This window comes from Astatotilapia calliptera, chromosome 2 (genome assembly GCF_900246225.1).
Source record: "Astatotilapia calliptera chromosome 2, fAstCal1.2, whole genome shotgun sequence".
NCBI lineage: Eukaryota > Metazoa > Chordata > Actinopteri > Cichliformes > Cichlidae > Astatotilapia > Astatotilapia calliptera.
This window is the reverse complement of record NC_039303.1, coordinates 17,021,380-17,091,039: the sequence shown is the minus strand read 5'-3', so window position 1 is coordinate 17,091,039 and position 69,660 is coordinate 17,021,380. Positions and strand designations below refer to the sequence as shown.

The 69,660-nt window shown below is 46.6% G+C and overlaps 4 protein-coding genes across 6 annotated transcripts in view; 3 read left to right on the top strand and 1 right to left on the bottom strand.

The window, feature by feature from the left end:
* The window catches only part of arap3 (ArfGAP with RhoGAP domain, ankyrin repeat and PH domain 3), a 29,327-nt gene extending 9,186 nt beyond the window's left edge, over positions 1–20,141 (top strand). Inside the window, exons 3-35 of the mRNA XM_026185810.1 lie at positions 379–1,308; positions 1,684–1,724; positions 3,265–3,347; positions 3,444–3,508; positions 3,668–3,907; positions 4,261–4,330; positions 4,652–4,772; positions 5,616–5,800; positions 5,876–5,982; positions 6,275–6,474; positions 7,278–7,363; positions 7,677–7,859; positions 8,568–8,703; positions 9,058–9,162; positions 9,856–10,009; positions 10,089–10,191; positions 10,371–10,569; positions 10,653–10,716; positions 10,796–10,959; positions 12,315–12,527; positions 12,707–12,812; positions 12,952–13,099; positions 15,911–15,979; positions 16,311–16,385; positions 16,470–16,587; positions 16,664–16,792; positions 16,873–17,009; positions 17,281–17,363; positions 17,740–17,775; positions 17,930–17,993; positions 18,070–18,207; positions 18,307–18,345; positions 18,440–20,141. Coding sequence (XP_026041595.1) covers positions 379–1,308; positions 1,684–1,724; positions 3,265–3,347; positions 3,444–3,508; positions 3,668–3,907; positions 4,261–4,330; positions 4,652–4,772; positions 5,616–5,800; positions 5,876–5,982; positions 6,275–6,474; positions 7,278–7,363; positions 7,677–7,859; positions 8,568–8,703; positions 9,058–9,162; positions 9,856–10,009; positions 10,089–10,191; positions 10,371–10,569; positions 10,653–10,716; positions 10,796–10,959; positions 12,315–12,527; positions 12,707–12,812; positions 12,952–13,099; positions 15,911–15,979; positions 16,311–16,385; positions 16,470–16,587; positions 16,664–16,792; positions 16,873–17,009; positions 17,281–17,363; positions 17,740–17,775; positions 17,930–17,993; positions 18,070–18,207; positions 18,307–18,345; positions 18,440–18,922 — 5,074 coding nt within the window. The 3' untranslated portion in view covers positions 18,923–20,141. The remainder of the gene's footprint in view (positions 1–378; positions 1,309–1,683; positions 1,725–3,264; positions 3,348–3,443; positions 3,509–3,667; positions 3,908–4,260; positions 4,331–4,651; positions 4,773–5,615; positions 5,801–5,875; positions 5,983–6,274; positions 6,475–7,277; positions 7,364–7,676; positions 7,860–8,567; positions 8,704–9,057; positions 9,163–9,855; positions 10,010–10,088; positions 10,192–10,370; positions 10,570–10,652; positions 10,717–10,795; positions 10,960–12,314; positions 12,528–12,706; positions 12,813–12,951; positions 13,100–15,910; positions 15,980–16,310; positions 16,386–16,469; positions 16,588–16,663; positions 16,793–16,872; positions 17,010–17,280; positions 17,364–17,739; positions 17,776–17,929; positions 17,994–18,069; positions 18,208–18,306; positions 18,346–18,439) is intronic.
* A 4,205-nt stretch (positions 20,142–24,346) lies between these two features.
* Positions 24,347–32,631, bottom strand: LOC113032730 (proteinase-activated receptor 4). The gene is given in 5 exon segments (XM_026185799.1): positions 24,347–24,649; positions 24,652–24,745; positions 26,356–27,178; positions 31,574–32,133; positions 32,244–32,631. Coding segments are annotated over 4 exon segments (1,203 nt in total). The 5' UTR covers positions 31,686–32,133; positions 32,244–32,631; the 3' UTR covers positions 24,347–24,475.
* A 2,685-nt stretch (positions 32,632–35,316) lies between these two features.
* On the top strand, positions 35,317–50,209 carry rnf130 (ring finger protein 130). The gene is made up of 10 exons (XM_026185786.1): positions 35,317–35,880; positions 36,016–36,318; positions 40,843–41,034; positions 44,209–44,459; positions 45,275–45,346; positions 46,035–46,111; positions 46,274–46,370; positions 48,274–48,460; positions 48,676–48,846; positions 49,062–50,209. The coding sequence occupies exons 2-9, from the start codon at positions 36,045–36,047 to the stop codon at positions 48,786–48,788; spliced, it is 1,263 nt and encodes a 420-aa protein (XP_026041571.1). The 5' UTR covers positions 35,317–35,880; positions 36,016–36,044; the 3' UTR covers positions 48,789–48,846; positions 49,062–50,209.
* Positions 50,210–54,993: 4,784 nt separating this feature from the next.
* tbc1d9b (TBC1 domain family member 9b) overlaps positions 54,994–69,660 on the top strand; it is a 23,941-nt gene continuing 9,274 nt past the window's right edge. For all 3 annotated transcript variants that reach the window (XM_026185773.1, XM_026185763.1, XM_026185755.1), the window contains exons 1-12: positions 54,994–55,339; positions 57,693–57,803; positions 58,921–59,039; positions 59,115–59,346; positions 62,444–62,702; positions 62,796–63,003; positions 63,149–63,346; positions 63,420–63,566; positions 63,645–63,795; positions 68,797–69,011; positions 69,183–69,300; positions 69,415–69,617. In XM_026185773.1, the coding sequence (XP_026041558.1) occupies positions 55,222–55,339; positions 57,693–57,803; positions 58,921–59,039; positions 59,115–59,346; positions 62,444–62,702; positions 62,796–63,003; positions 63,149–63,346; positions 63,420–63,566; positions 63,645–63,795; positions 68,797–69,011; positions 69,183–69,300; positions 69,415–69,617 (2,079 nt within the window). In that variant the 5' untranslated portion in view covers positions 54,994–55,221. The remainder of the gene's footprint in view (positions 55,340–57,692; positions 57,804–58,920; positions 59,040–59,114; positions 59,347–62,443; positions 62,703–62,795; positions 63,004–63,148; positions 63,347–63,419; positions 63,567–63,644; positions 63,796–68,796; positions 69,012–69,182; positions 69,301–69,414; positions 69,618–69,660) is intronic.

Sequence of the window (69,660 nt, the reverse complement as noted above, 5' to 3'; positions counted from 1 at the left end):
ACAGCTACAAAAACAGTGTGAGGTTGTCTATGATTGCCATGCATGGTTAGCTCGCCGCTTGTTGCTGCTGCACACTCACCGTTCTGCGATCGCACAGGAGACAACCTGTCTGCGAACAGCCTCAGGCTGACTGCAGTCATTCTCACAGACTGCTTTTCTACTTCAGAAATGCAGACAGATGAAAACACGTGGTCCTCAGTGTGACTGAGTGGGCTCAGCTGCCTACAGAACTGGGTGCACGTGTAACAGTTAAAAATGAACTTCTGTCCATGTCAATAAATGTGATTTTTAACACGTTATCACAGAAACTGACAACCAATCAAAGGGCAGCTCCCATCTAGCCAATCAGAATTACTTTAGGCTTCTGTCTTCCTGCAGGTACCTGGACACCTTCCATCGAGCCGGTCTCCTATTGGCTAGAGACTTCACACACCTCGACAGCGATGCATTGGTCAGTCTGGGCATAACTGCCACAGGACACAGGAAGAGAATCCTACGATTGGTCGGTTACATCGAGAGGACAGAAGGCCAAAGAGCCAATCAGAACGCAGATCTCCCTCGTGACCGCTGTCAGTCAGTTTGTTCTTCGAAGCGCGGTCGCACCGAGTCGCCCCGTCAGGAGGTGATCAGGAACAGCTCTGCTCCCGATCTCGCCGCCATGCTGGCAAACTCCGATGGCGGCAGGCCAACAGTGAAGCCGGTCCCCAAACCGAGAACTGTCTTCAATCGCCGCAGGACCGCGCCCATCCAGTTCACCCCAACACCCGACCCTGCTCCACCCCTACCCAGGAGGCTTTCCCAGGAGTCCATCTGCCTCACTGTGCTGGAAAGTCTGAGCTCAGCGGACATGCCCACAGCAGACAGTGCTTTGACCTCTGACCTCAGTGACAAGGCGCCGTCACCAAGCCGAAGGTCGAGCCATGGGGAGAGAACTGGGAATGGCCGCTGCAGGTCTCTGTCAGACACTGGAGGGTTACCGCCGGTTCCCCCGAGGCTGAACCGCATCGTCCCCCCCGCCTCGATGCAGGGGAATCCTCGCGCTTCTTCTTCTTCCCCTGTTCCCACAGAGCATTTGCAGGCGCCGTCCTTCATTTCCTGCACGGGTAGTCATGACAACAGCAGGTTCTCTGGATCCTCCCCCTCCGCTTCTCCCCGAGGAGGAGGCCTAGAGATGGTCTCCAATGAGATATATTGGGGCACGTTACACAGCTCTGCTGCCCCCGGTGGGAAGAGGAATTATTGCAGCCAGCAGTCGGCTCCTCCCACTCCACCCAGACAGACACCTGAGAGGAACTGCGAGAGGAACAGGTTAGTCACCGTGATGCACCAGTATTTGGACCGGGGTACGTTCCAATACTCAGTTTCATTTAGCAAGGTTTGCGACTCGGTCCGAGCGGTCTGAAGTCTGCACCTCCTTTAGCGGAGGAGACACGTTCTTCATGAAAGCATCCCACAATTCATAGCTACAGACCATCTGATCATTCCTAAAAGCGATCATCTGGATGTTTTTGCATTAAAGCATCTTTCCTTCACCTGTATCGAGGTCAAGGAGGATGGGTTAGGAAAAGGAGTTTTTGCGTGTTCGAGCGTACCCCAGGATCCATGATATGTTTGTTAAAAATCAGTTTTTATGTGAAGGCCCAGGCCTGACATGATTCATCATTTTCACTGTGTTTGTTTCAGTGGCAGCACTTTAAGTAACAACTCTTCAGGATCAGCCAGAGGTGAGTTCAGAGCTCTGAGTCGCACAGAACAGCCTAAAACCCAGGCAGGTCGAGCCTTGTCTGTAAGCTCTGCCTACAGGAAGACGTCATTACTCGTTTCCTGTCAGCCTGATCGAAACATAAAACTATTTAGTGACTGGTGTGTGAGACTCCTAGTTCCCAGACAGTGCATGCACACTTGAGAACAATGTTCCCTCTAAGCTGCACGCGCGCGCAATTGCGCACTGCTGTCACGGTGTCCGCACACAGGAAATCTGCATTGCACACAAAAAAAAAATCTAACCTGAATTGCAATGAAAATAAATACGTTAACAATTGATTCTGTTTTACAGTGTGAGTTTGTAAGTGACCGGCAACTGGCCGCTCCAGCCAATAATGCGATTCACATTCGTATATACGCAGCTAATCAACGTTGACAGGCTCTGACAGCGTCCTTATGTGCCGACACCGGTGTTTTAGCGAGCAAAGCGGCTGATGTGGAGTGAAGCCACGTTAATGACAACGTGTACAACCATTGGAGATGTGAGCAGGACAGAAGGAACAACTGACAGAAAAAGTGTGGACTTTATGCCAGTTTTTAAATTGTGTTGATCGGCCACGTAAAACCAGAGTCATGAGAAAAATATCTGCAATGTTTGGTTTTCTTCCTGAATACTGTCGTTGTTTATATTTTATATAAAAACTGCGTTTTATAAGGAAAACGCTCGAAAGCGCTCTCTGCCTGTGAGCAAAAACAACACCAAAAAAACCCCCCACCCTTTCCTATTGGTGGAAAAATGCACCATGTTGACCAATCAAAAAATGATATGGCAACATGGCATTTAGTTGTTTAGGAAGGGGGAAGTTTTAGGAGTGACGGCGGTGTTTGAGATGTGAGAGATTTGCGTTTAGCACGAATCTTGTGTAGTTAGCGTGTAGTGTAGTCAATAGTTTTGTTGTGTGTGTCAGAACAAAGAGGCGACTGCTGAATGTTACAGGTGTTACAGCAGTGATACATCTGCTGCTGTCAGGCCTGCAGGTATCAGGCTGTTGTTCTCCTTTATCTTATAGTGGACAGAAATTATTTTTTGGAGCGGCACAAATAATTTGTGTGGCATTAGATTTGATGCAGAACAGCTGATTGTTCTGTAAATAGTTTGAAATGTTTATTTAAAAAACGCCTTTGCTGCATTTTTAGGTAAACAGCTGCAAAAAACTTTGTTGTTTGCAAAACTCAGTTACTTTTTTGAAGAAGTAACTATATAATTAATTGCCCAGCATTGGTCATTATTTACTGTATTCAGACAGAGTTACAGACTCTCTCCCAGACCACAGACTCATAATACAAGTCAGAGCTTTATTTAAAAAAAGAAAGAAAAAAAGAAAGTTGTGTTTTCAAAATTGGAGTTCAAGTTATTTTTACTTCCAATAGTGTTAACATGCTACACAGATCGGCTTTGTCATACTGGTCACAGTTTATTTTAACTTTGACGTTATCAAATCAGAACGGACAGGGACGGGGCGCAGGTGAATCCTAACTCCGGTCATTTCTGTTTGGCAGCCTCCACGGACGACCCCGAGGACGAGATCAGCCCGTACTGTGAGACTGTTTTCCAGACCCGGAGACATCCTCCTGCCGCTGAGGTCAGACCGCCACCGCTCCTCCCCCTCACTGACAGAGACGCTCTTCTGACTTTCACAGGTCTGATAAAATGTGCTGCTTTGATCATTTATGTGCAGAGCGAGAGAAGCAGACATGAAGGAAGGGAGGCGAGGAAAGAAGAGAAGCACGCAGAGGATCATGGGTAAGGCGGCTACTCATCCTCATGAAACGAGACGTAAACGTGGCCTTGGAACCGATTCAAAATGCAGAAACATTTGCACGAATTACTTTAATGGACGTGATGATGTCATGCCCACGCTGTCTGCTTCAGGTGCGTTGATAAAGTTTTTTGTGTTTTCAGGGGTCACAGGTTCTCGTGGACGAAGCGTTTTTCGCAGCCGTTTCACCCCGGGGACTCGCCAGGTTACAGCACTGTGGGAGAAGCTCCACCCTCCCTCCGCTGCCTTTCGCTGCCCCACCACGCCCTCCCCTGCGAGGCCGACGAGGACCTTACCATCTCCCCCTACGCCAGTTACACCTCCCTGACCGAGAGAGCCCCGCCCATCATTAGCGGCTGGCTGGACAAGCTGTCTCCGCAGGGGTGCGTTTGTTTCACACAGCTGATGGGGCCTGGATGTGGGAGGAGACTCTAAGTCTGACCCTGTTCTCTCTGTCTTTGTGGTTGGCAGGGGTGAGAGGTCATCTCTGCCCGTTCTGCTGTGTGTCCTTCTGTCTGCTCCTCCCTGTGTCTCCTTCCTCCTGAGGACATGCCTCTGCCTCGTCACTGTCCTTTCCTCCTCTTCCTACACTCGGTGTGTTTCCTTCCTTTCTCCTCTGCTTCCTTCCTTCCCTTACTGAAAGTCACTCAGTGTGGTGGAATTGGATGAAACCTAAATGTGTCTCCTCTCTTGTGTAAGTGGTAATGTGACCCTGGTGTGTGTTTGTGTTTTTCAGGAACTATGTTTTCCAGAAACGCTTCGTGAAGTTTGACGGCAAAAACTTGATGTACTTTGGCAGTGAGAAGGTACTCAGATCTTTATGATGTTGCCGCCGTCCTCGTGGGACGAGCTTAGAATTTCTCATCCTGCAGGTCAGAGGCATGGGTCACTCTGCGCCCTGCGTTCAGCCTGTCAGGCTTCGTGTTCCTAACGTAACAGTCACCCCGACAGGTTCAGGAGGGTGGGCCCTTGTTAGCATCCTCTCATTAAGCTCCTGAACATTTCAGAGCTTTATTGATCCCAGCAGCGGAAAGACAAAAAAGAGGAAACACTGCTATCACCAGAGCTTGTCGCCCTGCTGACCGCACAGTTTGGACTCATCTCCTCTGACCTGTTCTCTGTTTCAGGACGCCTACCCAAAAGGAGTCATCCCATTGGCTGCCATCCAGATGGCCCGTCCAGCCAAAGACAATAAATTTGAAATTGTGACGAGTCACCGGATCTTTGTGTTCAGGACGGATAACGAAGGTAAACACACGACATCAGATTCTCTGATTTTTCTCTTCTTGTTGTAAACGTTTTCCCAATAAAAACACAAAATGCAACAAAATTCAAGGTTGATGATAATGATGGTGTTGATGATGATGGTGGGGGTGATGATGATGGGGGTGATGATGGTGGGGGTGATGATGATGGGGGGATGATGCTGATGGTGGTGGCGATGACGATGATGCTGGTGATGATGATCTTAATGGTGTAGATGATGGGGGTGATGGTGATGATGGCGATGACGATGATGGTGGTAATGATATGTGATGACATGGTTGTGATGTGAAGATGATGATGATTAAAGCGCCTTAAGGCGACTGTTTTGATCTCATGCTGTATGATAGTGATGATGATGATGATGATAAAGATGATGATGATCATCATCGTCATCACGACCACCATCATCGTCATCACGACCATGATAGTGATGATGATGATGATGATGGTTGTGAGGATAATGAGGATGATGGTTGTGATGATGATGATAGTGATGATGATGATGATGATGATGGTCGTGATGATGATGTTGGTCGTGATGATGATGATGGTCGTGAAGATGATGATGGTTATGATGATGAGGCTGATGATGGCTGTGATGATGATGATGATGGTCATGATGATGATGATGGTCGTGATGATGATGTTGGTCGTGATGATGCTGATGGTCGTGAAGATGATGATGGTTATGATGATGAGGATGATGATGATTGTGGTGATGATGATGATGATGGTCATGACGATGATGATGGTGGTATTGACCATAATGATGATGATGATGCTTTTGATGATGGCAAAGCAGTTGATGTGTTTCCTGTGCATCAGTGCTGCGGCGGTGCTGGGTGTCCACGCTGCAGGAACACGTCAGAGATCAGCTGGTGTTTGGACGGCGGCGTTTTGGTCCTGGAGCTCACTGCCAGAAACATGGGGGCCTGGAACTCAAAGGAACAAAATCCAAAGTGTACGCTGCCATCAACACGGACCAGATCTGGCTCTACAAGAGCGAGCAGGTGAGGGCACCACCAGTTGACTTCCTGTGACTTTCTCAGGGTCCTGTGACTATTTCACTTCCCATGTTTCTCCAGTGTTTCCGTAACGGCATCGGCATCACGGTGATCGAAGCTCGCGGAGCAACGATCCGAGATGGAAAACACAAGAGCTTCGACCTCATCACGCCGTATAAAACTTTCAGGTGGGTGAGTTGAAACTCAGCTCAGCTGCTGCTTGATTTTGTCAGTACTGTCTGCAGTTACCAGCCTCGCTGACGCTGCATCAATCAAACTCTTGAGAAAGACTCAGGTTTGAGTCTCTGGGCTTTCCTGCTCTGCAGATCAAACTGAGTCCTGCCCTCAGCAGCGGGTCGCTGAATGAGAAAAATCTCTTATTGTCCCACACAGTTGGAGTTCTGAGTAATTCTGTTTTAATGAGAACGCTGAGACAAACAATGTAGATGTCGTTAAATGACCTTTGCTGCGCCTCCTCAGCTTCACCGCAGACTCAGACCGGGACAAACGGGACTGGATGGAGGCACTGCAGGAGGCGATCGCAGAAACTCTGTCAGATTACGAGGTGGCCGAGAAAATCTGGTCCAACCGCTCCAACAGGATGTGCGCGGACTGCAAGGCCCTGAACCCCGATTGGGCCTCCATCAACCTGTGTGTGGTCATCTGCAAGAACTGCGCAGGTACGACCTGCTCTCGAGGCTCGACATCTTCACTGATACCAGAATCAGAGTCCTCTTTCTCTGCTGTCAGTTTAGCTCTGATCTAATGACGGCGGCGGTCAGCTGTCAGCTAACATGAGCTAGCGTGACAGAAACACATTTACAACCTGCAGCAAAAGCCTACATTTCATCTCATCCGCCCATCGATCTCTTATTTACAGTCTGTGTCATCACAGAGAGAGAAGCACACTGACTCACGTTATCTGGGACATCTGGTTAGGCAGGCCAGATGTTATCTCTTACCTGTCACAACAGGTAACAGTGGCCCAGTAACATTCCCAACAAGCAGCAACTAACAAAGCAGAAATGTAACCAACAACAACTGTAAGAACCTAACAACACGCACACACGCACGCACACACAGGTTCCCCACAGATCACCAGGGAAGCTGCTCTGAAGTCAGGAGGTCAGCATGGAGACCTGCAGCAGAAAGAAAAACACCACATGTTGAAGGTGAGGTTGTTTCTGTGGCTCACTGAAAATATCAGGCCAATAAACACACCTGCACAGGTAAACAGGCTCCTGTTTACCTGTGCAGACACGAATCACTGCAGGTGAAACTGCCACTTAGGAGACAAGTCTGTTAAGACTGCAAGATCGTCACCAGGTGATACATTGGTATTGTGCTAGTGTTTGGAGAAGTCAGTGATGAAACACACCAGTGTGTGTCACAGCTGTGTTTCCCACTGTGTGTGTGTGTGTGTGTGTGTGTGTGTGTGTGTGTGTGTGTGTGTGTGTGTGTGTGTGTGTGTGTGTGTGTGTAGGCCAGCACAGAGGGCTGGGCACGATGGTCTCCAAGGTTCAGAGTCTGAAACTGGACACAAGCGTGTGGAGCAACGAGATCGTTCAGGTGAGAGCGGCTTCAGGTGGCCTCTCGATCTGAGGTTGGTGTCAGTGCGGCTCTCTGCTGTTACAGGCTTTCAGCTGTAGGGGGGGTTAGTGGCAGGTGTAGTCTAACATCCACCTGTTTTTATGAAGTATTCACCTGTAAAGGTGGAAAAGCTTATTAAAGGACACTGAAGCTACTGAGAATGTGACAGAGAAGCTCTAAAGTACCAGCTCGGAGCAGCCGGTTCAGAACCAGCATTCACAGACGCCTGAAAGCAGAGCCGTGCTGTTGTGTTTGTTTGTTTGCTTATACTGTGTGTATGTTTGTGGGCCAGCTCTTCATCATGCTGGGGAACGACCGGGCCAACGACTTCTGGGCGGCCCGTCTGTCCGTCTCTGAGGAGTTGGACTGCGATGCGTCGGCTGAGCAGAGGAGAGAGTTCATCGCCCAGAAGTATCGCGAGGGTCGATACCGCCTTGCCCACCCGGCGTTCAGCAGCCAGGAGGAGCTGCTCAAGGTTTGCCCGACTGCTTTCATGAAATAAATACACTTAATGTTGGCATGCTGGGGTGAGAAGGGCCACAACAAGACGGGTCATAAAGGTTCATGCGTGAAATAGCTTCATGCAGCTTTAACTAACTGAAGCTAGTTAGGACGCTGTAATGCACACATGTGGTGTGTGCGGTGTGGTGCTGGGAGAGCGCGTCAGCCTCATAGATCGTAATGTTGTAGATGAGGTCAGACTCAGACCGCAGCAAATCATAAGCAGCTGCTCTTTGTGTGGGGGGAGCCTTTTTCCTGAGTGCACTGGGGCTCAGTGACCAAATGTTTAAAGCATCAGAGACGAAGATAAAAGCAGCTGGTAGATAAAAACAGGAGGCTTCGACTCACTCACACCTTTCGTCTAAGAAACTTCTGCATCAAAAGGTCAAAGGTTACCCTGATCAGCTGACATGCTGATCCAAACATTTAAAGCCTTAATAAACAATCGCGAAACAGAATCACAGCAGCACAGCCATGAGTCTGTCTCAGACACGCACACACTGAGTTACTGTCAGTCTATAGTACATCTGTGACATCATCAGAAGATGGCTCCTGCGTTTGTGTGTCCGGGTTCGCAGGGCCTGAGGTTTCCATGGCAGCAAACAGCAATAACAACGATGATGATGTGATAGTGTGCAGAGATGGTTCTGGTGTTGACGATGATACTTCGTGTCTCCAACAGGTTCTGTGTTCAGCCGTCTCTGAGCAGACTCTCCTGAAAACGGTGACTCAGATTTTCTCAGAGGCGGAGTCAGCTCACCTCGCCAACGACTCCAACGGCCGCCACCCCCACCTAGCGGATCACTGCAGCACATCAGGTTGGACTCTACTGTGCTCTGCTGTACTCTAATGCACTCTGCAGTGTTGAGCTGCGAGGAAGCAGGGCGTTGTATTTGATCCGATTAAATTCAACGTGTGAAGTCGGTGACTGAGCTCGGTGCGGAGCAGCGTTGGCGCTGAAGGTCAGCCGCTCCGTTATCAGTGCTGTCCTGCAGGGAGGCTTTCTCACTGTCACGCTCGGCTTCACTGAGCAGTTTTCCGAGTGTTGGCTCAGCAGAAGAACACCTGCGTCAGTGTCAGTTTGCTCCAGACGCAGCTGTGCAATATTTCTCTTTCGTTGATGTGATTGGCTGACGGTGTTTATCTGATAATGTTGTGCTTTTATCGGTCAGATCCCAGCGTCTACGATGAAATCATGCAGCCGATTCTTCACTCTGGGTACCTCTACAAGTCGAGCTCTGCCAACAGAGGAACAATGTCCAGAAAAAACAGAGAAGGTAGGAAGAGGCGGGGTCAGAGGGTTTAAGGTTTAAACAGTCCTCAGATCAGAACAAAGAGGCGGTAAACGCCTCCAACACCTGCCAAAATTCACCCAAACCAAAAACTGTCAGAGACGTTTTCAGGTCTTCAGCAGGTTTCTGCTTCAGTGTTCAGGCTCAGAGCACAGGGCGGGATGTTAGCTGTGTTAGCTCACAAAGGCTGCTGGCTTGGTACCACAGACCAGGACGTTGTAGCACGAGCTTGAAATGTGGTGTTTTTTAACGTCATCTCTTTTCAAACATCTCGTTTCCCACAACATAAGGATTATCTGATTTCTGAGCAGTGCTGACAAAGTAAAAGTTGCTCCTTAGACGTTTATTCAGATTGTGGTTTTGTTTCGTCCCGACGGCTGAAGCGCAGCTTCCAAACTCCATCAGATTCTCTGAGCCGTGTGCGCACTGGCAGCAAACACAAAGGAATTCTGGGAATTCTTGTGGAATTTGAGGCTACGCTGATACGATAACAATCAGAGCAGACTACAGCCACTCTGTAGCATCGTGACGTAGCTGTCGACGTATGCAGAATCATTTATGGCACTGACAGTTTGCTTCACCGCCCGCCTGTGAGCAGCACTAATGTTGCAGATGAAGAGGAGGGGAACGAACATTCATAGCTGAGTCTCGTGTAAAATTCTCTGTTCTCATCATCAGACTTCCAGAAGTTCTGGTGCTCGGTGGATCAGTCTCTGGTCTTCTACGAGTCAGATCGATCAGCTGATCCCAGCCTGCAGATCAGCGCTAAAGACATCGTGTGTTTGGGCGTCAGTCGACCCGACTCCTCCAACAACAACGGATTCATTGACAGGTTTTTATTCGCCAAGCTCCACGGTTAAACAGAAAGCTCAGATGGTCCGCCTGGTCAAACTCAAACTTTTCTCCCTCAGGTTTCGTTACACCTTCGAGTTGTATCTGACGTCGGAGAAACTCTTTCAGTTTGGCTTGGAAGCGTCCGACGAGCTGCACAGCTGGACCAAAGCCATCGGAAAGGTCTGCGCCGCATTTCGTCTGCATCCTCCTCACAGAGCAGCTGAACACGTTTGTTTTGCTGTTCATGTTACAAACAATCAAATAAATAATGTTACAAAATTGTTCTAACACAAAATATTTTCCCTAAAAACTTCCTTGAATAAAAAACTGATCCATGTTTGTGCTGCGACCGTCACCAGGCTGCCACGCCGCTCAGCTGTCACTGCCTGCTGACCCGAGAGTTTGAACGGGTCGGGCTTCTACGGTACCGGGCGATGCTGGACCCTCAGCAGTGGAAGGAGGCTTACTTTGTCCTGCAGAAGTCCAACCTGTTCATCTGTCCCCGCAACGACGGCGCCGCCGAGGACATCATCAACCTCAACCGCCTGCAGGAGCTGAGTATGTGTGCTGGTCCCGGTCCGGGTCCTGGTGAATAGTTCTGATGGAGTCTGATTGTTATTGACGGAGCGCTCTGTGTTCAGGTATCACCTCCGAGATGGAGAACCAGGAGAAGAAAGACATCCTGGTCCTGGTGGAAAAAGGAAGGTGAGTGTTTGTCTGGTCTAGGCTTCAGTTTGTTGTCTGCTTCACATTTTGACGCACATGCGTTCGGTGTTCCCGTCAGAACGCTCCACCTGCAGGGCGTCGGTCGCGCAGACTTCTCTCTGTGGTACTCCGACATTCAGCGAGCAGCCGGCGGTAAAGGAAATGCTCTGAGAGACCAGCAGATGAGCAGGAACGACATCCCCATCATCGTGGACAGCTGCATCGCCTTCATCACACAGTACGGTGAGGAAGACTGACAGACAGACTTTCCTTGTTGGTAAGGGTTGGGGTTAGGAGACTGTAGCTACGCCACTGTGGGCTCTGCTGCTGATGGAGGATCGTCTGATTAAACTGAACTGAAGAGGTGGAGGAAGCTTCAGGTCTCAATGGTGACAGGACAGTGAGATGAACAGAGCCTCTAACCCTCCTCAGGTCATTTTAAATAAATGAAAATATTTGGAAAAATGCACTTCTGAAGTACTTTTATGGCACCGTGCTCACTCACTCGTGAGCTGCTGCAACATGAATCAAATGGCTGAATTGCCACCTCAGCATGCAGGCAGCTTCTATAGAGTCTTGCTAATGACCTGCTAGTTGTATTCAGGTGTGTTGCAGCAGGGACACATGGAAAAGTTTCAGGACAGCGGCCCTCGAGGACTGGAGTTTGAGTTAGACGATACAGTTCACGTACTTCCTTTTGACCCTGGGGCCTAACCATGTAAACACTGGATTTCAAAGGATGTGAAGACCTTTTATTCGCTCACACATGAGAAAACGATCATTTAAAGACTGATTATCATCTTAATAATTCAGACTATTTTAGATATCTCCAATTGAGGACCTACTTCCAGCAGAACATTGTCACCAGAACTGATCTATATGATCCAATACTGATCCTTCTTCGTGGAAACAGGTAAGGCTGCGAGGGTTTTGACAAAGAAGCCTCACTCTACGGGCTGTGATAAAGAAAATGAAGGAAACATTTCAATATTAAATGAAGAATCGTTGGACGAATGTTCCTCCTTGTGGAAATGTACAAATTCCAGTATATGTCCAGCTGGAAATGTCTGATGTGTTTTTTCATCTGGACACAGGTACACTGTTGGAGGTTAGGTGGGCCGTTGGCACATGTTTTGGGGCTTCCCTATTATTAAACCCGTAAAACTTTAGTCAGTATATTTAAGGTAAATAACATACCTTTATAATTTTCTACCATACTCGTCTGCTGGGTAGAAAAGGTGCTTCTAGCAGGTGATTAACCCAAGCAAACCTGCGCTCCTCCCCGATGAGCTGCTTGAGTTTAGGAGGAGGAGGAGCAGTGTGTTAGATGCATTGTGAAGACTGAACCTCACTGCATGGTTCTTCTGCCGTTGTCATCAGGACGACTTGCTGCCGGGTTGAACTTGGCGTGTTTTTCCCTGCAGGATGTTTTAGAGCCAGAAGAAAAACTCTGCAGACCAGCTTATGTGTGATTTTACTGTTTCTGCTGATAAATGATGTGCTCAGATGTGATGAAAGAGGCACGCAGCTCTGTTCCCCTGGTTTCTCATGTCAGGATAACAGAGCCGTGTGACCGAAGCCGCTCTGGGTCTGTGCAGGTCTGGGTCACGAAGGCATCTACAGGAAGAACGGAGCCAAATCCAGGATCAAGCTGCTGATGGAGGAGTTCCGCAGAGACGCTCGAAACGTCAAGCTGCGGATCGGGGACCACTTCATCGAGGACGTGACCGACGTACTGAAGAGGTTCTTCAGAGAGATCGATGACCCAATCTTCATGGTCGACCTCCACCCACTGTGGCAGGAAGCTGCCAGTGAGTCCACCTTTCTTCTGAGCGGTGCTTCTGCTGTCAGGGTTCAGGTCCAGACCACAACCCGAACATCACCTGATTTTACTTATATTTCAGGGACGGTCGGCGGTACACCTTCAGCTGATTGTAATTTGTCTAAATGAGTGATTGGTGTCTGTAACGAGTTTGTTCTTCATGCTCAGAAATCCCTCAGAGGCGTGCGAGGCTGGACCGTTACAAAGACATCATCCGCACTCTACCCCGAGTCAACCGGACCACCCTGGCTGCTCTCATCAGTCACCTGTACAGGTGAGCTCCCTAAGAAGCTGCACTGGTTACACCTGGTGGGGGTGGGGCTTAGGAACTTGCCTTTTTGTAGAAAACAGCAGGTGAGTGTAGGACACTGAGCCAAACGATGAGTCTAAAGAGGTTACCTGCGGTTCTTTAGGGTCCAGAAGTGCGCAGATCTGAACCAGATGTGCACCAAGAACCTATCGCTGCTCTTCGCTCCAAGTCTGTTCCAGACGGATGGGAAAGGTGAGCATGAGGTGAAGATCGTGGAGGACCTGATAGACAACTACCTGTACGTCTTTGAAGTGAGTAAGCCGTAGGGGCACACCAACACGTTCCCCCGTGTGTGACGTTCTCCTGTGTGTGACGTTCTCCTGTGTGTGACGTTCTCCTGAGTGTGAGGTTCTCCTGTGTGACGTTCTCCCGTGTGTGACGTTCTCCTCTCTGTGTCATGTTCCCCCGTGTGTGACGTTGTCCTGGGTGTGACGTTCTCCTGAGTGACGTTCTCCTGTGTGTGTCGTTCTCCTGTGTGTGACGTTCTCCTCTCTTTGTCATGTTCCCCCGTGTGTGACGTTGTCCCGTGTGTGACGTTGTCCCATGTGACGTTCTCCTGTGTGTGAGGTTCTCCTGTGTGTGACGTTCTCCTGTGTGTGAGGTTCTCCTGAGTGTGAGGTTCTCCTGAGTGTGAGGTTCTCCTGTGTGACGTTCTCCCGTGTGTGACGTTCTCCTCTCTTTGTCATGTTCCCCCGTGTGTGACGTTGTCCCGTGTGTGACGTTGTCCCGTGTGACGTTCTCCTGTGTGTGAGGTTCTCCTGAGTGTGACGTTCTCCTGTGTGTGAGGTTCTCCTGTGTGTGAGGTTCTCCTGTGTGTGAGGTTCTCCTGAGTGTGAGGTTCTCCTGAGTGTGACGTTTTCCTGTGTGTGACGTTGTCCTCTGTGTCTCATGTTCCGTCGTGTGTGACGTTTTCCTGTGTGCGACGTTCTCCTGTGTGTGAGGTTCTCCTGAGTGTGACGTTTTCCTGTGTGTGACGTTCTCCTCTCTTTGTCATGTTCCCCCGTGTGTGACGTTGTCCCGTGTGTGACGTTGTCCCGTGTGACGTTCTCCTGTGTGTGAGGTTCTCCTGAGTGTGACGTTCTCCTGTGTGTGAGGTTCTCCTGAGTGTGAGGTTCTCCTGAGTGTGACGTTTTCCTGTGTGTGATGTTGTCCTCCCTGTCTCATGTTCCGTCGTGTGTGACGTTTTCCTGTGTGCGACGTTCTCCTGTGTGTGACGTTCTCCTGTGTGTGAGGTTCTCCTGTGTGTGAGGTTCTCCTGAGTGTGAGGTTCTCCTGAGTGTGAGGTTCTCCTGTGTGTGAGGTTCTCCTGTGTGTGAGGTTCTCCTGTGTGTGACGTTCTCCTGTGTGTGAGGTTCTCCTGAGTGTGAGGTTCTCCTGAGTGTGACGTTTTCCTGTGTGTGACGTTGTCCTCTGTGTCATGTTCCCTCGTGTGTGATGTTGTCCTGTGTGCGACGTTCTCCTGTGTGTGAGGTTCTCCTGTGTGTGACGTTCTCCTGTGTGTGACGTTCTCCTGTGTGTGAGGTTCTCCTGAGTGTGACGTTTTCCTGTGTGTGAGGTTCTCCTGAGTGTGACGTTTTCCTGTGTGTGACGTTGTCCTCTGTGTCATGTTCCCTCGTGTGTGATGTTGTCCTGTGTGCGACGTTCTCCTGTGTGTGACGTTCTCCTGTGTGTGACGTTCTCCTGTGTGTGAGGTTCTCCTGAGTGTGACGTTTTCCTGAGTGTGACGTTTTCCTGTGTGTGACGTTGTCCTCTGTGTCATGTTCCCTCGTGTGTGACGTTTTCCTGTGTGTGACGTTCTCCTGAGTGTGACGTTCTCCTGTGTGTGACGTTCTCCTGAGTGTGACGTTTTCCTGTGTGTGACGTTGTCCTCTGTGTCATGTTCCCTCGTGTGTGACGTTGTCCTCCCTGTCTCATGTTCCCTCGTGTGTGACGTTTTCCTGTGTGCGACGTTCTCCTGTGTGTGACGTTGTCCTGTGTGTGACATTCTCCTGAGTGTCGTTCTCCTGTGTGTGACGTTCTCCTGTGTGTGTCGTTCTCCTGTGTGTGTCGTTCTCCTGTGTGTGACGTTCTCCTGTGTGTGTCGTTCTCCTGAGTGAAGTTCTCCTGAGTGTGACGTTCTCCTGTGTGTGTCGTTCTCCTGAGTGAAGTTCTCCTGAGTGTGAGGTTCTCCTGTGTGTGTCGTTCTCCTGAGTGAAGTTCTCCTGAGTGTGAGGTTCTCCTGTGTGTGAGGTTCTCCTGTGTGTGAGGTTCTCCTGAGTGTGACGTTTTCCTGTGTGCGACGTTCTCCTGTGTGTGAGGTTCTCCTGTGTGTGAGGTTCTCCTGAGTGTGAGGTTCTCCTGAGTGTGACGTTCTCCTGTGTGTGACGTTCTCCTGAGTGTGACGTTTTCCTGTGTGTGACGTTGTCCTCTGTGTCATGTTCCCTCGTGTGTGACGTTGTCCTCCCTGTCTCATGTTCCCTCGTGTGTGACGTTTTCCTGTGTGTGACGTTCTCCTGTGTGTGAGGTTCTCCTGTGTGTGAGGTTCTCCTGTGTGTGAGGTTCTCCTGAGTGTGAGGTTCTCCTGAGTGTGACGTTCTCCTGTGTGTGACGTTCTCCTGAGTGTGACGTTTTCCTGTGTGTGACGTTGTCCTCTGTCTCATGTTCCCTCGTGTGTGACGTTTTCCTGTGTGCGACGTTCTCCTGTGTGTGACGTTGTCCTGTGTGTGACGTTCTCCTGAGTGTCGTTCTCCTGTGTTTGACGTTCTCCTCTCTGTGTCATGTACCCCCGTGTGTGACGTTCTCCTGTGTGTGACGTTCTCCTGTGTGTGACGTTCTCCTGAGTGTCGTTCTCCTGTGTGTGACGTTCTCCTGTGTGTGTCGTTCTCCTGAGTGAAGTTCTCCTGAGTGTGACGTTCTCCTGTGTGTGACGTTCTCCTCTTTGTCATGTTCTCCTGTGTGTGACGTTGTCCTGTGTGTGACGTTCTCCTGAGTGTCGTTCTCCTGTGTGTGACGTTCTCCTCTCTTTGTCATGTTCCCCTGTGTGTGACGTTGTCCCGTGTGTGACGTTCTGTTTTGTGTTTCAGATCGATGAGGAGCATCAGACCCAGATTGAGCTGGAAATCAGCCTCATCACCACCTGGAAGGACACTCAGGTACACAAACTCACTCTTGCACAGACACACAGGTGAACCATAGAACGTAGAACATGTGTTAAGTGTTTCATTCAGCGTCCTGGTCTCTGGGACCAACGTGATCATCCGTCTCTATCCCAGCATCCTGTTGCCCCACCCTCTGCATGTCCTCCTTCACTACACCCATGAACCTCCTCTGAGGCCTTCCTCCTCTCCTCCTGCCTGGCAGCTCCATCTTCATCATCCTTTGTGCGATGCGTTCCCTCAGCCGGTCCTCGGCGGTTCCTTTTAAAGTTTAGCTGATTTTGCCTCTGTGTCTGAAACCGCCGCCTGATTGGTTGATTCTGTACAGCTCTCTCAGGCCGGTGATCTGATCATTGAAATCTATCTGGAGATGAAGATACCCGACTGCTGCATAACTCTCAAAGTAAGGCTGGGCATCGTTAATCAGAACTTTTATTGATAGCAATAATGACAATTACTAAAGCTGTGTGACCTCTGACCCGTGCAGGTGTCTCCCACCATGTGTGCTGAGGAGCTGACCAATCAGGTTCTGTACATGAGGAACGTCCCAGCTGGGGACAAAGACGTCTGGATGACGTTTGAGGCCATCGAGGACGGTCAGCTGGGTGAGCAAACACTCCTGTCTCTCTCAGGAGGTCAGAGGTCACCTGTCTCACATGTTGGTTGTTGTCATGTTTCTAGAGCGTCCGTTACACCCCAAAGAGAAGGTCCTGGAGCAAGCTCTGCAGTGGTGTAAGATGGCCGACCCGAGCTCCGCCTACCTGGTGGTGAAGAGGGTCCCTAAAGGAGAAGGCATCACTCTCCTCACCTGTAGGTGGACACAACTGTGCAATAATAAGCTTCTGATGTTGCATTAATGGCTAACGTGTCCACCTGTGTGTGCCTGTCAGCCTATAAGAGCGAGATCATGAAGGTGGGTCTGCTGAGGTGTCGCGAGGAGCCTCCGAAGCTCCTTCAGGGGACCAGGTTCCAGGAGAGAACGTTCCAGATTCGACACCACAAACTGCTGCTGCTCAAAGACAAGAAGGTAGTCGGGAACAGTAGACAGCAGTAAAACAAACAGTTAAAAAAGAATAGAATAGAATAGATATCATTGTACATGGACAACAAAACTGTAGGCGCTCCACACCAACTGTGGCCGAATACTTAACAAACAGGAGAAATGTGTACAAAATACTGGAGAACAAGAAGACGAGTAACACCTGGGAAAACATTAAAAACCAAAATAAGAACAGAAAACCAGCAAATCTCAGTAAGACAATAGTAAAAAACAAAAGTCTCAACATCTGTGTCTGCAGAGCATCAAACCTGAGAAGGAGTGGGCTCTGAAGTCCTTAAAGATCTACATCGGCATCCGCAAGAAGCTGAAGGCTCCAACCAGGTAACACACACAAGTCTGGTTTGCTATCCTCGTGGGGACCTCCCATTGACATAATGCTTTTCCTAGCTGCTTACCCTAACCATCAAAAATGAATGACTAACACTGACCCTACACCTAAACCGAACTCAAATGTAGCTTCACACATAAACCACATTTTGAGTGTGAAAAATGGCCTCAACCGTGGGCTGTTGGTCCCCACCAGTATAGTAAGAACCCGTACACACAAACACACACACACAAACACACAGACACACACCCACATGCACATAGACACACACATACACACACTCATGCACACACATGCACACACACACTCCTGCAGTCTGAACTGAGCACTGAGCGTCAGAGGCTGATGGCTTGTGTGTTTCCTGTGCAGGTGGGGCTTCACAGTGATGTCAGACAAACACCAGCTGTAAGTATCAGGGCTCACCTGTCCTCCTCAGCGTCACACTCACCTGTAGCTGATGTTTGACTCAGTCACACATGGACGTTGTGCATTAAAATAAAAGCTCTGAGGGTTTGAGTTTTGCATGAAGTCAAAAGTATCTGCCCCTCCCCTCCACCAGGTACCTGTGCTGCAGCAGTGAGGCCGAGCTGTGGGATTGGATCACGAGCCTTCTCAGAGCTCAGGTACGTTTACCTGCACACTGGTCTGGGATCAGCCGTCGCTCCTGTGCTGGCCATCATGGATGTGCTTCTGTTGCAGAACGATGACCCGGGTCCTCCAGTGCTGCGCCGCCACTCCTCCTCTGACATCTCCAAGCAGAAGTTCGGAACGATGCCGCTCGTCCCCATCAGAGGAGACGAGAGCAATAGCAGCATGCTGTCGGCCAATCAGACGCTGGTTAGGGTCCAAATCTCTGCTGTTTCTCAGACATGCTCAGTAAACTCTCACAGGTCAAATGCACAAACCCGTCATCTGTACTTTGTCTTCCCCCTGCAGAGGAAACTACACGACCGGAGAACTCTCTCCATGTACTTTGTAAGTACTCTGTACTTCCTCTCGTCTCACTCGTGAGCCTGTAGTAAACGCTGGGGGGGCGGGGTTTAACCTTGGGTCTCGTGTGTGTCTCCAGCCCATGAAGGTCCAGCAGGACTCGTTCGAGGAACGCTCGGAGTCTCCTGACCTGCCTGAGCCGCTCTATGAGGAGGTCGGCGACTTCGGCCTGCAGGTCCTGAAGTCTCTGGAGACCAGCTTCCTGTCCAGCAGCATCGCAGAGACCCAGGAAGTGCCAGACCACCCCCCACTCAGGTTGGTTCCCGTGGAGTCCAGAGATTTGGATCACATGATCATCCCGGAAGTAGTCCGGATGGCGAGAGGCTCCGTGGAGACTCTGGAGCAGAGCAGCAGCAGTAGCGGAGGAGCTGGCGGAGGCGATGGAGATGCAGGCTCTCCAGATTCAGATGCTGCCAGCCAGCCTGCAGTGAGAAGCAGGCAGACGCTGATGGGAGTCTGCACGCCATCGCAGGAACTGCTCCTGCAAGAGCTGTCCTCCGCCTTCATCAAGAATACCACGGAGGAGGAGCGGGAGGAAGAGGAGAGGCCCTACGATGTCTGAGGACCGAACAGTGGAGTCACATGATCTCCCTCCATTCACAGCACGCCAGCAGTCGACTCAAGGTAGCCATTCAGGTTACAGAGACAACGATCACATGACCTCATACAGGACCCGTCAGGCAGACTTTACTGTAAAAGCTGCGGCTGAGGAGGGCCATGTGATTCGGCCGCCTGTAGGTGATTGGAGCTCAGTTCGGGGCTGTACTAACATCAGCGGCTCTCTGACTTTTTCAGCCTGTGTGTGTGCAGCGTCCTCTGCAGCCAGGAGAGGGCGCTGTATCAGTTTGTACTTAACAGACTGAGAGCTGAGTGTTCTCTTTATGTAACAGGAAGTTTGATCACACGTGTTTAATTGTGAATGACTCACAAACGGTGAAAAATGTTTTTATGATATTTTAATGTTTCCAACGAGTCTAATCTGATATCTCACATCAGTAACCTTCTCTAACCTGTCAGTTCAAATACTCGATGAAGCTCACACAGGTAAAGGAGGAAGGTGTCACAGGTAACCCACAGCGCTGTTCCTGCGGATGTGTTTAAATAAAGTTAGAAGAGACTAAGTGACAGAGAGCCGGCTTCAGTGACGACTCTGGGATTACACATCAGATTACACAAACGATGACATCATGGAAACGCGGAGCTGTGAAGATTAAATTGAAGTAAACGAGCTGCAACGTGTGGAACAAATCAAACTGTGAACACAGTTGGTCACATCTAAACGCAGGCGCCTCATTGGTCAGTTCTACACGTCTGTGTGTAAAGTGACCAATGAGGCGCCTGCCTCAGTCTTAAATTGGCTGTCTGGAAGTCATGCGTTGGTTTGGCGCCTCCTGCTGGGACAGTGTAACGTGTTCTTCCTGTCGCTCTGTCAGTGCTAATGCTGCATTTCCTGTGAGGATTTCATAATAAAAGTCATGTGATGATCCAGCTGGAGTTCATAGTACTGCAGTACTTCCATCAGTTATCACTTTGTATTCGTTTGGAAGCTGTATGAACATTTTTATAGACATGTTATTCATATAAAGACACTTGTAAACATATCTGCAGTAACACACACGTGTGTATTTATGGGAGTGTTTCCCAGTAGCCACAGTGTTCCAGTAAAGCTGCTGGTGAGGCCAGACTGGCCTCACTGGTTTGTGTTGCTGAAACCTCTGTGTGCTCATGTTCCTGTACAGATTTGGGATGTGTTATTAAAATGCTGGTTTGCTGCAAATTGATTGGTTCAGAGCTGTCATGCCTTATCCAATATTTCCTCTTATTCTGAAAAGCTTCCTCTTGATGGTTTGGCAGGATGTGATGCAGAGAGCGAGCAGCAGGTATTCAAACATTCTGCAGGGAAGTCTTCTTACAGAGAAACTGCTTCCTCCGAGGGAAGGGTCCTCGTGTCAGAGTGTGGACAGCCTCTCAAAGAAGCCGAATTAATCAGATCTGAGAGCAAACTCGAACACAAAGATCACATCCAACTTTATTTATTCAGACTTTCCTAACAAAGACACAAATTTCCCAAAGGAACGTCATAACTGTGCCGGCACTGTTAGCGATCCATCCAGAAGCTCGCAGAGAACCCATAGCATCGGTTTGTCAGCTAAAATACCAGCTGACTGATCACAGGGAGGGGTCAGTGATGGTCGGTTTTCACACGGACCTCTGTTTCACAATCAGAAGGTTCGGCACCTGCTGGATTTTAGAAGGAACACGCTTCCATGTTGGCTTCACTCTTAAGATCAGGAAGCTACGTCCAATTTTTAGACTTTATCACTTCTAAACTGACAAGTTATTAATGTGTACATGAAGCAAAGACCATGATCCCACCCGCTGGCTTTTAAAGAGCTCTGTAGTTATCTCAGTGTCCATCGTCTCTCCTGGTCCGTCACTCTGTAGAGAAACACAAGCTCCAGCAGCTGTGAGGAGGGTGTGCGTGTTTCCTGAATCAGTAACAGCTCACAGGTGAACAGGATGTATGCAGGTAAACCGGAGGGTCCGTCGAGCTGATCGGTGGTTTCGTGAGGATAATGTCAATACGTGCATGCATTTGTGCGAGCTGCAGATGGAGACTTTGTTTGCTGAGGTCTTCAGTCTTGTGAAACCGCCTGACACTCTGGCAGACAGACACAGACACCCTTAACCTGAAACACTGGCACAGGTTAACGTGGAGTCGAAGTCTGAATAGAACAGAATAGAATTCAGCTTTATTGTCATTGCACATGTCCAAGTAAGGCAACCAAATGCAGTTTGCATCCATCCAGAAAGTGCTTCAGCAATAATACAGATATATTACAGAATATGGATCTATGTTACAGTGTACAGGGTATGAAGGTATGTTATGAATATGCTATAACTACAAGCTACGCACAGTATATGAACAGTCTGTTTACACACCATGAAGGAGGTGGAGCCATGAGTGAGACTTTGAACTCATGCACTGTTCCTTTAACCGCCAATAAAACCTTTACTGGAAAGGCAAGCAGGAGCATTCTTGCCAACCTTGAGACCTCAGAATTAGGGAGACATTCAAAAGGGCTGCTGGGGGGTGGTATATATACATATATATATCGAAATATATCGAAAATATAACCAGACGCTGGCGTAAATTTTTGGCCGTCTCACACTTCTGTTTAATCAGTTTTCTGTTTGACGTTTATTCAGCTGTGTAAAAACACCCGGAGGAACCCTCCCAAGGGATTAATAAAGTTTAATTTAATTTAATCTAATCTAATAACTTATCTCAGCCAAACTGATTTACTCACGAACAAATAAAAACTGAAAAAAGCCAAACAATAACATTTTGAAGTTATCAAAGTGACTTATATATCATGTTTAACCTGATAGCCAAAGACCGCGGGGGTTTGAAAACGATGTGCCGGGAGTTTGCTGTTCTCATCGGCTCAGATATTTGAAGTTTACACAGTTACATTCTTGCCTGAAAATATGTTAAAAGTTTATTTTGCGACCCAGAAAGAGCAATAAGAGTAATATTAAAACTAAGTAGCTGCCACCATTGTTGGAAACCGAAATTGGCTGGGCCGCGCTATGAATTCTGCAATATGGTTTTTCAATTTTGTTGTCCGGGTGGAAAATCGGGAGAATGGAAATTTTCGGGAGGGGCACTGAAATTCTCCCAGAAAAATTGGAAGGGTTGGCTTGTATGAGCAGGAGCCCTTCATCAAAACACCTGATCAACAAACTCTGACGTCCTTTTCTACATGGAGGCCATATCTGCAACAAACAGAGGTGACTCTGAAGGGGGGCGTGGGGTGTACCAGACCATGTTTATTTCAGGGCCTTCATAACATTTTCCAGATTGAAAGTGAAATAATATAAAATATTGTAGTAATTAAATTGCATTAACATTTAAAAATGAAAAAATACAAGCTTTTTTTCCACAAGCCAATAAAAATGTATACAGGCCATAAAATTTTTGCTTTTGGTTCTCGGAGGAGGCGGACGCACTTTTTCTCCTCTCCTCTCCCTTATCTTCCCTGCTTAGTTCTTATGTCCTTGTCTAGTCTCGTGTTTTTTGTATTACTTTCCCTGGAACACTGTCTGTTTCTAAAACCTAAAGAGAATTATGGATTTGATCAACTGGTCTCTGAATGCTATTGACACTCTTTTCTCAACGAGAAGTCTGGGCTCGGGAGAGCCAGAGTGCCCTGCAGGGACTTTCCCTGCCGGATACACGATGGACGGGTGGCAGAAATGGAGGATCGTGTGCCTGGCGGGACTGTCGATCGAGGACGCTGAAGATATCCACCTATTCAAAACCATGTTAACAGGGTTCTTGCTGATCGGAGCTGGCTTGGCCCTGGCTTATCGAAGAATTAAGAAAGCGGAACCGGCTGTTCAAACCCCCACAAGGCTGCCCGCTGGGATTGAAACGATGGGACAAGGCGCGACTTCTCAGAAAAGGCTCACTGAAGGCAGCATGATTAAGATCTTGGAGACGCTTACAGCTGCAGTGAATACTCAGAATAACACCTCTGAACATATATTGGGTTACATCAAGGAGAGGCCTGCTCAGAATAACACCTTTGAGCGAAAGTTTGATTACATCGTGGAACAGCTGACTGCGGTCGTGAGTTCTCAGAATCGGGTCTCTGAGCAAAAGAATGACAAGACCACGGAGCGCAAGTTTGATACCAACATGGGGAAGCTCGCAGTTCTCCAACGGAAGATTCAGAGACCAGTGTCGGAGTGTTAAAGAACAGCTTTGAAATTCTCATGAGTTGTCACAAAAGAAAAATGACTATCATAATCCAGCTACCCCTTCGGTGCCAGCCGTGGGCTCAAGGCTGGAGCTGAACAAAAACTCCCTGATAATGACTGTGTTTAGACTGTTCCTTCCCATTCCATGCAAGGCCACCTGGGTTGGCTGGAAGACTGTTTACTTAGCCTGGCAGGGTGAAGGACACTGTCTCAGCTGAACTATGGACACGCACACACATACATATACACTGATAAGCACTCACTGACGCATCACCCTCCCTACCCCGGATCCAACACCACCTCCAACGCTTACCTCCCCTCTGATGTGGATATCGGGTCAGCTGGAGGCGCAGTCGAAGATTGCAGCAGTCCCAGATCAGATGTACACACTGGAACTCTTTCCCATGTTGCTTGTCCGTGTTTATTGTGTTATGGTGTGTTGATACCTGTGCATTCCTGTATTATTCTTTTGTGTTACACATTTCGATGTTTTTTTCCCCCTTGCTACCTAGCCTGACCTGTCTCCCCAATGTGATGTTTGTGTATTGTATGTACGGTCGGCAAGGTCTGTCATCTCGGTTGTGGGCAAAAGACCTGCAACTGACAAATAAAGGCTATCTCATCTCAAACTTGGAGCCACTGACCTGAGGGTGATCAGGGTTATCTTGCTGCAGCATTTTGGATTAACTGAAGGATTTTCAGGGAGTTTTTAGGACTTCCTGATAATAATGAATTACAGTCATCCAGCCTGGAAGTAATAAATGCATGAACTAGTTTTTCAGCATCACTCTGAGACAGGATAATTCTAATTTTAGAGATGTTGCACAAATTGAAGAAAGCAGTCTTACATATTTGTTTAATATGTGCATTGAAGGACATGTCCTGGTCAAAAATGACTCAAAGGTTCCTCACAGTGTTACTGGAGGCCAAGGTAATGCCATCCAGAGTAAGAATCTGGTTAGATAACATATTTCTAACATTTTCAGGGCCAAGTACAGTAACCTCAGTTTGATCTAAATTAAGAAGCAGAAAGTTAGCGGCCATCCAGGTCTTTATGTCTTTAAGGCATTCCTGCAGTTTAACTAATTGGTGCGTGTTATCTGGCTTCATGGACAGATAGAGCTGGGTGTCATCTGCATAGCAGTGAAAATGTATGCTATGTCTTCTAATGATACTGCCTAAGGGAAGCATGTATAATGTAAACAGAATTGGTCCTAGTGAAAAAAAAAATCATTAAACATGTGACATCATCTGACGTGATCAGAGCCAATAAGAGATCAATATACCGTAGTTCCCCATTTAAATGAGCAGTCCAACAATTTGAAGACATTTGCGTGACAGCCTGCAGTCAGGTGTCCGTTACTCTGTTCTCCTGGGAGCTGCATGGCATCTCAGGTGGCCTCTGTCGACTGGACATGGACAGCAGGGTGACCTTTGACCTTGGGCCTGATGATAAAGATGACATATTCTTGACCAGAGAGTATGTTTTATCCTCAGAATCGCAGTGGCAGCACAAAGTGCTGTGTTGGCCTTTTGCCGGAACTCCGTGGACACGTAGTAGATAATGAACGGGACGATGCAGCTGTTGAAGGTGCTCACCGCCAAGCTCACCATGTACAGTGGGGCAAAAAAGTATTTAGTCAGCCACCGATTGTGCAAGTTCCCCCACTTAAAATGATGACAGAGGTCAGTAATTTGCACCAGAGGTACACTTCAACTGTGAGAGACAGAATGTGAAAAAAAAAAATCCATGAATCCACATGGTAGGATTTGTAAAGAATTTATTCGTAAATCAGGGTGGAAAATAAGTATTTGGTCAATAACAAAAATACAACTCAATACTTTGTAACATAACCTTTGTTGGCAATAACAGAGGTCAAACGTTTACTATAGGTCTTTACCAGGTTTGCACACACAGTAGCTGGTATTTTGGCCCATTCCTCCATGCAGATCTTCTCGAGAGCAGTGATGTTTTGGGGCTGTCGCCGAGCAACACGGACTTTCAACTCCCGCCACAGATTTTCTATGGGGTTGAGGTCTGGAGACTGGCTAGGCCACTCCAGGACTTTCAAATGCTTCTTACGGAGCCACTCCTTTGTTGCCCAGGCGGTGTGTTTTGGATCATTGTCATGTTGGAAGACCCAGCCTCGTTTCATCTTCAAAGTTCTCACTGATGGAAGGAGGTTTTGGCTCAAAATCTCACCATACATGGCCCCATTCATTCTGTCCTTAACACGGATCAGTCGTCCTGTCCCCTTGGCAGAAAAACAGCCCCATAGCATGATGTTTCCACCCCCATGCTTCACAGTAGGTATGGTGTTCTTGGGATGCAACTCAGTATTCTTCGTCCTCCAAACACGACGAGTTGAGTTTATACCAAAAAGTTCTACTTTGGTTTCATCTGACCACATGACATTCTCCCAATCCTCTGCTGTATCATCCATGTGCTCTGTGGCAAACTTCAGACGGGCCTGGACATGCACTGGCTTCAGCAGCGGAACACGTCTGGCACTGCGGGATTTGATTCCCTGCCGTTGTAGTGTGTTACTGATGGTGACCTTTGTTACTTTGGTCCCAGCTCTCTGCAGGTCATTCACCAGGTCCCCCCGTGTGGTTCTGGGATCTTTGCTCACCGTTCTCATGATCATTTTGACCCCACGGGATGAGATCTTGCATGGAGCCCCAGATCGAGGGAGATTATCAGTGGTCTTGTATGTCTTCCATTTTCTGATGATTGCTCCCACAGTTGATTTTTTCACACCAAGCTGCTTGCCTATTGTAGATTCACTCTTCCCAGTCTGGTGCAGGTCTACAATACTTTTCCTGGTGTCCTTTGAAAGCTCTTTGGTCTTGGCCATGGCGGAGTTTGGAGTCTGACTGTTTGAGGCTGTGGACAGGTGTCTTTTATACAAATGATGAGTTCAAACAGGTGCCATTCATACAGGTAACGAGTGGGGGACAGAAAAGCTTCTTACAGAAGACGTTACAGGTCTGTGAGAGCCAGAGATTTTCCTTGTTTGAGGTGACCAAATACTTATTTTCCACCCTGATTTACGAATAAATTCTTTACAAATCCTACCATGTGGATTCATGGATTTTTTTTTTTCACATTCTGTCTCTCACAGTTGAAGTGTACCTCTGGTGCAAATTACTGACCTCTGTCATCATTTTAAGTGGGGGAACTTGCACAATCGGTGGCTGACTAAATACTTTTTTGCTCCACTGTAGGGCATGTAGAGGTCCTCTCCATCTCCGTCCAGTGAGCTGTCAGCATAGGTGAGGAAGAGGAGGATGTTGCTCGGCAGCAGAAACACGATGAAGACCAGCAGCACCAGTACCGTCACCCGGATGGCGTGACCGTAGAATTTTCCCCCGGCCAGCAAGGTTGCCAACACAGTGCTGTGGCAGTACAGGACGATGGCTAAGGGTAGCAGGAAGCAGGTGGCGAACAGGGTGGCGAAATACGACAAGAAGTAGTTCTCATGCTCATCCTCTGGAAGCGCATCGTGGCAAGTGGTGATCTGCAGCGTGCTGACTTCGTAGGTCTGCCGTGACAGCAGCAGTGGCAGCATGGCAACCAGAACCACTGTCCACACCACCAGTGACATACACAGAGACACCTGCTGGCTGCGCAGAGTCCTGGCGCGAAATGGGTGGACCAAAGCGATGTATCGGTCCAGGGACACAAAGGCCAGACACCACATGGAGCCGTACATGTTGCCGTAAAAGATCGCCATGACAAAGCGGCAGAAGGGCTCGCCGAGCTCCCAGTTGTTCCCCCGGAAGTGGTAGACGATCCGAAATGGCAACGCCATGAGTAGCAGGCAGTCGGCCACCGTCAGATTGATGAGCAGCGTGATGGACGGCAGCTGTTTGGTCCGGAACACCAGAACCCAGAGAGCCAGCAAGTTGGAGGGCAGACCGACCACAAAGGCGAACAGGTAGAGGATGGGCAGGTACAGGTTGGTGGCTGGAGCCTGGATCTCCTTCAGCTGCTTTTCCTTCAGAGTTGTCCCATTACAGGTAGGCCTGAGCCGGAAGGTCCGCAGACCTGCGGGGACACGACACACATCAGAGCGTAACAGGTCTCCCCTTAACCCGCTAAAACTGATGGGAGTGCCCGCACTCCCATTGGTTTTAGGTCAAACTTTAACCATTTAACCACTGGCTCAATTGCAAAATTCCAACTGTTCCTGAAAGCAGCAACTCTGCGCTTGCATTGCAAGTCGCAACATCCAAATCTTGGCAAATAACACAGAAAACAACAAAAACAAAACAATTTTAAAAAGATGGTAAAAAGAACTCAAGAACCCAGATGACTGATAAAATGTCTACAGCTCCATCACACTCACTCACTCTCTCTTCTCTCAGCCAACCTCTGTCTTTGCAGGGTTGCCTGAGGGTACCGTAATGACTCCAACTTTACTGAAAAAGCGAAGAGTCGCTGCTATGAGTCAGTTGTCTGTGAAGCTTCTCAGTCATCCAGGTCATCGTAGTCAAAGGAGCTTGCAAAGAAAAGCGTCTGGACTTCTTTAAGTTACTTGAAGATGTTTCACCTCTCATCCGAGAAGCTTCCCCACTCCTGCTCCAAAGCCTAACCTGTCGCTGCCATCGGACAGGTGTTTTTTTTTTTTTAAATATCTGTAACTCAATTGAAAGAATTCCAGCTGTTCCTGAAAGCAGCGACTCTTCGCTTTTTCAGTAAAGTTGGAGTCATTACGGTACCCTCAGGCAACCCTGCAAAGACAGAGGTTGGCTGAGAGAAGAGAGAGTGAGTGAGTGTGATGGAGCTGTAGACATTTTATCAGTCATCTGGGTTCTTGAGTTCTTTTTACCATCTTTTTAAAATTGTTTTGTTTTTGTTGTTTTCTGTGTTATTTGCCAAGATTTGGATGTTGCGACTTGCAATGCAAGCGCAGAGTTGCTGCTTTCAGGAACAGTTGGAATTTTGCAATTGAGCCAGTGGTTAAATGGTTAAAGTTTGACCTAAAACCAATGGGAGTGCCCGCACTCCCATCAGTTTTAGCGGGTTAAGGGGAGACCTGTTACGCTCTGATGTGTGTCGTGTCCCTGCAGGTCTGCGGACCTTCCGGCTCAGGCCTACCTGTAATGGGACAACTCTGAAGGAAAAGCAGCTGAAGGAGATCCAGGCTCCAGCCACCAACCTGTACCTGCCCATCCTCTACCTGTTCGCCTTTGTGGTCGGTCTGCCCTCCAACTTGCTGGCTCTCTGGGTTCTGGTGTTCCGGACCAAACAGCTGCCGTCCACCACGCTGCTCATCAATCTGACGGTGGCCGACTGCCTGCTACTCATGGCTTTGCCATTTCGGATTGTCTACCACTTCCGGGGGAACAACTGGGAGCTCGGCGAGCCCTTCTGCCGCTTTGTCATGGCGATCTTTTACGGCAACATGTACGGCTCCATGTGGTGTCTGGCCTTTGTGTCCCTGGACCTATCATGCGAAGGTATGCATGATAAGGTGGGGCCAGGTTTCACAATGAACACACCCGAAACTCTGGCTGATTGGGACCCACACCCAGTTTCACACCTTGGCTCAGGCGATTAGAGGATCATCAGGGGGTCCTTTTGTCCCCCTGTGGGGGGATACTCCCACTAGGTTTATATCTGGGACTCTCCACCATTTGACCTTAGAACTGAAGAAGCTTCTCGGATGAGAGGTGAAACGTCTTCAAGTAACTTAAAGAAGTCCAGACGCTTTTCTTTCCAAGCTCCTTTGAGTATGAGTCAGTTGTGGCTAAAAGCTAAACTTCCTGTGTTGGGTCCCTGAGTTTGTCTGACTTGCTGAGTTGTTGTTTATACTTTGGGAAACTTCATGATCAGCCTGAATCATCTACGGCAACTTCGCCCAGCGTGGCTGGGCACCAGTATCAGATTTTCTGTTTGTGCTCAAAGATTTAACGATGTTACACAGAAAGGTCATGTCGCTCCTGCGAGAACCATCATCACTGAACGGTGGCATACTGCCCAAGTTCATTCCAAGATGGCTGCCGAGTGCCAAGACCTCTTTTAAAAAGACTTTTTGGAGCTTGTCGTGTCCTGTTAGCTGCACTTCCTGCTTCCTTTGAGATAAAACTGGACAGCTAACAGAGTGCTCTGTGTTTCTGTTCAGCAGGAACTTCCTTCTCTCTGCAGACCTCTGTATCTCACCTGTCTGTTAAAGACCCACTTTACTTTGGATGAACGCTAACCTTTTACATCCCAAATGGTGAGCTGTGGGATTTTGTTATTACAGTGTACAAAGACACAAAAAGTTATGAGTGAACTGTGTTGGTACTTTACATGCACATTCATTTTCCATAAAGGTTTCCACAAAGCTTCAGTCAAGGGGAAGTGGATGTGTTTGCACAGAGAGGGCTAGTGAGGGGGGGTTGTTGATGCCTTGTGATCAGCAGTCCAGACAACCCACCGTCACAGAGAAACCAGAGGGGTGTGACCACAAACAAAGTTCAGGACAGCTTCCAGCTACTCAAACCAATCAGAGATGTTGTCAGATGAAATCTATAAAAACCATAAAACTCTAACAGTAATTAATGTTAAACCACGATTTGAATGGATGATTTTGTGTCTGAGCGCGCTCAGTGCTGCTGTTTATTTCTAATGTTTATTTCCACATTAGAGCTGTAAGACTTTAAACTGGATCCATGGGAACGTTAAAGCTTCCTGTCCCACAGGCTGATGAAGGAGACCTGGAGATCAGGTCAGAGTAAAGTCAATGTGATTGGTTGAACAGGTGTTCAGGTGTGTTCTGTGTTTCCAGAGACTCATCACCAAAATAGAACCGTGTTCTGCATCAGCACATGATCACATGCAGGTTCAGACAGACTATAATTGATCTTGGACAAGCCTGTAACTTCAGAGACATTTACAATATGATTATTGATTAATGATTGTTGGATGTATCCTTCGTGGCCCAGTGTATCCCAGAATTGATAGCGCGGCCCAGCCAATTCCAGTTTTCCTGTTTTTCAGCTTAGTTTTAATATTACTCTTATTACTCTTTCTGGGTCACAAAATAAACTTTTAACATATTTCCAGGCGAGAATGTAGCTGTGTAAACTTCAAATATCTGCTCGGTTTATCAAGATATCACATATTTGTAAAAGTGCTCCGATGTTTTCTGAGACGTCTGTTACCCACCCGCTCCATAGGGCACATCGTTTTCAGACCCCTGCAGTCTTTGGCTACTCAGGTTAAACATGATATGATATACAAGTCACTCAGATGACTTAAAAATGTTATTGTTTGACTTTTTTCAGTGTTTTATTTGTTCCTGAGTAAATCGGTTTGGCTGAGATTAAAGTTATAGTTTTCACACAGCTGAATAAACGTCAAACAGAAAACTGATATCACAGAAGACCTTACTCCAGTGTCCTGTTATATCTTAGCTAGCAAGGAGCAGACGGCTGAGTTTATTAAACTCCTCCGAGGCAGTGGTGCCGTAAACCTAGACTGTCCCATTTCACAGCCGCTCACTTTCGGCGCTCTCGATGTTCGGAGGACCCGGCCCACGTAGACCGTGAAGGCTGGGTCCTCAGGAGGATGTGGCCTCGGAATTGGGGCACAGCTTGTGTCTGTAAAAAGTAATTATTTAAATAAAGTTTACATTGATTGAACAGAGGCGGTGGTTTACGACACCAACTATGCCATCTATAATCCAGTTTTGAGTTCCCTCCCCAGACGCCTTAACGCCCACTCACATCCTGGGCCATCTGACCTCAGGAATTCGCATGATAAGGTGGGGCCAGGTTTCACAATGAACACACCCGAAACTCTGGCTGATTGGGACCCACACCCAGTTTCACACCTTGGCTCAGGCGATTAGAGGATCATCAGGAGGTCCTTTTGTCCCTCTGTGGGAGGTTACTCCCACTAGGTTTAAATCTGGGACTCCCCACCATTTGACCTTAGAACTGAAGAAGCTTCTCGGATGAGAGGTGAAACGTCTTCAAGTAACTTAAAGAAGTCCAGACGCTTTTCTTTGCAAGCTCCTTTGACTACGATGACCTGGATGACTGAGAACCTTCACAGACATTGATTGGTATTGGTATTACACACATATACAGCCGGTCCTAACTGAAGGTCATTTAATAAACACAGCAGGTGTCTCTCCATGTCTGATGACCTCCCCTGGGGATCAATAAAGTATTCTAATTCAGTTTAATTTGAGAGGTTTGATTAAACATGTGAATTTTATAAAAGTGTCTTCAAATGCACACAAAGTATTTTCAGACTTTTAAGTTTGTACATGTTTTTTCTCTGCTGTCTAAAGTGTCAGTAAATGATCGACCCTGAGGAGGAGGCACTGCTTCCCTCTGTAAACACTGTGCATCCTCACTCTGTTTAAATGCCCTCAGGTTCAGAAAGCTGCCAGTAAAAACTGTCAGCCTGCCTACGCGTTCACGGGAAGAAGAGAAGAAGACTCATGGATGGCCATAAAAGGACATTCATCTGTGGGGTGAGGAAGAAGAGGAGAGACGCTACAGACGAACGCCAGCAGGCAGACGAAGAGCAGGAGAGTCCCAGTGAGCCCCCTCATTGTTTTTCTTCTTCTTCTTCACTGAGTCACAGCTGCAGCAGATGTTTTTCAGCTCACCTCAGACTAGTACTGACAGTACTCTCTCCCAGTATCAGCGGTACTGGTAGTATTGGTAGTAATGCTGTCAGCAGTAGTCCCGTCTGTGGTCTGAGGCGTTCTGTCTGATCTCAGAGCTGCTGTGCTGTCCCCTCCCCTGGTGATGCAATCCAAGTGTGTGTCTGTGTCTGGTATGTGTGCCTCTGTGAGGACCCGTGCGTGTCTTCCTCTTCTCACTTCAGGCTAGCTGGTTTTGTTTGTAGACTTTTAAAAACTGTTATGTCCTCAGAAGTATAGAAGTCCTGACGTACCTGCTTCCTACTACCTCCCCGCCATCCTCTCCACAACCCACACCCAATCAGAGCTCAGCGGGGCAAGCTGCGTTTCTACTCTGAAGCATTTTCCACTTTTACTGCGAAAAGAAAAAATACATTAAAAAACTGAAACAAGAAACTCTGAAAACTGAAAATCAAAAACAAAACTGAATAAACAACAAAACCTGTAAAACATGATGAGGCTTACCTGCACTGCTCTCACCTGGCCTCACACTGACGTCACACTCAGACGTGCAGCTCTGCTTCAGTCCTCAGAAACTAACTAGTGAGAAACTATCTCCATCTTCCCGAGCGGTTAGCAGCTGATAAGCAGACTTCCCGTCTGTGGCTGATGCAGAAGTTTAGGGCGTTGTTCATGTCTGATGCTCCACACGAGCTCAGGCTCAGATGGCCTCTGTGTGCCCTGCAGAGCACAGCAGGAACATCTGGAAGGAATCATAAAGCAGGAGCTTGAAGAAAATTAAAAATTCAGAGCAAGAAGAAAAGACGACAACACTGCACAAAATAAAACCTGAGAAGGGTCAAAGGTCACCTGCAAAAGAGCAAACTGGACTTTAGCTGCTCTGAAAGGAATCAGTGGCTCTCAGGTCACTAAAACAACCTCATGTACTGCATTTACATGCACAGGTAAGAGTTTATACAGGAGTGAGATATTTCAGGACGACTGATCTCATCACAAACACTCATGACGCTTCAGCAGGTCTGCTCCAAAGCAGGGCACCAGCAGCGCCACCTGTCTGATTTACCTGAAGCCACACACACACCTGTGAGCTGCTGTCGGTCAGACTGAGCCCACCTGCATGTACTGACGGTGTCCAGCAGGGGGCTCAGTCTGACCGCCTGCTGCTGCTCATTCACGTTGCACTGTTACAGGGTCATTCTTACTATTCGGTGCCATTTGAGTCCTAATGACATAATATGGTATATTTAGTGTAAAACTTGTCTAATGCTTATTTCTAAACCATTTTCTCGTATGTTTAACCCCCCTCTACCATAGAACACATTGATATATACACAGGATAAATACATTAAAAGTAAATTACTTTTATTTTAGCACAAGTCACTAAAGTACTATGTCCCCAGTCATGCTTGCTCGACTTCAGTTACAAATATAACTTAAAAAAAAAATAAAATCTAGATTTTTCATCATTTCTGGATTGGCTTATTTCTAATGTTCCTCATCAAATGTTCTTTTTTATTATTAATGCATGTTTAATACTTAAAATCTTTAAAAAATGTTGTGTCCCTGAATCAACTGTCACCCCTGTTACTCTGATAAGAATTCCATAGAACACATCACCTGATTATTCTTTTAGTCACATGACACTCCCAGATGTAACATATTTTGGAGGGAAAACTTTCAAGAAGAAGACGAGTAAGTACCACTCTTTAATCAACCCTTTTTTCAATGTTTTAGCAAGATTTTGTAATGTGGCAAAGCATAACACGTCCAACCTGTTACGCTTATTAATAGTGGAAACAATTTTTTTTTTGTAATTTTTATAATATGGCTAATAAACATGTTAAAAATGGTTCTTAGTGGTCACCATGTACTAGCTTGTTGTTCATCATACTAGTAGTAATGGCTAAGTTTAGCATAAAATCTCCCCCCTGTTACCGTCACCCCTGTTATTGCTATGTACTGTAACAGGGGGGGACACATGGTAACAGGGGTGACGTAAGATGATAGAAGTTTAGTGTTTAGGGTTATTTATACAAGTGTGTATTGGTAATTATTATTAACCTGTATATATATACACTTTTAGAAGATTTTGAATAGTATACATTTTTCAGGGAATGGCACCAATGTCTGCTGCGGAGAAGCAGCGGCGCTACCGAGCACGTCGTGATGCTGACCCTGAGAGAAGACAGATATATCTCAATAAAGAGAAAGAGAAGTGGAGAAAGGACAGAGAGGAAGGGAAAAAAAAGAAAGTGGCAGATCTCAGTGAACGACAGAAGAGAGCACAGAGAAAGCAGTGGCGAGAAAGGAAAAGAAAGCACCCTGTTACCTCCTGTCTTTGTGATTGGCACAAAGACTGTGAATGCTATGGCCTGAAGGAGATAAGCCTTAGTCAAGAGGCAAGTCCACATTGCACTGAGGGACCAACCCGGTCTGAGAACATCACAAAAGATCATATTGGTCAGTGGTGCATTATCAACTACGATGGTGAACCCTACCCAGGAATCATTCTGGAGGTTGAAGAGGATGTTAAAGTGAAATGCATGCACAAGAACGGGACCAACAAGTTCCACTGGCCAAGTCCACGTGAGGACATAACCTGGTATAGGGATGACCAGGTTGTGTGTCTGATGAAAGAACCAACACCTTTGAATAAGAGGTCAGTTCAGCTGGAGAGGAAAGTGTGGGATTTCCTTGAAAAAAACTGGAGTTGCTGGTCTGTTGCATAGGTAAAATGTGTGAGAAAAATGTTCATTATGTTGGGTGTACAGTGAAAATTTGCTTGTTTAATGTGGACATGTATCTACCTGTGTTGGTTGGACGGGCATGGTGAAGGTGTTCAAAGTTTCTTTAAGGTGGTATTTTTTGTCACTGATGTTATGTCCACCCTGTTACCTCCTGTCCACCCTGTTACCTGTGTGTTTCTTTTGTTAATTAAATCAAATCAACAAACATAATGCATGTCTCTTTGGTTATTGGGAGGGAATGAATCAGCAAAATTAAGTTACTTAAAAATGGAGCCAATTTTTTTTTTATATTCCCTTTGAATCTAAAAACAATCTTTTGAAATTACACTGTGTCTTAAAACTGAACCTGTCTTCTTTCAATATAATGCTTGTTTAAAATACTTCCTTGAAATTTCCTTGCAGATTTTAAAAAGGGACATTGTAGCTTTTAGAAAATGTAAATATTACTATAACTGTGTATTCAAAACAGTTATTAATAGAAAATTGAATGTCCTGTAACAGGGTGGACATTTGGCACGTCATGGGTAAAGACTTTGATTTTAAAAAATATTATAATATAATATCCTTAGCTGGACCAATACATTTTTCTTATAGGTTGAAAATCCCTCTTTTAGATGAAATGTTAAAATAATTCAAAATTTTGTATTTTTTGATGAAGAGTGATCACACTGAAATGGCACCGAATAGTAGGAATGACCCTACAGCTGACATCCACAACCTGTCGGTGATCAATAAGCGATCGATATCGTCGTCGTTGTTACTATTAGCTCCGCCTCTCTGCAGCTATCGCGACAGCTGATCCAAATCTCAGCTACAAAACATGAAGCCCGGGCCCCTCAGTGTGCGCCTGCGCAGTTCTCGCTGATCGGAGAGACGGAGACGGGGCTCGATCCTCCGCAGCGCGCAGCTTTCACCGGCGACAAACCGGAAAAAACACCGAGCACGAGCCAAATCCTCTCACGAGCATTTCATCGAACCTCTGGGGGAGCGCGGCGAGCGGGAGCCCGCCGGTGTGTCTGCTTGCACCTGGCGGCAGACGGCGGAGGCTCAGTCACTGTTAACGGAACCGCAGGCGGCTGCAGTCCGCTGAAAACGAGCTATTCTGCCCCGATCTCCGAGCTACCATCCGGGCTCCAACCAGCGCAAGGCTCCGGGATGCAAACACCAGATATTGGCCTGCTGCTGATGCTCCGACCTTCCAGATGTCCGAGCTGCACCTTCCAGCCTGAACCCAGAGATTAACGAACACGAGCTCACATCTGGAGACAAAGGATCATCTGGAGGACAAAAGAGGAATAACACATCGTCCTCTGGAGAGCCAACCGGGAAACAGCATCCGGAGGATTAATGTAAACAAAGAGACCAACATCTGGAGGACAGACTCTCAGTGACAGGTGAGAGTCCGCGTCTCGTTCACGGTGATAAATGACAAATCCACAGTGCTGAGGACTTCCTGTTTCCTAAAGCAGAGGAAGCTCCCAAGCCGTTGCTGCTGCCCGGCTCATAAACTTTGTTTCTCTTTCTCACAGTTTGGATGTGACCAGGAGACGCTGTGAGGATGCGGACCCGTCTCCCCCTCCCACCGGTCCTGGTCCTGGTCCCGGTCCTGGTCCTGGTCCCGGTCCCGGTGCAGGCTCGCTCTGTGTCAGCAGGGCGCTCTGACACAAACATGGTGGTGGAGGAGTCTGTGAGCGCTACAGTGAATGCGACGGTGCTGGACGGGCGAGGAAACGCCATCCATGTGATTAGCAGCGATGACGGGAAGTATGGACAGAACTCCCCCAAGGTCGACACCAGGGGTGTGATCGTCGCACCTGCACCGCATCACGGAGGTATCTGAGCACACACACCTGTCACCTGCAGTGTCAGTAAAATGAATGCTGAGTGGACGTTTCCACATACTTCTGGTCAGAGTCAGCCCTCATTTGGTTATGTTTTGTAGGAAAATACATGGAAACACAGTAAATGAGGCAAAAACTTCATGTACTTTTGTAACGAGTTTGAAAGTGAATATTTGGTGTGAGCAGCTTCATCCTTCAGCTCTCTGAGCAGGATCTTCAGGAGAGGTTCTTCAAGGACATTCAAAGCTCTCTGGATGTTTCTGCCTTGTTGTGTCCTCTGTCAAGATGACCCCACAATGCTTCAGTGAAGTTTACAGTGATGCTGAGCTCCAGGCTATGGGGAGGCCCATCCATGACCGATACTGTTCATGGCACTTTTCATAATTCATGAGTTTATCAAAAATCTCCAACACCACTGACTGACCTGCAGCTGAAACCATGACCTCCACCGTGCCTCACAGATGGCTGCAGACAGTGGGAACACCTCCTGATCTCCTCGTACACACTGACCATGATGTGGATCCATCTGTCCAGCAGACCTGTTCCTCTGGTCTTCAGTCCAGTTCTCGTCATTTTCCCGTTTCCCTTCATTAAGAACGTCTTCCTGACAGCTGTCCATCACTGAGACATTTCTGATGAGGCTTCAGTGAACAGTCGACGATTGGCTGAAGGTCCAGATCATCTCTGAGCTCTCTGTTATTTTTTATAGACTAATAATATAATTTAAATCAGGTTCTTTGATCAAATGGGAGGACCAGCTGATCGAACACGAGCCGTGTTTTGTAGCTGGCTGTTATCAGAAGTTCATCCATTCATTGGATGTGGGTGTTCTGCCTCCACGGTGGAATAATTGTACAGCACACATTTTGGATTTTGGAGGCTTTCAAGCGTAAGGACTCTGTGCGACTGAGGCATGGTGGTGGTAGCTTCATGGTCTGGGCTGTCAGTGGTTCAGGTACAGGAGGAACACCTCAATATTCTCATCAACAGCTACTCGGTCGAAGCTTGGACACAGTTGGGTGTTCCAATAGGACGATGATCCCAGGCACACGTTTGGATAAAGAAGGCTAACGTTCAGCTTCTTAAGGGGGAGTGTAAGTGCACTTGGTTCTCAGCCACAAAGGTGGAGGGCAGACTCTGAGTTTGGCAGGGGTTCCTGGCTCAAGGAGTTCGGTCACTACAGGGGAACAGGAGATTGACAGAAGGAGTAATGTGGTGTGATGTGGATGCTGTACTGGTCTAAGGTGGTGCAGACTGAACTGGGTGTGAAGGTATAGCTGTTTAGTTACCTCCCAGTGTATTAGGGCAGGCCTCCCAGTGTATTAGGGCAGGGCGATATCGCTAAAAATGTTTATCGCAATATATATTTGAAAATTTGCGATAACTATATAACTGATGATATAATCGACGCGAGACAGAATACTTTACAACTCTGCAACCTTATTAGTGCAAAAAAAACCCATCCATGTATTTTACTTAAACAAGCAGCTGTTTTTATATAGAAATGTTATATAGAAATGTAACAGTGCAAATACAAATTCCTTGCTGACAGTTTAACCAAAAGGCACTTCCAGTGGAAACGGGCCGACATATCCTCAGCATAACCATGTAGAATATCCACAAAACTTAAGAAGAGGTTATACACACACAATACGGGAATATTATGTTGAAGCACAGTACGTATCACTCCGCGAGGCTCCTGCCTACGATAGCTGTAATGCTCCGACAAGCCGAGCGGTGCGGCTACGTAGCTTAGCAAAGTCGTACTAAAACATTTTTGAGCGCCGTGTACATAAAATCAGTTCGGTAATAACAACGGCCCGCTAGCATGCTCTACCAAAAATAGTGCTTTGCTGTGTATCTGATGGACGAAAGCTAAACCTGTTCCACACCACGGAAGTTGCAGCATTTTTACAAACAAATTATGGTTCATCTGTTTCATTCAACGATCCACTTTCGCTCTTCTCATTCTCCGCTAACATTTCATTTTCTGCCTAACATTACATCGGTATTACCGTGAATGGTATGATATGGCCCAGTCCAACAGTGTATGTCCCTACCCCCACCTGTCACCACCAGGCGTGAGTAGCGACCAAAATGCAGATATCAGAGATACAACAGCTTCCTCTGAAGGCTGTGTGCGCTTGAAGACAGGTGAGGAGTTTTCAGGTGCTGCTTGTCCACGCTGACAGGAAGCAATTTAAAAACACCCTCATTCAGCTGAACACAGGAAAAGAGGCCAAATGTAAAGGTAGCTCAGAGCCTCGGTATGAGCAATGCATCAAAGCTGTTCAGGAGAGAAAGAGAAAAGGTGGATGTGGCCTAACCCACTGATGGAGGATCCTGGAAGTTACTCTGATTATCTCTTTGTTTCAGAAAAAGTTGTGAGTTTAAGAGAAGCTGATTTGTTGTTTTCTTTGCCGTCAGAGTAATCAGCCAAATTCAGCGACACACACCAACATTCACTGTCAACAAAAACACACACACACACCATCCACTCCATCAGCTGCTCCCATGAACACTAGGAAGCAGCTGATGAAGTGGATTGTGCGTGTGTGTGTGTGTGTGTGTGCGTGCGTGTGCATGCATGTGTGTGTATGTGCACGTGTGTGTGAGACACTGCAGAGGTTTTCTGGCTGCTGAAGGTCGGAGAGTCTCTGCTCCGAAGTGTCAGATTACAGTCAGATGGTCCAAGGACACTGCAGCTGCTGGATGGAGCGCCAACACAGACACAGACTCACACACACAGACCTTCATGTCACTATAACTGTGACCAATCAGACGTGTAACAAAGTAAAATAACTGAGTTCAGTGTTTTTCCAGCTCAAACCACAGCAGCAGCTGAATGCAGCCGTTCCACAATAAAGACAATAACACAGTAGGGCTGGGCTATATCATACCGTTCACGGTAACACCGGTGTAATGTTGGGCAACGATAAGAAAATGAAATATCGCGATAGAATATGGGTAAAACGCGCATGCGCAGTGCCTTTGTTTACATACGCACATGACGGTGACGCAGAATGAGAAGAGTGAAAGCGATCATTGAATGAAACGGATGAAGCAGAACTGGTTTGTAAAAATGCTGCAACTTCAGTGGTGTGGAACTGGTTTAGCTTTCATCCCTCAGATACACAACAAAGCACTATTTTTGGTAGCACATGCTAGCAGGCCGTCGTTATTACCGTGTTTGGAAAATACGGCACACTTAAAATTAATCCTTTGATTTTTCTGAAAATCTACAGTGTCCCTTATAATCCCGTGTGCCTTATGTATGAATTCTGGTTGTGTTTACTGACCTCGAAATGATTTTATGTACATGGCGCTCGAAAATCTGTCGCACCGCTTGATGGATTGTTGGAGCATTACGGCTATCGTAGGCAGGAGCCTGGCGAAGTGATACATACTGTGCTTCAACATAATATTACTGTATTGTGTGTGTGTATAACCTCTTTTTAAGTTTTGTGGATATTCTACATGGTTATGCTGAGGATATGTCGGCCGGTTTCCACTGGAAATGCCTTTTGGTTAAACTGTCAGCAAGGAATTTGCATTTGCACTGTTAAATTTTTATATAACTTTAATGCACTTAAAAAAGCTGCTTGTGTAAGTGAAAATATATTGATTTTTTGGGGGGGTTTTTGCACTAATAAAGTTGAGGAGTTGTAAAGTATTTTGTCTCGTGTCAATTATATTGTCAGTTATATCGTTATCGCAAATTTTCGAATGTATATCGTGATAAATATTTTTGGTCATATCGCCCTGCTCTATAACACAGAGAAAAGCATGTTGGAGCACCTGCTAGTGAAACCTGAGCTGAGTTCAAAGTTCACGGTACAGCTGCTGCACATCTCCTTGGTTCTGTTAAAATCAATGAGGTACTATAAGTGCTACAAAATGTCATCTTCTTGTCTGTCCATGTGTGTAAAGTCTGGTCAGCTGATTTAAACCAGCCTATAGCGTGCTCTGTCCCACGAGGACTGGACTCACACAGGTGGGCTGTCAGCTGACTCCCATGATCCTCTGCAGCAGGCCGACTTTCAGATTCACTCCTTTGAGGAGTTTCATGACATTCGATTCACATAATCAACTCCCAGAAAATAAAAATAACTGAAAACCTTGGGAAAACCTCAAAAAGTCTGAAGTTGACCCAGCGGGGGTGGGGCACCACACGTGGGTCTGAGCCTACAGATCGGCTGATTTTTGTTGTTTTCATTATAGAGAACGATCAGCTTCACATGAACATCTGAAGTGATTGACCCGTAATGTGTCGACATGCCTGTTTTGGGGTTTCATGTGTTTTAACTGATGACACGCGGATCAGCAGCCAGCTTTGTTCTTGTTATTATTGTTTATGTATTGATTAATCTGAAGTCTCAGTGTTTTTATTGATCATCGTTGTTTGATCTGGGAAAATTCACTCGATTAAAGATGAGTTATTGATCGAATGTTGAGCAGCTCACCTTTGAGTCGTTTTAGTTACACTTCATTAAACTGACTTTGGTTTCCTCTCAGTGGTCGACCGGCAAGGATGCGACCCAAACACTCACTTCCTGGTCCCGCCCCGCAGTGTCCACTGGGTGGCGCTGATGCAGAGAGGTAACTGCACCTTTAAGGAGAAGATCTTGAAGGCAGCTGCGTACAACGCCACGGCCGTCCTCATCTACAACAACTCCCCAGAGTACACCGTCAAGATGGGACATGAAGGTCAGAGCGCTCACCGCACGAGCCAATCAGAGATGAGCGTTCACACACACAAGCATATTACTCATCTGAACAGGTGAAACGTTTACCTGAGTGTTTGCTTCACACTGCAAAGATGGACGTATTCTCCACCCTCTGGTTTGTGAAGCACCTCCACATTTAGTCGTGTGTGCAGAGCTATGAGCTAAAGCTAGCTAGCTTTGTTAAACTGGCGTAGCTGCAGACAGAGCAGGGAAGTATCAAAGTATTTGTACTTCCTCACCAGTGTTGGTCAAGTTACTTGAAAAAAGTAATCAGTAACTAATTACTGATTACTCCCCCCAAAAAGTAATCCCGTTACTTTACTGATTACTTATTTTCAAAAGTAATTAATTACTTAGTTACTTTTTAAAAACACGATTTACAACCTGAAGAGGTGATAAAGCGATAGATCTTTCAGCCCAATTCTACTTTTTCTACATAATCCATCATACAAAATGTAATCAAATGGAAAAGTCTCTTTTTTTAACTTGTTTTATCAGTTTTAATCTTTTAACTTTATGCATCAAGCAAAACATTTAATTATATGCAACATTCTCTGACTTGAATAAATTAGTTTAACATTTAAACCTATTTTCTACACATTCCAGCTCATAAAATAAAATATTTTTTGTGTTTTCACTCACTCTTTCAAACAGATGCAAGTAAAACACAGCAGAAAATAAATAAAGTCAAAGACTCAGCGGTCCTGTTGCTCTATTTTCACCTGTAAAGCAGGAGCAGGGTAGGCGGAGGGTTACCCTGGTGTAGGTGTGCCGCGGTCAGTGGAAGAATCCGCGCGAGTGTCTCTGTGAGTTTCCCATCACGTTGTAGCTACTCGGTGCTTGTTTGGAAGTTTAGGGTTTTTTTTCGCTGTAAAAAGAAGTTTTCTTCCCACGCACAGCGGACACTAATGTTTTTGTCACTTTTTATGGAATCAAACTCAAAGTAAGGTCAGTACTTCCACACTTTAAACGCTGCACGTTCATACTCTCTCCCGCACTCGATATATTATCCATTGTTGATCTGCACACAGCTGCTGTCACCAACGTCGCACTTGCTTACGTCACTGTCATGAGACATTCTCGCAAAAAAAATCACGGTTTTAGTAACGCAGTAACGCAGCGTTCCTACGGGAAAGTAACAGTAATCTAATTACCGATTTTGCAATAGTAATCCCTTACTTTACTCGTTACTTGAAAAAAGTAATCAGATTACAGTAACGCGTTACTTGTAACGCGTTACTGCCCATCTCTGTTCCTCACTGTACTTCTGCATATCTGTGCTTTACTTGAGTATTTATTTTTCAGATAACTTTTGACTTCTACTTCCTTCAAACTAAATGTTTCTATCACATCAACAAACATCAGCACACAAACTGTTTGTGTGCAGTTTGACTCATAATGTGTTGCAGCTGCAGATTTCACAGGAAGAGCTAACTTCACTCAGGGAAGAAAGACAGGAGAAGAAGAAGAGAGCTTAGAGTTAAAGGGAAGGATGCTCACTTACAGCTCTATATGATGGGATGTTATATTTCTGTCTTTTGTCCTGCAAAACAAACTGAGCTGACGTGTGAGTCAGAGGCTGCATGAAACTTTTCTGCAGTTTGGTGAATGACAAACGGCTTAGTTGGTGAATTTACAGTAAAGCTCCGTGTTGGACGGCACACAGTGGATGTGGTGATCAGAGTTAGCTTACATGAGTTTTAGCAGAGATGAAGCTAAGCTGATGATGCTTAGATTCAGTCATTAAATCCCACCATCATGCTAACTTTGTATAAACTGTGTACTGTTGGTGTGGGGACTGAAGCATTGGGTTACATCCTGTTCAGTTGTGTACATCCACAAAGAGCTGCAGCAGCAGGTCAGCTGGTCACAGCCTGGACATGATTATTGAGCCAGGCGTAGAGGCAAAGTAAAAGTATTTGAGTACAGAGCTCGTACACTTTCACTTTGACTTCAACTTTTATCAGAGTATTTTGTAACACCAGTATCAGTACTTGTACTTCAGTACAGAATCGCCATACTTTTGGCTACAGAGACCAAAGAGCGGCAAAGCTTTAACGACTTACTGTGGTCCCCCTGGTGGACGTTAGAGGAACTGCAGGCTTTGGTGCTGGAGTGATGGCTTCACTTATCTGGAGCTGGTTGGTGTTGGCGTAGCCCTCCGCCCCCTCATCAGAGCGCGGCCATGTCTGCGTGTAAAAAAGACGCCATGGCGGCAACAAGGACGCTGGTGTCCAGGTGTCAGGGCGCCTACAGCGATATCAGCGAAACAAAATTTCTGCTGTTTGAGTTCATAGCTCAAGCTCGTGTGCCACAATGTGATGGCATGCTGGGGTCACTGATCCTAGCATATTGATTTATTGGTCGCAGGATGGACTCACATCAGAGTGTTTCTGTTCATTAAAGTCTGACACTGGTTTGTGCTGCAGCATCGTCCCTCAGAGATGTTCAGGTAAGTGACGACTGCCGGGCGGGGGGTGGAGTCGATGTTCAGTCTAAATATAGATCAACGTGTCATTCGAGGCTGAGGTCACTGTGACCTCACACTCTGTGTGTGGGACAGAGCGAGGTGATGATGGGGAGAAACATCAGCACGAAGAGATCAACAGACAAAGAAACAAATTACAAAGCTGATGTCCAATTAGAGTTTCAGAAAACACAAACAGGAAGTACTCCATGTTAAGAACAGATTATTTATCTCGATTGTTGGGTGGTGTAAAAATAAATTAGACCCAACCGTGCTGGTCACGTGTGCACTGAGCTGATCGGCGTGATGCGTGCTGCCTTCTGAACGTCCTGGTCTTTTGTATGAGCTTAGATTTCAGCTGGTCTGAGATCAGGGTTTACAGTGTTATGTTGGGCTGATTCGATAATCTGACCTGGAGTCTGGGTTTAACAAACATCGAGCAGTTTTTAACAGAAGAACTGCGACGCCATGTTTAAATGATCTGAAGCGTCTGAGCAGAGACCGTCACCAGAGTAACTGCTGTGTTTAAGCGCTCATGATACACATGCTTTTGTTTTTGCAAACACTTTTAAACTTGTAATGTGTGGTCAACCCATTAAAGCCAGTATACCCAGTACACTTTACTGTATGACTGTTAACACGGCGTCCCCGTCCCTGCTGCCACCCTGTTTCTGATTCTGTTTGCAGGCACGGGTGACATCGTGGCGGTGATGATCACAGAGGCATACGGTAAAGAGATCCTGGCCCACCTTGAGCGGAACATGACGGTTCTGGTCTCCGTGGTCGTTGGTCAGCGCGGGCCCACCAAGAACATCAACCGAGGCTCGCTGGTCTTCGTCTCCATCTCCTTCATCATCCTCATGATCATTTCGTCAGCTTGGCTCATCTTTCACTTCATCCAGAAGATCCGCTACACGAGCACTCGCGACCGCAGCCAGGTAACACGTTAGCCGCGGGCTGATGCTACATTCAGGTACCAGAGTCTGTGATATCCGCTGATGTGAGTGTTGTCCTCCTCCTCCTGTGAAGACTCTGAGCTTCCAGGATTTCTGCTCCTGAGCGGAGAGAGAAGCACTGTCTGATAAACAGTCTGTCGGGCTCTTCAGCAATCGATCGCCCTGATCTCACTCAGTCCAGCTGGAGAAACCTTCTTCAGACACTTCCTGTTGTCACTTTGAGATCCTTCCTTCACCTCATCAGTATTTCCTGCGATGATCAATCAGCCCTCTGAAGGGTTAACTTTCTTCTTTACTGTATTTCTGTACCAGCTGACCGCCCCTCTTCTCATGTTCTGCTCCCCCGATGTTCTCCTGGGACTTTTGTTCATATAGTTTGATTCGTTTTCCACCTCCAACATGGCCCTGCCTGCCATGTTGGTGTTTCCAAACCCGAGCCGTGTTTGTTTGGAGACCAGCAGTTTCCTTCACGGTGTGCTTCATGAAAGCATTCTTCATTTGACACACATTTACAGCTGTTACTCAGATGTTCTTCTTTTTTGGTGTTTCCTGCCTCATCTTTCACTGGCCCTTTGAAGAACAAAGGGCCAGTGAAAGTCAGTCTTTCTGTAGAAGAGCAGACTCTGAGTCCAGGTAGCTTCAGAAGAACACATTTGCTCAGAGGTTCACTGACTGACTTGGTAAAGATGAAGTTTGTTTAGTCGTGTGACTCTGATCAGAACACATTTCACAAAGAATCAAAACCCAAATCCTGGAAATGTTTGTGACTCTAACACTCTGTCCTCTCACTCTGTCAGCATCGTCTTGGAGATGCAGCGAAGAAAGCCATCGGAAAGCTGAAGACGAGGACGGTGAAAAAAGGAGACAAGGTGAGCACATGTGTTGGCTGTTTCTCCTTCACATGTGATGTAGGACCCGTGAATGAGGTTCCGAAACCCAGAAGGTTAAATTTACGTGAGCTTTCAGGCAGCGAGTGACTGCCTCTGCAGAGCTGTAATACATGGAAAGAGAGCTGATGGAGCAGAACTGTCTGAAAAAGGTTTTTGCTCGATGAAGTTTCCACCTCACTCGTTCATAGACAATGAGCTCAGCGTCTGGATCCTTCACATCCTCGTTCTTTGAATGCAGCATGTGACCATCTGGTTTCCTCACAGCCGTTTGGTTAACGTGTCGCTGACGTTCAGATGAAAGAGCAATGATGTTGTTCAGAGGAGAAACATAAATCAGAAAGACTTCTAACTGCGAGCCACTATCACAGAGGTAGGGAACGTTAGTCCTCGAGAGCGGGTGTCCTGCAGGTTTTAGATCTCACCCTGGGTCAGCACACCTGAATCACATGATTAGTTCATTACCAGGCCTCTGGAGAACTTCAACACATGTTGAGGAGGTCATTTAGTCATTTAAGCCAGCTGTGTTGGATCAATGACACATCTAAAACCTGCAGGAAACAGCCCTCGAGGCCTGGAGTTCCCCACCCCTGCACTATCAGAACCAGCAGAGACAACATCACAGCAAAGCTCTGACCTGTTTCCTGTGTGTGTGTGTGTGTGTGTGTAGGACACAGAGTCAAACCACTGTGCAGTGTGTATCGAAGTGTACCAGCTGAACGATGTGGTTCGAATCCTGCCCTGCAAGTGAGTCTGACCTTGTTGCTGCAGGCTCTCCAGTCTCAGACCAGTCTGGCTCTGTAATTAAAAGTGTTTTATGAACTCTTCCTCGTTCTGTCTGCTATGTCTAATGTCGTGCTGATAACACGTAGCGTGATGTTTTTTGATAACACGCCTGTGTCTTTGCAGACACGTCTTTCATAAAGCGTGCGTGGACCCCTGGCTGAAGGAGCACTGCACCTGCCCCATGTGCAAACTGAACATCCTCAAAGCTCTCGGCATCACGGTGAGTCCTCGCTGACACATGGGCATGTTTGACACACAAAGACAGAGACACCCAGATGTGTTGTAATCCAAACCAGCGTTCACACCAGGCTGACGTGCCCTCACCGTACACCAAGCTTGGCTAACGTGAGAAACTGGGTCTGTTGCGGATGGTTGCAGCTGAACTCGGTATTATTTCGATGTCTTTCTGCTGATAGGGTAGATTTTACAGTGAGGTAACAGAAATGTGAGTTAGGTAAAGAGACCAACATTTCCTCACTGTTTGCATTTATGTGCATTTTTCTATTAAATGTTAAAGACTTTTAACTTTACCCACGTTTTGCTTGTAGTTGAATGACTTTGTCTGCATTTCTGAGCTCTTTGTCTTGTTCACGGAGACAGTTCTGGGCTTGAACATTAAGGTCAATGTCTGAGGTGGAAATGTGAAGGATAGCAGATGTGTGATCGTCACTGTTTCATCACTGAGAAAGTTTTTCTCCAAAGAGAGTTAATGTCTCCTGACGTGTGGACAGTTCTCCTCTCTAGGACAAAAAAATAAAAACAGCACCAGTCTTCAGCATTGCTGATTTTTAGATTTGACATTTTGAACACCTGCCAGTTTGTCCCGTTCCAGCCCCCGACTCTACAAACACACCTGCATGATCACGTTCCTCCCTGCAGTCCTTTCACTGAGTGCATTGCTGCCAGCTCCTCCCAGTCTTGAGCTCTTTGGTTATCCCTCACGTGGGCGGCGTCACAGACATCGCAGCTCTCGTCCAGAGCTAGCGTCCGCTTTATTTTTCAGCTGGAGCTCCAGATCTCCTGCAGTGTCATCAGTCCACCTGAAGAGGCACGATCTAAAATGCTTCTTTTTAACATGACAGAGTCCACCGAACGCTCTTTGATAAACTCTGAGAATAACCTGTTGTTCTTTTAAGAAAAGATAAAGCTGGTCCAGACTGCTCCATGTGAAGCTGCAGTTTTGGTAGCAAAGGTTCAGTTTTCCATTCCTGCTTTGCTTCGATTAAGTTCTTGTGATTCACTGCGTTGAACCAATATTCAGACTGTAGCAATCTGCTGTCTGCACACAGCATTACTTCACTGAATACCTACTGTCTCATCAAAAACTCTAAATTCATCTTTGTAGGCTGACAAATATCGTGCGCATTTACAGTAAAGCTGTATTCATGAGCAAACGTAAATATTTTTATTGTAAAAAGCACATTGCTTTTAAAAGCATCAAAGTTGTGATGCTTTGTCCAATAAAACTGCAAAAAACAGTAAGCCTTTCTCTAACTGAAATGGGACAAACTGCATATGTGCACGTTTATTTATCCCACTCATCAGCTACAACAGGAAGTCAGGAGAGTCGAAATGACATTTGGATTGAAGAAGAGCAACGTGGTTTTGTTTTTTTGTTTTTTATCCTTTTAGGGGTATTTGAGAGTGTACAATAGCTTTTCCAACCAGCCCATGTGTGTTTTGTGGGCTTTGAGAATGCGTTTGACCGCATCTCTTGCTACACTCTGTGATGTTGTTTCAGGAATTTGGGGTATCCGGCTTGTTATTACAGGCCACTAAGTCCCTGTACAACCGTAGCAAGACTTTGGTTTGCACTGTCAATTATAACTCAGACTTGTTAAGTATCTGAAGTGTAAAGAAGGAGATGATGGATGGATGATGGATGGATGGTAGAACACTGGAATTCGTGCATTTGTCTGTTTTAGTTTGATCAATTATAGGAAATATTCTTGCTTAAATATGTATTTAGACACAGAACTTTTCCCTTTGTTAAGCCCTGGAAATAAAAGTGCAGGCTGCATCAATGATGCAACGCAGTGTTTCTGAAGAAGAAAATTTCCATCTATAAGACATCAGGTGTGTCTGAATTATACCTGGGAGTGACTGCCTCTGTCTGTCCTCAGACCAGTGTTCCCTGTGTGGACAGCGTTGTGTTGGATGTGGATCGCCTCGGTGCCAGTCAGGCACCTGGCAACCAGAGGGCGCCCCTTAGTGACAGCAACCAGCCATCCATCAGCCTGGAGCCACTCAGCCCCACCCATTCTGAGGCCACGCCCAGAACACCTGCCGATATCACTATCGCCGTGACCAGTAAGTGACACGACAACATCTGTAATTCACTGTCACTGCAAATAAATGTTCTAGGCAAGTAAAAGACAACTTCATGTGGATGTAGAGCAACAAGTTTACAGTGCAACTGAGCAACGTTATCCAGCAACCAAAGTAAAACTGAAAAGTAAAGAGTTATGCGTCTGCATCTGCTGCTGAGTGAATTAACTCTGATGGACGTTCTTCTGTCCTTCCAGGCGGCGGTCGCTTCTTCAGCAGGAACTCCATGTCTCCTCGCAGCGTCGTCTGTGAGATGGAGCTTCCGGATATACAGGCTTCGCTCGACCTCTACGATGACAACAAGTCCTGAGACTGGTTGTCATGGTTACTGCCCTCCAGCAACAACACCATTCCAGTTGCTGAGAGATGTAGGACATTTTATGGACACAGGAAGTCTTCATATAGTGTTTCCTGTTTCAGGGGCGTGCGGGCGGGGGGGGGCGTTGAATCTGATCTTTAACCATCATTTATTCTACCAGATTTTCTACAAACTGAACACATCCGGGTCTGAATCTGGGTCTCGATCCTGGTCTGGATCCCACTCTTGAATTAGAGATTCTCGTGTTTGTTTGTTTTTTCCTAGTAGAGGGAAACTAGAAGACGTGGAAGCAAACAAATCAGCCTGAACTGAACCAGAGCACCTGAATCCAGACTTCCTGCCCACGTCTCTGTGTTCAGGCATAGCTCTGGCTGACTGATGGTGACATCATTAACAGGCTCCTGAACCCTGTAAAGACCTGGACCTGGACCACAACTTTTTCTTGTTTGTAAGTGCTGAATGAGATCTGTAGTCCTCTGTGTCCCTGGACAGAACAAGAGCCAGATGAAATTCTGGACCCGGATCTGGACCTGAACACTAGACCTGGACCCTAAACAATCATGTGGACTTTAATAGTGTTAACTATTAACTCCCTGTAGCAAAAAAATAATTAAAGAAAAATTTAATAATGATCCAGTTTGTCTGTAGATCAAGCGATGTTATATTAAAGGACTGATCCACCACTTCAGGAAACCTCCCAGTGGGTGTGGCGTTCCTCAGGAAACCGTTCTGGGTCTTCTGTCCTCAGATTTAAAGAACAACGCAGCATTTTCAGAAACCTCACGTTCCCGTCTCAGAGATGGGTAAAGATGAGGAATTTAATTCAATCCAACCTATGATGTTAGCATAGTTTAGCACAGAGGCTGAAGCCGAGGGGAAACTGTTAGCCTGCTGTAGACCGTGACAGACTAAATCTAACGTGGACACCGAACACTTCTAAGAAGTTGGAGGTTTTCATTATTTTTCAACTATAATGTGATGCACATACTGTTTAGTCACTATTAATACGGGTACATCAGTCATCCTGATCAACAGTAAGCAGGCTGCTGAGCTGCTAACTAATACTAACAAATGCTGATCATTGCTAACATGTCTGTACAGTAAAGACTGGGGGTCCTGAAGTGAGGGACTGCTCCGTTAATGTGTATTAAACAGCTTCTGAATTACTCATTCTGTTATTCTAACAATAATAATAATCAGTATATAAACAGCATAATACAATCTGTAACCTGACTGATCGATCAGTATTATCTCTGAAGTGACCTGAAGTCCTGCAGGACGCTCAGCTGCTAACTGTCTCTCTGTCTTTGTCTCTTTGTTTCATGGTGGTGGTGATGAAGAAGGACGTGGCGCTTTTAGTTCACTGTGTCTGTACTGCCTCAGCATTAAATGTCATCAAAGTGTCTTCAACATGCAAAGTTTCTGTTTCTTTGTGGCCAACTGAGCCAACCTGAAGAACCTGCCAAAAAGAGTAATCTGCATCAGAGATGGGGTGTATATAAAAAGAGCCGTGCTACTGGTCAGATAATGTCATTAAAGGATAGCCGGAGGGTTAAAAATGCTCCAACAGCACAAACACGGTCCAGATGTCCGGTTTGGGGCCTAAAATTAGCAGAGTTTAACCATCCACCTGTCACTCAACAAGGCCACGCCCCTAATATTGCCTTATTACAATTTAAACAGGTGAGTTCTAAAAACATACGAAAATGTACGCAGACAGCTACATAATGAAAGGACGTGATCGCATGTTAATCAGAATCAATACTTTATTGATTCTTCGGGGAAATAATTTTTTGTTACAGTGCTCCATTATAAACAAACATTAACAAAGACAGACAATACACTAACTAAGAATAGCACCATATATACAGGCATATATGTACATAAAAGTCACTTATTAATAAATAGCTGAAAAAGAACAAGTGCAAGAAGGGTGTAGCTGTTGCACTAAACAGTGTGTTAGGTGGAGGAGTTGTACAGGGAGCCACAGGCAGGAATGATTTCCTGTGTCGTTCAGTGGTGCATTATGGGTAATCTCAGTCTCTCACTGAACGTGCTCCTGTGACTGACCAGCATGTCATGGAGTGGGTGGGAGGTGTTATCCAACATTGTCTTTATCTTGGACAACATCCGCCTCTCCGACACCACCTTGAGGGAGTCCAGCTCCATCCCCACAACATTGCTGGCCTTACGGATTAGTTTATCGAGTCTGTTGGCATCTGCGACCCTCAGCCTGGTCCCCCAGCATGCAACAGCATAGAGGATCGCACTGGCCACAACAGACTCGTAGAAAATCCTGAGCATTTTCTGGCAGATGTTGAAGGACCTCAGTCGCCTCAAAAAATAGAGACAACTCTGGCCCTTCCTGTAAAGTGCTATGGTGTTTGTAGCCCAGTCCAGTTTATTGTCAATGTGTACTCCAAGGTATTTATAGTCCTCCACAATGTCAACACTGACCCCCTGGATTGAGCTGCAGATGATTCTGCTCACGTGACAAAGGAGTCGACCACAGCCCGGTACTCTTTCTCATCATCCCTGCTGATGCATCCAACCACCGCAGAGTCATCAGAAAACTTCTGAAGATGGAGGTCTCTGTGCAGTGGCTGAAGTCTGTGGTGTATAGGGTGAAGACGAAGGGAGAGGACAGTCCCCTGTGGTGCCCCTATGCTGCTGATTACCTTGTCAGACACACACTGTGGGAGACGTACATATTGTGGTCTTCCTGTTAGGTAATCAACAATCCAGGACACCAGAGAAGCATCCACCTGCATCGCTGTTAACTTATCACCCAGGAGGGTCGGCCTGATGGTGTTGAAAGCACTAGAAAAGTCAAAAAACATGACCCTCACAGTGCTCGCAGGTCAGTGCCACGGGCCTGTAATCCTGGGGGCCACTGGGACGTGGCATCTTTGGAATAGGGACGAGGCATGATGTCTTCCACATCACTGGCACCCTCTGCAGACTCAAAGAAAGACATGCAAGAGTAGTTGCAGACAAATATAACCCTTTAACATGTTCCAGTGAAACATGGAAAACAGCTTAATGTTGTTTTGTAGCTCCTTCAAGTTATAGGCAGGAAAGCTTTTCCCAGTTCAGTGTGAAAAACAAGTTAATGTTAAAGTGTCCTGTAACCTGATTGTAAGTATTCTGCTTTAAAAACAGTCAAAGCAGGCAGCCTGTGCAGCTGAGCCTGGAAATAGAGTCAGCTGTCAGGAATCATAATGCACTGTGATACACAGAATCAAAAGGCTTCAATGTGGATGTAGAAGCATATGAACAATCAACCATGAAAGATTTATCTATGAACTATAAGCCTGATAGTTTCAGTCACCTAAAATATCATGCACTTTTTTATATCACCGTTCACAATAAGTAAACAGGTGATGAGGGAAATGATCTTTTGTGCTGTCTTAACTACACTCTGAAGCCTCGCTCTGTCCTCCTTAGTGCAGCTGCTGTACCATACTGTGCTACAGTAGGTTAGCAGGCTCTCAATGAACGAGGGGTAGAAGGTCAGCAGCAGGTTGGAATTCAGCTTGTACTTCCTGAGGACCATCAGGAAGTGCAGCTGCTGTTGGGCCTTCTTGACGACCGCTGAAATGTTGTCTGTCCAGGAGATGTCAGCAGAGATGAGGACACCAAGGAACCGGAAGGCGTGGACCCTCTCCACACACTCCCCGTTGATGTAAAGGGGGGCTAAGTCAGTGCTGTACCTCCTGAAGTCGACAATGGTTTTGTTAGTGTTCAGTGTCAGGTTGTTCTCCGAACACCAGGATGCCAACTTCAGGACTTCCTCTCTGTAGGCTGCCTCGTCTCCCTTTAAGATGAGTCTGACTACTGTGGTGTCATCAGCAAACTTGATGATGAGAATGTTGTTGTGGGTCAAACTGCAGTCATGGGTGTAGAGAGAATACAGGAGGAGGCTCACCACACAGCCCTGTGGGGAGCCGGTGCTCAGTGTGCGAGTGGAGGAGAAATGAGGGCCGAGGCTTACAGTCTGGAGCCGGTTTGTGAGAAAGTCCTTTATCCAGGCACATGTGAGAGGAAGGAGGCCAAGAGTGACCAGTTTGGTGATGAGGATGTCCAGGATGATTGTATTGAAGGCTGAGCTGTAGTCCACAAAAAGCATTTGGACGTAGCTCTGCCACCTCTCTAGGTGACTCAGCACAGAGTGGAGGGCTGTGGCGATGGCGTCTTCTGTGGATCTGTTTGCGCGGTATGCTAGAGTGACCAACCGTCCTCTTTTTCCTGGACATGTCCACTTTTCATGTTCTGTCCGGGGCTTTCGGGGGGATTTTCGAGACTGATGAAAATGTCCGGGTTTTCCTATAGGCCTACATATGTATGATGTCATCTCCAAGCTGCTGCTTTCCAAGTCACTTTCTGCACTCGCAGACGGGACAGACAGCGTGCAGCAAAGCCCCTGGTGATGTTTAAAAGATGCCAAAGTGCAACTGCAGCTTTTCAGACAAACTGCAAAAGAAATTTCCCTCGTATCGTCCCGGTACTGGTAATTTTTCTCATACAGATGAGGCCTTGTTTCGGTACCCTTATTTAATTCCAGAGGTTTTTAAGTTGGGGTTTTTTTTTGCCCTTGTTGACTTGTAAAAGCCTATATGACATTTTTTATATCACCATTCATTAACCGCACAGAGAAGGCCTCATTTAAATATGTTAAAAATTTCTTTAAGTAAACATTATTGAAGTTCTTCAGTACTGGGCCAGGTGTCCTCTTCTTTGGAAATCAAAATATGGTCACCCTATGGTATGCAAACTGGTGGGGTCGAATTCTGGGGGGAGGAAATCCTTGATGTGCTGAAGTCCAGGGGTCGGCAACTTTCGGCTCCGGAGCCACTTGCGGCTCTTTAGTCTTTATACTGCGGCTCCGTGGTTTGGAAAAATAAATTGTAAAAGTATTTAGCTGCATGAGGGCCACAGAGCGCTAATCGTTCAGGCTGGAGACTTTTTTGGCACTGGGATGATTGTGGCTGATTTTAGACAGGATGGGATCAAATCAAATCTAAATTTATTTATATAGCACATATTAAAAACAACAAAGTTGACCATAGTACTTCCCAGTCAGTAAAAGCATAAGACAATTAAAACAAAACAATAAGAAAACATAGCAAGAAACAATAGGTGACAACACAACAAGCCAGATAACAGCCAACTAGTTAGAATCAAAAGCCAAAGTAAAAAGAGGTTTTATAATGGGATTTAAAAGACTGGATAGACTCAGCGGTACGAATATGAACAGGGAGGTTATTCCGGAGTCTAGGTGCCACAGTTGCAAAGGCCCGGTCACCTCTCAACTTCAGTCAAGACCTTGGATGTACTAGGAGCATCTGATTGGACGACCTTAGTGCTCTATTGGGATTGTACAAATGGAGAAGTGAAACTTTCTAGATCCTGGTGTTCAAATATGCCCCAGTCTGTCTGTGTGAAGCGGTCCTGTGATTTGAAGAGAGCATTTCCAGGTTGTAATGGTCTTTGTGGTGGGCCTGACACTGCGTCTGAGGGGGGTGTAAGGCTGGGAGAGCAGGAATGGTAAATGGTAAATGGTCTGTATTTGTATAGCGCTTTACTTGGTCCTAAGGACCCCAAAGCGCTTTACACTATACACAATCATCCACCCATTCACACACACATTCACACACTGGAGGGAGAGGTAGTTGGACTGACCGAGGTGGGGGGAGGGGTATGGCTCTATGCATGCTTGATGTTGGAGTAAACATGGTCTAGAGTGTTCTCTCCTCTGGTGGGACATTCGACATGCTAATAGAACTTTGGGAGCACAGTATTTACGTCGGCCTTAGTAAAGTCACCTGCAATTATGTGAACGCAGTCTGGGTAGGCCCGCCGCTGTTAACATGCTGGGAACTGATCTGATCTTTAGGCAGAAGTGCATGTATTTATCTGACACAACGCCTCTGACACGGTCCCTAAATACTGGAGCTCCTAAGTTCACGTGTGGGATCATGTAACCTATCACATGACTGTGGGGAAAGCTTGAACGTGGCTTTGTTCGGCTTTTTCTAAATTACATTTTCTTCTGCTGAAATGTAAACTTTAAGCGGTGTTTTTGTAAAATACATTCACAGCCCCTAACGCTGACAAAACAGCGCCCCCTGTTGTTTTTCGCTTTAACGTTTTATAAACTGCAGACATGTAAACGTCATGACGCAGCGGGCGCAGGGGGAGTGGCCTAACACCCGGTAGTAAAGTGCAGTCATCAGACTGAGTGAAAACAACAACATCAGCTCGATGTTTGCGTGACTCTCGCGGAAGCTTCAGCACCTTTTTCCTGCCGTTTCCCCGGGGGAGAGACAGCCCTCGCACGCCGACACTCCGGCCTCTGTCCCGCTGACTCCCCGGCCTGTGTTCCCCTGAGTCCCCGGAGGAGGGCCTTCGGCAGCGGGCAGAAATGTGGATCCACCCGGAGGAGGTGCTGCTGGCCGGGGCTCTGTGGGTGTCCGAGCGGGCGAACCCGTTCTTCGTCCTGCAGAGGAGGAGGGGGCACGGCCGCGGAGGGGGGCTCTCCGGTGAGCTGGTATTTCAAACATTAGTTCTGCGGCAGATGGAATAATCGATTAGTGATCGATAAGCTGAAACTTGAAGATCCGGGGGTGTTTGCTGTTTTGTACGGAAGCGTAGAGCTGCCACCCAGGCAAAAGAAAAATACAAGTGTATCACGTTATAACGTGAAAGGTTTATTGTTCTAACAAGATACTTTTCCTGTTTGTACAACATACTATCATGTTTGTACAATATAATATTTATATTGTACGAACGTGATAATTATGTATATTGTAATAACGTGATATTATGTTGTTCAAACGTGAAAAGTATCTTGTTAGAACAATAAACCTTTCACGTTATAACGTGATACACTTGTATTTTTCTTTTGCCTGGGTGGCAGCTCTACGCTTCCGTAGTTTTGTGAGTAGGTGATCTGCACGAGCAAAGATGGAGGCAAAGTTTGTAAATGGCCTGTATTTGTATAGCGCTTTTTTAGTCCCTAAGGACCCCAAAGCGCTTTACACAACCAGTCATCCACCCATTCACACACTGGTGATGGCAAGCTACATTGTAGCCACAGCCACCCTGGGGCGCACTGACAGAGGCGAGGCTGCCGGACACTGGCGCCACCGGGCCCTCTGACCACCACCAGCAGGCAACGGGTGAAGTGTCTTGCCCAAGGACACAACGACCGAGACTGTCCAAGCCGGGGCTCGAACCGGCAACCTTCCGATTACAAGGCGAACTCCCAACTCTTGAGCCACGATCGCCCGTGTCTACAGGGTAAAAATGCGGTTTGAACTTTAGCACACATCAGCAAATTTCCACGTGATTGAACGTGATGCTGTGCAGCTAACCCTAACCCGGAGATCACCGTTAGCTCACACAGTGCTGTAAAATAACTGCCCGTCTGCCGTACCAACATGGCTGCTGAGTGACCTGCACACTCAGCCCACATGCTGCTGTCTGTTAGATTTAACTGTGTGGATGTGTCTGAGGTGGAGCTTCTGCAGATTGTGTTCATTCATGCTGTGCAGAAAGTGACTTGCAGTTCGAAAACCAGCTGACAGGAAGTATGATTCATGGTCTGACCGCAGGATGCAAGAAAGGTCCTCAGGGGTCAGCTGACAGGAGTGTTTACTGTCCCGGTAATCGAGTTTGTTGGGTTGAAAGGTCATAGTGTTTTTAAAGGAGTGGGGGTGGACAGGTGGGAGGCCTGTTCAGCATATCACAGGTGTCTCATGAATTGTTCATAAGTGGCTGAAAGCATGGAGATGAAATGGGAAGATGAGCAGAGATGCAGCGAAACAAGAACATATACAGGGCTGGGGTGGCGGGTCGTTTCATCATCGCAGCAACGTGAGGAAGAAGGCCCACTGTCCAAGTGAAGGGTAAAGAGAAGAATCCGTCAGCTTCAGGAACAGAAAGGTTAGAGTTTAAAAGGGCTGAGCAGCTGTGGTTCAGCCTGCAGGACGACGAGGAGGAGGTCTCACTGATGCTGCCACAGGGAGGTGCAGCAAAGCTTCACATGGAGCCAGAACATGGAGGAACAATCAGAGGTGAAGACCACACAGCAGCAGAGACCCACCCTGAGCTGAGGTGTGTGTGTGCTCAGTGTGGAGAGGATCCTCCATGATGATCTTAATGTTGCAATTGGTTTAATTTGTAAATGAAAAGAATCTGTGGTCGGGGGCGCTGGTTTGACAAGGCTGCAGTAACGCCCAAGACGACCTGGGGCAGGTGATCAGGGAGAACAGGTGTGTCGCCCTGCACTGTATGTGTAGCTGGCTCAATGGGAGACAATGCTCTCATAGAACGATGAATTCATATGCACGGTATAACTAATTAAAAATTTTGAGTTTTTCAAAATTACGTTCAGCTGGTGGACGTGTACATGAGGTCACCACTGAAATGCTGAAACGATGTGTCAGAGTAATGACCTGGATGCTGCTGGGAGTTGGTTTAAGTCATTAAATGAATTATTTAATAGGTTTTCAGGTGCGAGTCCACCTGGGGAACCAGAGCAATCAGGGCCAGCGATTGTAGCACCATAACAGTTTGACAGAGGATCAATCAGGTGTGACTTGCACTTGTAGTTAAATCGCAGGGGGAACCATGATGTTAGACTAGAGATGTCTTTCAGCTCTGTGACTGTCTCTGAAACTCGGACCGACTCGGCTCTGACGTGTCCGAGCTCTGCCTTCAACAGCTGTTCAGTCAGAACAGAACAAATAACTGTCTCCCAAAATCAGAACCATGAAGGTCTGGAACAAGAAATGCTCTCTGATATGGTCCAAGTCCAGAACACCTTCAATCCAAACACTGATCAGATCCAGATAACTGCCCAAGTTGCTTCACCTGTCTGTCTCTGTGCAGGTCTCCTGGTTGGGACTCTGGATGTGGTTCTGGACTCCAGTGCCCGGGTAGCACCATACAGGATCCTGCTGCAGACTGCGGACTCTCAGATCTACTGGAACATAGCTTGTGGTGAGTGGACCTCGTCGAGCTACGACCGTGAATGCAGAAAATGTCATTTCTGGTCATGTTTACAGGTAAACGTGTAGAAACACAAAGGCGGGAGTCATAAAGCAGAGCGGCGCTCCGATGCAATGCGCTCGGGTTGATGCTTCCAGCAGTTTAACTTGCGGCCTTCGACCGCTGCTGTTAAAGATCTCTAACATAAGAAGTTGCTCGTCATTTTGGTGTGACAGTCACCATCCCAGAGGTGAGGAGACTTTCTGAGCCAGCTCACCTGCTGCAGAGCTTTTTCAGTCCAGTTTTATTTAAGAAGTGTGAAATCTCAGTAACAGCTGCCTGGAAAAAGCTTCATATTGTGAGGTAAGAACTCCACAATAGCTCGACGATTAACAGGTGTATTTTCCCCAAAGCTCCTGTTGGCTGGTCTGTTCCCATGTTGGCTTCAAAAGCATGTTTGTTTGTGGTGTCAGTGCTGCCGTCACACTGTCACATGAACGCCGAGCTCAGTGATCACTGCCTCTGAGAGCCTCCAAAGAGTTCTGATGCATGAACCTCTTATAATGACCTGGAGGTCACAGTGGACTGTGACCTCAAACAGATGGAGAACATTTTGTCCTCAGTCTGCACAAAATATCTGCTGCCGTCGCTCGAAAGACCTCTGACTGGTGAGGGGGAGGATGTGACCTCTAACAGAAACTCACAAGTTCATCGTCACTGAGGTCGACACCATGGGCTGAGGATGTCTCCTGTCCAAAGATTGCCCAGATTATCCTTAACTTGATGATATCATAGTGGCTGTAAGCATGTTGGTTAATTTAGGTTAACATAACCGTGACTCTGTGGTCCAGCTCCACTTTACCAGCTCGGGCTAAGATCTAAATCATTTCACAGATTTGTAGTTACCTGGTTAGCTCACCTGCAGCGTTCCTGGTGGACGGCGCTAATCTAAGAAGCTAATATGAATTTCACTGAAGAAAAGGTCGTCGGCTTTCATTTGTAGTTTGCGTTCTTTGTTTTTGCGTAATGACATCACAGGCACTGATTGGCTGATTGTGTCAGGTGTGTAACATCTAATTGTGTCGTGTGAGAGGAGCCACCTGGTTAAACCCTCAGCTGTGTCTTGCAGGTTCATCTAGGAAAGAGATCACTGAGCACTGGGATTGGCTGGAAGCCAATCTCCTCCAGACCATCTCCATCTTTGACAACGACGAAGACATCACCACCTTCGTCAAAGGAAAGATCTCTGTATGTCACCTCCTATTTGTTCAGACTGTCTGTTTTTTGCTGTGTGCTGCTGCTGAGTGATGTCACTTCCTGCAGGGCATCATCGCGGAGGAGAACCGGTTAAAGCCCGGAGAGGAGCACGAGGAGGACAGCGGGAAGTTTCGGGAGGCAGAGTTGAAGATGAGGAAGCTGTTTGGCATGCCTGAGGAGGAGAAGCTGGTGAATTATTACTCCTGCAGCTACTGGAAGGGCCGAGTGCCACGACAGGGCTGGCTCTACCTGTCCGTCAACCACCTGTGCTTCTACTCCTTCCTGCTTGGAAAGGAAGGTACGAGCAGCCAATCACAGGCCAGCATTTAGTCTTGTTTTTACACTGAATGCTTTGTTGCTTAAAGCTCAAAGAGAGAGCTCAGACATAAAACAGCTGGATCATATACACCTGACTGAACAGCAGAGACCAAAGTTAGAGGATAAAGTACTCCTTTTTCTTCTCTTGTTGATGATCATGACGTGAAGGAATCGATTCTGTGGGCGTGTTTTACCAAGATTTGATATAAAACAACCAGGGCAGAACGTTTGAGTTGGTTCAGATAGATCATAAAAACGACTGCATCCACAGGAAGTGCTAAGGTTTGTGTCTTGTGTGGCTTCAGGTCTTACTCAGAATCAAGGTTCTTGCACATTCTTTCTTTGTGTGAGGTTGGTTTGAGCTCATTCTTGCCTCCATCTCGCCCACACTTTGATATCTGGACCTGGTTTCTTTGATTTTATCAGCTGTAGCTTTGTCCCCAGAGGTCTTCCAGGTTCTCTTGGGTTTGGATCAGGACTCTGGGTCAGCTGTGAGGATTATGTTGTAAAATAACTGTGTGAAGGAACGGACCCTGCTTCAGAGTAAGACCTGAAGCCACGGGCGACCGTGGATCAGGGGATTGGGAATCGCATCTGTAACCGGAAGGTTGCCGGTTCGATCCCTGGGCTCTCTGTCCTGGTCGTTGTGTCCTTGGGCAAGACACTTTACCCTACTTGCCTACTGGTGTTGGCCAGAGGGGCCGATGGCGTGATATGGCAGCCTCGCTTCTGTCAGTCTGCCCCAGGGCAGCTGTGGCTACAACCGTAGCTTGCCTCCACCAGTGTGTGAATGTGAGAGTGAATGAATAGTGGCATTGTAAAGCGCTTTGGGTGCCTTGAAAAGCGCTATATAAATCCAATCCATTATTATTATTATTATTATAAGACACAAACCTCAGCACTTCCTGTGGGTGCAGTCGTTTTTATGATCTATCTGGACCAACTCAAACATTCCGCCCTCACTGAAGGTTCTCCTCACATCATATGTTCCCCAGCCTTTCTGGTCGTTCTCTTGATCGTAGAACGGGTCAGTGCAGAACATACACGCATCCATTCATTTCCTATCTTTTTTTATGCTTGTGTGCGTTTGAGTCACGGCGGCAGCAGCCTAAGAAAAGTTTTCCAGTCCTGCCTCTCCCTGGCCACTTCCTCTCTCTTATCCAGGGGGACACCGAGATGTTCCCAGGCAGGGGTGGTCCTGGCCTGTTTGGTGCCCTGGGCGAACACTTTCTCTATGCCATGAGTCCCACTCACAGAGAGTTGGGGAATGGCTGCAATCATAGCATTGTAACATGGTGACAGATGTACCCTTAGGCCCCCTCCTCGATTCAGATGGTCTTTGCTGGCCCTACTTATGAATGTTGTTTCAGGATACATAATACCTGCCATTATCCAAAGACACATCTGCTTACCTGTGTCTGACCTTCTCTTGTCCACCTTCCATCAGTAATTTTGCACTCCAGTATTAACACAAACCCCACAACATAAACTAATAGACCTACACCTTGGATAGGGTCTTTCTTTCTGGGATTGCACACAACCCAGGAAAAGTAATTTATGCTTAATGGACTTGGATTGACAACATAATGAATGAAATGTGCACTATTCGAAAGCACCCCCCTCCCCCGACTTCAGTGCAGCAGCAGCAGGCGCCCCGAGGGCCCTCGCGTTCATTTTTCGTGTAATGTGTGTGAAAGAATTTAGAAAACGCAGTCGAATGCCTTCTCCAAGTGCACAAAACACATGGACTAGATCGCCAAACTCCCAGGCACCCTAAAATATCCTCCAGAGGATAAAGAGCTGGTCCAGTGTTCCACAACCTGGACAGGTACTACATTTGATGGTCGGGCTGTCCTCTCAAGCATCCTGGCACAAAACGTCCAGTGGAGGCTGAGGAGTGTGAGGCCCCTGAACCTGATGTCCCCCTTCTTGTGAAAACTCCCAACCCTGTCCCTAGCAGGGGAACTTTTGATTTCTCCTTTGACCAATTTGCCACAGGAGACCTTATCAGGGGGATGGAAACCCACCACAACTGCGAACATTATATTTGTCTCATGTCACTGTTGTGTTTTGGGGCTTTCTTTGATATCCCAGAAATCATCCTCTTTGAACAACCAGATTCAGGTTGATCTCTTCATGTGAACAAACAAAAGTGAACAAACTTTTACAGATTACAGGTAACTCACCTTGGAGTCCAGGGAGTGCTTTTAAATACCTTCTATCACTCTGTGGTGGCATCTGTCATTTTTTTACAGTGTTGTATGTTGGAGCAGCAGTTTATCAGCGGCTGAGAGGAAGAGGTTGGATAAACTCATCAGGAAGGCCAGCTCTGTTCTGGGATGCACCCTGGACCCAGTGCAGGTGGTGGGAGACAGAAGGACTCTGGCCAAAATAACATCTCTGATGGACAGCCTCCCACCCCATGCATGTAAATGTTGCTGAACTGCAGAGCTCCTTCAGTGACAGACTGCTGCGTCCTCGATGCATGAAGCTGCAGATCCTTCCTCCCTGCAGCTGTCAGACTGTACAATCAGAACTGCTCCCAACAAACATAGATGTTTACATCAGTGCTGTAACTGCACTATTTTATCAAGCGATTCACACTAAACCTGGTTTGCCTCTTATCTGTATTTAATTTAATTTAATTTAATAACGGTACAGTACTCTGTTTTTGGTAACCATTGTCCTTGATGTAAATATGTAAATATGTTTCTCTTCTTGTGTTTGTTTGTATACCTGTCTTTCTGGCTGCTGTTACATCCAAATTTCCCCTTGTGGGACAATTAAAGGATTATTCTATTCTATTCTATTCTTGACCAGGTAACAAAAACTCATTGTCCTTCAGGGTCTTTTGTTTTCAGATTTAGGAGAACCTTGAATCAGAACTAGTAGTATGTTGAAAATGTCAGAAAACCTAGGTTTTTCTCTACTTTTGGTCTCTACTGTAGAAACCCGTGCATTGTCTTAACCAGCTCTGCGTGTTGGAGCTTCTCCCAGCTGTCTTTATGTGTGAGAGGTGGGGTTTAGAAGCATTCAGAAGTTCTTTGTTGATGTCATCCTGTGACCTCTGACCTCAGTGACTCTGGTGGTGCCATGGACCGAGGTGACGCGGCTGGAGAAGAACGCCACCCTGCTGTTTCCAGAGAGTGTCCGCGTGAGCACTCGCGACACCGAACATTTCTTCTCAATGTTTCTCAACATCAACGACACCTTCAAGTTGATGGAGCAACTCGCTAACATTGCCATGCGCCAGCTGCTCGACAACGAGGCATTTGCTGCCGACCTGTCGCTGCCCAAACCCAGCAAAACGTTGAAGAACGTCTCTGCGCTGAAGAGGTGTCCCTCTGTTTGCACCAGACGGGTTTCTTTTCCTTAAGTCTGTTTTCAGCGCACTCTTGGTTACCATCAACATCTCTCTCTTGTCTGCAGGGATCTGGACGCCCGAGCGAAGAACGAGCGATACCGGGCGATGTTTCGGCTGACGCAGGAGGAGCGGCTTGACGGACACACGGACTGCACCCTGTGGACGCCGTTCGCAAAGATGCATGTTGTCGGACAGCTCTTCATCTCCAACAACTACATCTGCTTCAGCAGCAAAGAGGAAGACCTGTGTCAGCTCATCATACCCCTCCGAGAGGTGAGCTGGGTCAGCTGGTGCTGCAGGAAGTAGATGAGCTGTGGTCAGAGGTCACATGATGGCTACAACATCACATATTACAGAGTGTTGCAGATGAACACAAATACTTTCATACTGTGGTCACTTTACCCATCGTCCTCTGCAGGTCTCCATTGTGGAGAAGGCGGACAGCAGCAGTGTCCTTCCCTGCCCTGTCTCCATCAGCACCAAGAACAAGATGAACTTCCTGTTTGCCAACCTCAAAGACAGGGACTTCCTGGTCCAACGTATTTCTGACTTCCTGCAGCGAACCCCAGACAGCTCGTGGGGTGACACCAACCCGCTGTCTCAGATTAGTCACTCGGTATGTCCATCACAGCTCGTACCATGGTTCAGCTGCTTTCACAGAGTCCTCATGGTTTTGTTCTTGTCCTCAGGCGTCCTCCTCCGTACCCCCATCTTCTTCTCCAGGTTCTGAGTCCGTTCAGAAGGCACGCCATTATCACCCTGGCCTACCCACAGCCATCCAGGGTCTCCTGCAGCTCTACCACCGAGACGACCCAGAGGACCTGGGACCCAAAGCCGTGAGTACAGATCCGCTCAGTACTCAGCAGTACTGATCAGGCAGTCCTGGTACTGATCTCATTTCCTCCCTCCTGCAGATGAGGGAGAAGATGAAGGAGGAGTCATGGAACATCCATTTCTTAGAGTTTGGTCGAGGCGTCTGCATGTACCGGACTTCCAGAACCAGAGAACTGGTCCTCAATGGGATCCCAGAGCGCCTGAGAGGGGAGCTGTGGCTGCTGTTCTCTGGTTCGTGTTTAAGCGTCATTCAATTCAATTCAATTCAATTTTATTTATATAGCGCCAAATCACAACATAAGTCGCCTCAAGGCGCTTCATAGATACAGAGAAAAACCCAACAATCATATGACCCCCTATGAGCAAGCACTTTGGCAACAGTGGGAAGGAAAAACTCCCTTTTAACAGGAAGAAACCTCCGGCAGAACCAGGCTCAGGGAGGGGCGGCCATCTGCTGCGACCGGTTGGGGTGAGAGAAGGAAGACAGGATAAAGACATGCTGTGGAAGAGAGACAGAGGTTAATAACAGATATGATTCAATGCAGAGAGGTCTATTAATACACAGTGAGTGAGAAAGGTGACTGGAAAGGAAAAACTCAGTGCATCATGGGAATCCCCCGGCAGCCTACGTCTATTGCAGCATAACTAAGGGAGGATTCAGGGTCACCTGGTCCAGCCCTAACTATATGCTTTAGCAAAAAGGAAAGTTTTAAGCCTAATCTTGAAAGTAGAGATAGTGTCTGTCTCCTGAATCCAAACTGGAAGCTGGTTCCACAGAAGAGGGGCCTGAAAACTGAAGGCTCTCCCTCCCATTCTACTTTTAAATACTCTAGGAACAACAAGTAAGCCTGCAGAGCGAGAGCGAAGTGCTCTAATAGGGTGATATGGTACTACAAGGTCATTAAGATAAGATGGGGCCTGATTATTTAAGACCTTGTATGTGAGGAGCAGGATTTTGAATTCAATTCTGGATTTAACAGGAAGCCAATGAAGGGAAGCCAAAACAGGAGAAATATGCTCTCTCTTTCTAGTCCCTGTCAGTACTCTTGCTGCAGCATTTTGGATTAGCTGAAGGCTTTTCAGTGAGTTTTTTGGACATCCTGATAATAATGAATTACAGTCGTCCAGCCTGGAAGTAATAAATGCATGAACTAGTTTTTCAGCGTCACTCTGAGACAGGATATTTCTATCCTGTCTCAGGATAGATGCGCAAATGGAGGAAAGCAGTCTTACATATTTGTTTAATATGTGCGTTGAAGGACATATCCTGGTCAAAAATGACTCCAAGGTTCCTCACAGCGTTACTGGAGGCCAAGGTAATGCCATCCAGAGTAAGAATCTGGTTAGATACCATATTTCTAGGCTTTTCAGGGCCGAGTACAATAACCTCAGTTTGATCTGAATTAAGAAGCAGAAAGTTAGCGGCCATCCAGGTCTTTATGTCTTTAAGACATTCCTGCAGTTTAACTAATTGGTGTGTGTTATCTGGCTTCATGGACAGATAGAGCTGGGTGTCATCTGCATAGCAGTGAAAATGTATGCGATGTCTTCTAATGATACTGCCTAAGGGAAGCATGTATAATGTAAACAGAATTGGTCCTAGCACTGAACCCTGTGGAACTCCATAATTAACCTCAGTGTGTGAAGAGGACTCTCCATTTACATGAACAAACTGGAGTCTATTAGATAGATATGATACAAACCACTGCAGTGCAGTACCTGTAATACCTACAGCATGTTCTAATCGCTCTAATAGGATATTATGGTCGACAGTATCGAATGCTGCACTAAGGTCTAGCAGGACAAGCACAGAGATGAGTCCACTGTCAGAGGCCATAAGAAGATCATTTGTAACCTTCACTAAAGCTGTTTCTGTGCCGTGATGAACTCTGAAACCTGACTGAAACTCTTCAAATAAACCATTCCTCTGCAGATGATCTGTTAGCTGTTTGACAACTACTCTTTCAAGGATTTTTGATATGAAAGGAAGGTTGGAGATTGGCCTATAATTAGCTAAGACTGCTGGGTCTAGAGTAGAGATGGCACGATACCACTTTTTTATGTCCGATACCGATATCATAAATTTGGATATCTGCCGATACCGATATGAATCCGATAGTGTTTTTTTAATCAACAAAACTGTTTTTTAAAATATCTTGCTGCATTTTGCAAGTCTGAAAGTTCATACTCAAGTTTAAAACAACAACTACACTAAAGCTATTCTGTTATACCTGTATACAAAAAAAATATTTCATAGTTCAGCAATACTGATCAATCTAATAAACTTAGACCTACACCATCCTCCCTATTCTGGTATTTTAAAGAGTACTTAGCGTAAATATTAAGCAACCTAACTAATAGGGTTCCAACTCCCAGCAACAACAAAAATAAATAAATAAAAAATAGGGAACTACCCCTCACGCGCCACCTCATGATGCTTAATCGACGTAATCAACCTTAATTTGATGCAGTGTGAAAAAAAATGCACAGAAATCAATTATTTTTCAAGAAATATTAAATAGATTCAACATCTTTCTTCAACAAAATTGCAGACTGCACAGATGGTACCTTCCCAAAGGAAAAAGTACTATAGCTTACTAGGGTATATATATTAGACTTAATAGTTACTATATACAGTAATTGACTTCTATTCATTTTACATCAAATTAAAACTTTGGGTGTCAAATAATTATTTATTAAAAGCTAGACATTTTAAATGAGAATAAGAAAGAAAAGTATGTCTTTGTGCCCCCTTTTCCCAGTTAATGCCCTATCGGCCCCCCTGGGTAAACTTTGCTAGATCCGCCCCTGCACAGTTACCAGCCGTCAGCTACATAGAAAAAGATCCTGGTGTAGAAAGTAATATTAAATAAATTGTAACAACAGCTTATCAAGCTTAAACGTGCTGCTGTTGTTCAGCCGCTGGTTTGCTCTTTCTGGCGCAAAGTGGACCAAAAACAAACAAGAGAGACTCGTGACAGAAAAGCCGATCAGCTGATCATTAGCAGTTTCACGATTGAAGTAGCAGCCGGAGAGCGAGAGGCAGTCGCTCGTTAAGCTTAACGTGGGAATGCTTTACAAACATTCAGAGATGGACTTACACACTTGCTTTACTTCTCTCGGGGATAACTTTGTCGGAGATGAAATGCCGGGTTGCTAGCGAAGCTCCAAATGCTATCCAGACCACCACAGGTCCGCATGCCACAGCTGCTCTATCACGTGATGCATACTGCTCCGACGTGCTAACGTTCTGAGGTGAGTTACGGTGTGTTGCAAGTTTTGTGAGGTGCTTTCGTGATATTTAATGGATCGGATTACCTTTTTTATTTTTCTCCGATATCCGATCCAGTAATTTAGGTCAGTATCGGACCGATACCGATACGTAATATCGGATCGGTCCATCTCTAGTCTAGAGATGGCTTTTTGAGTAAAGGTTTAACTACAGCTAGCTTGAAGGCCTGTGGTACATAGCCGATCATTAGAGATAGGTTGATCATATTTAAGATCGAAGAATTAATTAATGGCAGGACTTCTTTGAGCAGTTTTGTAGGAATGGGGTCTAAAAGACACGTTGATGGTTTGGAGGAAGTAATTATTGAAGTTAACTCAGAAAGATCAATTGGAGAAAAAGAGTCTAACTTAACATCAATGGTACTAAGAGTAGCTGTAGATAATATTACATCTGTGGGATGATTATTGGTAATTTTTTCTCTAATGATAAAAATTTTATTTGTGAAGAAGTTCATGAAGTCATTACTAGTTAACGTTAAAGGGATTGTTGGCTCAAAAGAGCTCTGACTTTTTCTCAGCCTGGCTACAGTGCTGAAGAGAAACCTGGGGTTGTTCTTATTTCCTTCAATCAGTGACGAATAGTAAGATGTTCTGGCTTTGCGGAGGGCTTTCTTATAAAGCAGCAAACTATTTCTCCAGGCTAAATGATGATCCTCTAAATTTGTGACACGCCATTTCCTCTCCAGATTACGAGTCATCTGCTTTAGGGTACATGTTTGAGAATTATACCATGGAGTCAGGTACTTCTGATTAGAGACCTTAGTTTTCACAGGAGCTACAGTATCCAGAGTCATACGTAGTGAGGAGGTAAAATTGTTAACAACATAATCGACCTCTGTTGGGGTAGCGTTCAGATAGCTGCTCTGCTCTATGTTGGTACAGGGCATTGAAGATGATAACAGTGGGTGGATTATATTCTTAAACTTAGTTACAGCGCTTTCAGAAAGACATCTACTTTGATAAAGTCTACTCTCCACTGCTGTGTAATCAATTATTGTAAATGTAAATGTTATCAGGAAATGATCAGACAGGAGAGGGTTTTCAGGAAACACTGTTAGATGTTCAGTTTCTATGCCATATGTTAAAACAAGATCTAAAGTGTGATTAAAGTGGTGGGTGGGTTCTTTTACATTTTGAGAGAAACCAATTGAGTCTAATAACAGATTAAATGCCATGTTGAGGCTGTCATTTTTAGCATCTACATGGATGTTAAAATCACCCACAATAATTATTTTATCTGAGCTCAGAACTAAATCAGATAAAAAGTCTGAGAAATGAGACAGAAACTCTGTGTAAGGCCCAGGTGGACGATAGATGATAACAAGTAAGACTGGTGTCTGAGTTTTACAGCTGGGGTGGACGAGGCTAAGCATCAGGCTTTCAAATGAATTAAAAGTCTGTCTTGGTCTTTCATTAATTAACAGGCTGGTGTGAAATATTGCTGCCACACTGCCCCCTCGGCCTGTGCTTCGAGATTTCTGGTAGTTAGAATGACTCGGGGGTGTTGATTCATTTAAACTAACATAATCATCCTGCTGCAACCAGGTTTCTGTATGGCAGAGTAAATCGATTTGTTGATCAATTATTAAGTCATGTACTAACAGAGACTTGGAGGAGAGAGACCTAATATTTAATAATCCACATTTCACTGTTTTACTCTTTGGTTCAGATGTGGATACTTTGTTCTTTCTTTGTAATTGTTTATGTTTAAGTTGTTTGTTGCTGGTTTTTAGTTTGTTTTTTGTCTGTTTGGGAGCTGACACAGTCTCTATGGAGATGGGTTTTTGGGGGGGTAGCAGGAGGAGAGAAGCTGCAGAGAGGCGTGTAAGACTGCAACTCTGCTTCCTGGTCCCAACTCTGGATAGTCATATTCAGAGTTGGGACCACGAATTTCTGTTTATGCTCATTTTCGCATACTCATCTGTCCTCCCGTCCATCCAGGAGCGCAAAACGAGATGGCAACCCACCCTGGTTACTATGGTGAACTGGTGGAACAGGCCATGGGGCTATGCTCATTAGCTACTGAGGAGATTGAGCGCGACCTTCACCGCTCGATGCCTGAACACCGAGCCTTCCAGAATGAGATGGGCATTGCCGCCCTGCGCCGCGTCCTCACCGCATACGCCCACCGCAACCCGGGCATCGGATATTGCCAGGTACTCCCATAAAGCAAAATGAAACAGAAGCGTTGTGTTTCCCCATCAAGCTCAGCCGGGTGCCTGAAACAACCCCCTGACACAGCTGATGACGTCTGCACTAACATGATGTGTAAGGCGTCCTGAGGTGGTGTCGGTTTGTTGTTTCTGACCTTCTGTCTCCTCCACCAGGCAATGAACATCGTCACCTCTGTCCTGCTGCTCTACTGCACCGAGGAAGAGGCCTTCTGGCTGCTGGTGGCGCTGTGTGAGCGTATGCTGCCCGACTACTACAACACCCGAGTTGTAGGTCAGTAGAAGGCAGGATCACAGCACCAGAGTAGATCCATCCTCTGGTGGAGACGGGTCTGAGGAGTCCTCCTTAGGCTTGGGGATAGTGACGTGGTTTCCGTATGTCCTGCAGGGGCGCTGGTGGATCAGGGGGTGTTTGAGGAGCTGACCCGGTCCTTCCTCCCCCTGCTCTATGAACACATGCAGGAGCTGGGGGTCATCTCCACCATCAGCCTGTCCTGGTTCCTCACCCTCTTCCTGTCTGTGATGCCCTTCGACAGCGCCGTCCTGTTGGTCGACTGCTTCTTCTATGAGGGCATCAAGGTCATCTTTCAGGTAGGAGTGCTGATGGACCCAGGGACACCCACAGATCCATTAT

Excerpts from the sequence above, each read along its gene's own strand:
- rnf130 (XM_026185786.1), top strand. The coding sequence starts at position 36,045 with ATGCGGACCCGTCTCCCCCTCCCACCGGTCCTGGTCCTGGTCCCGGTC. Across the intron at positions 44,460-45,274 it reads GCACTCGCGACCGCAGCCAG|CATCGTCTTGGAGATGCAGC; the intron begins GTAACACGTTAG and ends TCACTCTGTCAG. Across the intron at positions 48,461-48,675 it reads TATCACTATCGCCGTGACCA|GCGGCGGTCGCTTCTTCAGC; the intron begins GTAAGTGACACG and ends CTGTCCTTCCAG.